The sequence below is a fragment of the Mytilus galloprovincialis genome, chromosome 14 (assembly GCF_965363235.1).
Source record: "Mytilus galloprovincialis chromosome 14, xbMytGall1.hap1.1, whole genome shotgun sequence".
Classification (NCBI taxonomy): Eukaryota; Metazoa; Mollusca; class Bivalvia; order Mytilida; family Mytilidae; genus Mytilus; species Mytilus galloprovincialis.
The window spans coordinates 39,481,071-39,553,159 of record NC_134851.1 but is presented as its reverse complement, the minus strand read 5'-3'; the positions used below and the strand labels follow the sequence as shown (position 1 = coordinate 39,553,159).

Sequence of the window (72,089 nt, the reverse complement as noted above, 5' to 3'; positions counted from 1 at the left end):
TGCAGACCAGCTTATAATCGTTGTTCATGTTGTATCAAATGTGTACTCTTTTATTCATTTAAGAATTGTGTTAAATATTTCAGACATCTGATTACTCGTGCAATGATTTTCGGATTGGATCTAGTATCTGATTAAAGTTTCAATAGATTATCACCAATGAGACAGCTATCAGTTCAAATCGAGTATATGTAAGTAATCAAAGACAACCGTACGCAAAAGTAAATTTCTGAACCTGCTTCTTCTAGCCAATTATGATTAAAAGTTGATTACAACTGCTTAAAGTTTGAAAATTTTAAGTTGCGGATATGTCGCTATTCGTGAGTTGTTTTTAAAGTAATGTCAACATAGATGCTCTTAAGGTAGATTCATGGTATACCGCCATCTTGGATTGTACAATTACAGTACAAAATCGGTCGAGTTATTTGCCTAAATCTGCAAATTTGGAAACAGATTTGCAATTCAATGGTTAGATTTATTTTTCTATATAAAGAAAACTTGTTAATTAATTGTTTTATACGATATATTTTAACAGATATCAATTTTTTGGGGTTTTAGAATCATTTTTTTCAAATGAGCCATTTAAGGGTAGATAACTCTTGTAGTACAAAATTTTTACTGGACTAATATGGATTTTTTAAATTTTTTATTGTAGCAAGAAAACAAGTTCGGTGACACCATGCTTTCTGTTTATTTTCTTTAAACATATTATCTCCTCACATTTTTTTTGGAAATTCTTTCTCACAGAATTTTTTTTATGCACACTAATGTGTTTTTTCATGAACAAACTAACCAAATTTGGGCAATTTTCAACGACTCATAGCTTGCAAAAAAGCACGGTGACTCATACTTTTAATAAATTTTTAAAAAGAGCATAGTAAAATCTTCAATTTAGCAAAATTATAAGAAAATTCTGTCTCAAAAAATATATACTTATGATCTACCTTAAGAGCCTTTGTCGCTCACCTTAGTCTATGTGCATAGTTATAAAAGGTACCAGGATTATAATTTAGTACGTCAGACGCGCGTTTCGTCTACATAAGACTCATCAGTGACGCTCATATCTAAATATTTATAAAGCCAAACAAGTACAAAGTTGAAGAGTATTGAGGATCCAAAATTCCAAAAAAATGTGTCAAATACGGTTAAGGCAATCTTTTCCTGGGATACGAAAATCCTTAGTTTTTCGATAAATTCAAAGTTTTATAACAGGAAATTTATTAAAATGACCACATTATTGATATTCATGTCAACACCGAAGTATTGACCACTGGGCTGGTGATACCTTCGGAGACGAAACTTCCACCAGCAGTGTCATCGACCCAGTGATGTGATAGTTATCAAAGGTACCAGGATTATAATGTACATTGTACTATGTCAGACGCGCGTTTCGTGCATATTAATCAAAGGACAAACATCATAGACATAATAGAATTCATGACAAAATAGTGTTTTTGTGATGGTGATGTGTTTGTCGATATTTCTTTAATAAACATTCTTGCTGTTTTCAATTTTCTTTATAGATAATGACCTTGGACAAAAAAGTAATTGCAGATGAAAATATTTTGTAAAAGTTTACAAAATTTACGAAAGTGGCGAAAACACTGTTAAAATTTTCTTATAAAGGGTATTTACTTCTTAGTGGGTTAAATTACCATTTTTTCATGCTGACTTATCTGAATATCTTACTTTGACAATGTTTGATGTACATTATTACTGTAATAATTCTGAAGATATATATAATAACCAAAAAGTTCAACATTTCATGAAAATTAACAATTCAGGGGCAAAAACCCAACAACGGGTTGTCTGATCCATCTGAAAATTTCAGAGCAGATGAATCTTGACCTTGTGAACATTTTTACCACCATTTTAGATTTGCTCAAATTGGTTGAGTTTCACATATATTAGCCAAAACTGCATTTTAACCATATGATCTATTTTAACTATGTCGGCCATGTTGGTTGGCAGGCGGACACATTTTTTAAACTAAATACCCTAGTTATAATTGTCGCCAAGTTTGGTTGAATTTGACCGAGTAGACGGATGCCAAGTGATGGGAAAATCTCACATGGCCCTGTTTTCCAGGTGAGCTGAAGAGGTCAATGCTTATAATTTTCAAACATGATCAACCATTATGCTAAAAATTATTACTTCACAAACTGTACATAACGTGATGGTACCCAAATTTGCATATATTATGATTTCTTTTTTCTCAACTCGGCTAAGTAACGTTCATGACAAAACTTCAATTCTGTTTAGTATTTGCAGATATATCTTTATATACTACACACATGATACAGTTCCACTAATTCAAGTGAATCCATATCAAATCTCAAAAAAATATTTGTAGCCGGACATAAATGGTTGATGATTTTGTGATACGGAGTATCAAAGTTGAATCCATGCTTAAATGACATATAATAGTTTACTTTTACATAGTGCGACTTGCAAGGTCAGTTGACACCCATACCTCATATCCATTTATCTATTAAATCGAATCCTAAAATATCGAATAACTGATGTTTTGTTTTATATCTTCAAAAGTTTAGAATCGCTTGAACTTTTTTTGTAATGCTTGATTTGTTGATACATGTATATATATAACAATGTATAGTATGAATTTATCTTACCTCCTATAGATTTATAGAGATATTATTGGTTAAAGAACTACACGTGATGACTATGTAAATTTGTTATAGGGTGTCCTAACAATTATATAGTTAGTTACCATACATGGTTGGTTACCAGATGGGGTAAGTAAGGAGTTACTTCCCTTTCAAAACAAAAAAAGATGCCACTGAAAATCTATAAGCAATCAACAAACAAAAAAATTGATGACGAAAGGTTGGAATAAGTTCATAAAACTTAAAGCTGACAAGTTGTTAGTGTTGGCATAATGGGGTTACTTTCCTTTCAAAACATATAAAAAGACAACAGACGTAGAAATTGTTTCATGTTATGAACAATTGAAATACATTCATAAAATAAATTTAAAGCTAAAAAGTTGTTATTGTTGGCGTTTGTTTTCTGAATAGACAAAAGGAAGTAGGATAATAAAACTGAGTATTGAAGACTTGGTCACTTTGATAGGCCGCTGGGCAAAATTCCACATGTGAAGATAGTTGGTAAGATAAATTCGTTCCAAGGTGGTCTAGTGACCTAGTACGATGTATATGGGGTCAATAAATTCCATATGTAGATTTGAGCTTCGCTCTCATCCCATATGGAATGTACTGACCCCATGTATATCGTATTAGGTCACTTACACACCATGTTACTAATAATATACATACATATATGCTATTAACGTTTACTGTATACATTTAAATATGTTTAGCCATAATGGCAAGTGCAAATTGTGGAGTCGACTACATTCACTCTTAAGGAACTACTACGCTCATCCCGACTTCGTGTTGCTCAGTATTAAAATTAATATGGAAACGGCAATGAGTCAAAAAGACAACAACAACCAGACCACAGAGTAGATAACAGCTAATGCATATGTATAATCTTATTATAAGTGATTCGTGTATAAGAAGTACACATTGTGTATTTAATCAAGGTCGGATGTAGAAAAAAGCTCTTTAAATTCAAAACAAGCATGTAACTGATTAGTTATTAATCATACAATAGGAATTAACACTCATGTTAGTAGGACTTACATTGACAGTTTATCTTGTTTTTCTTTCAGTTCCTCTAGTAGTTCATCAATCTTTTCTGTAGTGTCTTGCCTTTCCAGTCTGAGCAATATCAAAACACAAATTACTAATATTTATTATTAACATTGTCACATTAGGAAAATACCAAAACACATTGACAGTAAAAATGTCTCTTTGGCACTGTATCTCACAACGACAGCACCTACATTAGAAAAACTATCCTAAAAAAATTGTCCGATTGAAAGGAGTTGGTTCACTAACTCATAATGTTGGCCTTAAAAATATTTTTTTTCAAACGAAAATGTGTCGACATTTTGAGGAAAACTTAGCTAAAACATCCAAAAGCTTCGCAGCTAAAAAAAACAAATTTTCCAATTGCGTGAAATTCGTAAAAATCGAGGTTTTTTGGCAGTATTCTGTAAATTTAATAGTGGAGCCACCCATATCACACAAATATTGTTGCTAAAATGTTCTGTCTTTTTCGTATACTTTACTTTTCAACAAATAATTCATTGAATGAGAGGTGTAGCTACATATCAAATCAAGAAATAAGGGTTGAAAAAGTTTACTTATTTGAGAAACTGGATGACAATGAAATATGTTTCTACTTCAGGAAATATCTAATATATAAATATGAAGCATATATATATCTTTTTCTTGATATACTTTCAAATGTCATACATTAAGAAATATATATTCACGTTATAAGTGTACATTATATTTTCTTTGATAATCAAAGTTTAAAAACGTTTAGTTGACACTCCGGATTGAAAAAGGCGCAACATAAACTTTTAAGACAAGATTGAACACTCATTAGTCCAACAAACTAACCACGGAAAAATGCCTGCATAATCGTATGATTGTTTTATTCTCCCTTGGAATTTAAACTTAAGAATGAAAACATTAACTTTAACCTTCCTGTACTGTATTGGATACATAAATGCTAAGTGTTCCATGAAATCTCACCCGGGTTTTGAGTTGTTGAGAAACCACCAATTCCAGAGGCAATGAGAATTAGATGTTGATATTCAAGAAAACCTAAGATTTGTTATAGTACATACAGGTGTGATACCACAACTGATTTTCTCAAATTCAAACAAATGCGCAAAAAGAAATACTTTAGTGACCATATAACCTAAAATTTCCAAAATGTTCTATAGAAAACCCATATAAAAAATAATGGTACTTTGAAACACACAAAGGATATGTTTATCATGTTTATGACCCAGAAATTTGGTAATGCAATGTATTATAGATTAATAACATACAACTGTCAAATATAAGGATTTTTTTTTACTTTCTATCCTTTTTCGTATTGAAACTTGCAAAAGTGTTAACTGATTAGACTTGTTTTACTTTTAACCAAAGTCATTTTAATTTCAATTCACAAGAATTTAAAAAAAAAGATAACAGAGCAAAATTTACTCCTTAATATCTTATGTTAGGGAGGAATAACTCGTGCCATGCATAAATGACATTCTAGTTCAACAGGGAATGTAATCAGATGCTTTATTTCGTGATAAGCAACGTATTTGTTATTTTCAGATTACATGTTTTTAAACAATTATCAGACATAAGTATGGGAACCAACTATGTTCTTCTTATTCTTGTATTAATATTCGACAGACCTCTTACGCTTCAAATGGAGAATAAAATTTAAAGAAAAAGAATATTCAATTAACGTCCATGACGTACTGTTGTGTAAATAATGCTATCTAACTGAATCTTTTAAACATGTTTTCTGTAAAATTTATTCATCCAAAAGAATTTGAAATAAATAAACAAATATAAGTCAGTCTTTTTCTTATCTAACTTTTCTACTACATTTTTAAAATGAAGGTCGGTTTGGAAATTTTTTAAATGCATATATCAGGGCTGATAATATTTTACTTTTAAATAGCTTGAATACATTATCTTTATTATTTATTTAGTTCAGGTGGTACCAAACCGCATGACGAAAATAAATTTTCGGCAAAATATTGACATTGACCCTTTGAAAAAAACATCAACATCGAAAAACACAAGAAACATACAAATTATCTGAAAATTTTTATTGAACGTAACCAGTTTGTTAAACACCAATTTTAATCATTGAAAAGCTTATAACAACAAATCGTGATTAGATCAGTCAATTGATTAGTACAGTTTTACCCCTTTAGTGTTTTGTACCTTCTTCATAATAGATTGGTGCTGGAAAGGATACTTTAAACAATAACCGTGATCTAAGTGGTAAATATCCATGCATCCCTTCAATTAAAAAGTTAGCGAACAACATCAAGATTTAGTTTTCCGCTATTAGATACCTGTGACGCGGGATATATTTTCGCTTTTGAAGAACCCGAGATCAACCCGAGTTTATGTTGTTCTGTCTTTGGTTTTCTAAGTTAAATCTCATTAACAATTATTCGTATTTTCAAAGTTAACAATATGCACGTAATTTTGATTGGATGTACATTGTAGGTCAGAAATCATGAAAGTGATGATCAATCATTGACAAAAGAGTTACTAATCTTTAATTTACAGTACATTAGAATAAGGGGGAAAACCTGAACAGTTTTTTTTTCTTAAAGCAGTCGAATCCTTCAGACTTACTTTGATAGGTTATAAATTTCTTCTTCTTTTCCTTTCAGTTTCTCTTTTATTGCACCCATCTTTTCTGTATGTCTGACAACTGCTGTCTCATGTTCTTTCAATCTGATGATATATAATAGTGATCAGCACATTATTTATATCTAGCAATTAACTTTTCACATTTTTAAAATAAGCACCATATATATAGAAGAAAGACCGTTTTCACAGTTTCCTTTAAACAATGGCTTTGATGCCAATGTGCTTTTTTTCCTTTTGCATGTGTCTAATACAGTACAGGAGTATTAAGTTTTTTTTTCACATATTTGTAATTGCATTAAATCACTAAAACGTTAAAAACACTTGTTTTTAGAAAATTCACCTTTTGGCCACTATGGGTCACATCATCAGCACAAGAAACATCTGCAAATTATCAACATCGAACATCATTGTATAATGTCATATAATCTTCCTTCGTAATATTTTGTTTATCGGAATCATTTTTTTTTTATATGTTGACCCTTCAAATAAACACTCGGAAGTCTCTACATAAAATGCATGATAATCATACGATATGAAACATTATATAAAAAAAGGTTATTGAAGTTGTTAGGTATATCGGATTTATTAATCATCGTAATCGAATTAAAATCAGTAACGGAAATTAAAATTGGTCCCTACAAGCTTACATAACACATGTTACAGTAATTTTTTTGAACGACAATACTTGATGATTGACCGTTATGATAAATAAGTGTACAGAGAACATCTATGCTACAGATGAGTACCCATGAATATCATTAAAATTTCGTCTTATAATAAAATTAATTGTTGACCGTTACGATGAAATATGGCTTTGAAGTAACGGTGTTTTATTAATCTCCATTTCAATTAATTATGATTTTTTTTTTTTGTGTTTTAGAATCATATCACTATCTATGTAAAAGCATATAAACCAGGACTAACGAAGTAGAACGGTTTATCATATTTCAATGAGAATGACAGGGCATGGTGTTCACCCTACATTTCAAAAAGCATCAACTCAGAGCGGGTTTTATTCTCAAAATAAATGTGATTAACTCACACAATAACAAAACAAGTTCACATGGTCAGTTCATATGGAAGACTATCCACATGTTTAGATTCTCAACATTTAATATTGAATATTCTAAATGGCTTATATCGTGTACAGCTTGTACAGAAATGTAGTTAACATAGTTTGTAGTTTGGACTAGACGTTCATATTCGATATACTATGTCAATGTATTGCAGTTGATATTTGATAGACATTTACCCCCAAAATCATAACTGAGAACAATATTTGGAAGACAGCAGAACTAATTTCATATCAAACTTACAATGCACATTCTCTTAGATTTCTTTCTATTCTCTCTGTTTTCAGATTATTATTTTCTTCTATAAGTTCAAATTCTTTTTTCTGCTTTAGTTGAAGTTTTAGAGATAATCTTAACATATAAAATAAAAATAGGTTAGACCTTTTGAGTTCTATTTATTTATGAATCAAGTTTTTGTAAAGATAATGAAACAATTATTCATTACAAATATTTGAGAAAAGAGAAAGCATTCGAGAGCAAAATTTAAAAGTAAATTTAAAATCAGATATATTTTATCTGCTCATGCATTACCAAATAAAACATGATAAGCAATTCAAAACTCTTGATGAAAAAGAAAATCATGCCTGTATGCTCACTGACTAGTTTGAAAATATCTTAAAGTTGATATCAAACTTGTCTTTTTTTTTCATTTTTCAAATTTTTTGGGGCATTTTATATGTTTGGTGAACCAGACAAAGTCATAAGTGTGTGTTCAATCTCTAAAGGTTAATATCAGAATCTTCTTCAAACCAGCTTGTTAATTATCAAGGTTTGGAAAATTGTTTAAACACGTTTCTTTTATTTTAAGTACAAAATAATGCACTTTTCGATGTCTACTTCATTTTCATTAAAAAAAAATAATGCCAAAGAGGTTTCAAACCTTATCTAATATTGATGAAACAACCTGACATATATCATACCCTATCAGTAATAATATAAAATTGGGTGCTATATCTTTTAGACATTGTCTCAGAATTTTAAGCAACATTAAGCATAAAGCAAGGTTTGTCCTAATTAAAAAAAAATTAAAACCAATACTTAATATTCGGAACAGCATACACTGATATTTGAAGCTTTTCTATAATTGTGCATTCAAAGTGTCGAACCCTCACGATATATTACGATTTCTTTTGATATGTCTTTTGATCCATGTGACAAAATACAATTTTCTTAGAGCACAAATGTTACATCGATCTTAACAGACGAAAATGTTGCAAAACATCTGACCTACCTTAATGACAATGTATTGTTCTCCTACAGATAAGACATACATAGCATCAGTTTTGTGTGAAAATCATATTAATTAAAATGTATGATACTGAATTAGGAATCGATAATTCACTTAACATAACTTATATTTCACGAACCTTCCCCCAAAAGACATCATTCACAATTATAGGTCTGTTATATATTGATGGTTACCTGTCACATGAGTTCCACACATACCAGTTGTCATTAATTTTTATCGATTAGGTTAAAAGTTTGCGATCCCCTGCCCCTCATTTTAAATGTAAAAGTGTTACCTTAATGTCACAACAAGAGCACCAATATTAGAAAAACTATCTATGTTTGTTTTATGCATGTACTCTTTCTATTTGTGAACAATCAGGATTTTAAAATATTCTTGAATCAGTCAAGTATTTAGACTTACTTTGATAGTTTAACTATTTCTCCATCCTTTCCTTTCAGTGTCTCTCGAAGTGCATCACTCTCTTTTGTCATTTTGAAAGCTATTTGTTCTTTCAGTCTATACAGAAAGGATATCAGTTAACAAAATACGAATAAAACATGTATTTGTCTAATGTTTATGCTCTTTCTTGCATTCATTTTTAAAGAGACAAAATGGTGAAGAAAAACTTTTTCAAATGCGAAAAATACGCCAAGGTCCCATTTAAGAAAAATAATAATTTCAAATAGCGTCAGTTGACTAGTTGTTGTTTCCAAACAAAATTGACAAAAAGACATATTAATGCCGTGCGGGCCATACAGAGATTAACCTTATGTCTAGCTTCTAGAAATTATCATTACGGATTCCAAATGTTAAGTATTGTGCCTTCAACACATGTTATCCAGTAATGTACTATTTATACATTAGATAGACATTTAAAATGGATAATAAATATAAATGTCGTTCAGCATCTGAGGGATTAATATTTCCCTGATCAGCGGATTCCGTTATTTCAAAAGGTATTTGTCGAAGTACCTGTTGCATAACAAACTAAGACTTACAATTTGCTATTTTTATCCAATAGTGTTGTTTCTTGTTTCTTCTTTATTTGTAATTCCCTATATTATACAAACAAACAAAATAAAATGAAGTTAAATTTCTTTGAGATATCTTAATGTGAACAAAATAAAATCGTGAAAAGATTAATAAATGAAACACTAGATAAGTATTTGTATAGAAAATGAAAATGAAAATTTTAGAATGAAGAGACTTTTTAAAAATGAATTTTGATGAACATGATGAAAATTAACACAAATAAATCGACACATACATTATCAACCAAAGCATGTTTGATAATCAAAACTTATATACTGGTAATGATATAAAAATGAAGTTCATGCTTGTATTCTAGCTGGGCAGTTAGTAGAATATGTAGTATGATTTTCCATGAGACAAATCTCCATCCAAGTGACATTGGGTTAAAAGTTTATTATTATGAGTAAAAGTTGGGCCTTCAGCATGGCTGACATATTTCCTCTGTTCATTCTGTTTATTCTTGTTATAATTGATTCGTATTTTCAAAATACATAATGTGTTCTTAATTTAAGTCGGCTATGGCTCAGACATCTTAAACTTCAAAACAAACCTTTAACCTAATGGGTATGAAATGTTAATTTCCAGTACATAACAAATAAGGATAAATATTGTTTTTTCTCAAATTAGTCATGTATTTAGACTTACTTTGATAGATTGTCTATTTCTTCATCCTTTCCTTTCAGTTGCTCTTTTAGTGCATCACTCTCATTTATCAATGTGACAACTGTTGTCTTTTGTTCTTTCAGTCTGTACATAAAGGATATCAACTAAGATATTGCTAATTACTTTTCAGATTATCTAGTCAACGTCACACATACCAAGGAATCTGTTTGTCATCGATTTTTAGCGATGAAATGAAAAGTTTTATGAAAACTGTAATTTGTTCCCGACATGTCAGCAATCTTAGAAAAAAAAGACTATCCCAACTTATCAAACATCGTCTGATAGAGAGTACTATTATTTGTCATATGTATTATGTTCTTACTAACATTCACATTTGAAGAGTCCGAATTGTTCAGAAATAACACCTCAAAGCCTAAAAACAAATCATTCCAAATAACGTCAGCTGACAAGTAGTTGTTTCCAAAACAAAATTGACAAACACAGTCATTGATGTCATACGGACCATACAAAGGTGAACCTAATATTTTCATTACAAATTCCAAATGTTTAGTATTGTGCCGTCAACACAAGTTATACAGCAAGGTTATATTTATACTTCAGTTAGACATTAAATGTTGATAAGATATATTAATGTCGTTCAGTATCTGAATAATAAATAATTCCCTACAAAACCGTGATTTCAAAATGTATTTGTCGAAGTACCTGTTGTATAACAAACTGAGGCCGTGTTCACATTGACCTAAACTCGGTGTTGTGTAAGTGCAACTCACACGTAAACTAAACAAAATTAAAAACCAATTGTTCAGAGAACCATTGATGGTCTTTCCACCAGTAAAGATATTTTTTTATATGAAAATATTCAAATTTGGTTTTAAATGTCAATTTTAGCCGTCAAATGACAGCTTAATGAACGCTGATTCCAAAAATATATGGTTTCTATACAAATAGATATAAATAAGGGCGATCATTCTTTACTTCCGGTTTAAAAGATGTTACTTCCGGTTTAAAAGATGTTGCTTCCGGTATTTTTCGATAGTTTACTTGACATTGATTCCATAAATATATGGTTCTATATACTTTTACATTAATTTAGTACAAAATATAGCTACTTCCGGTTTACAAATTGTCACTTCCGGTTGGCTTTTTCTAGATCACATTGCTTGCAACCTAATGCAAAAAAAACCATGGCTTTATCATGTATACATATGAGGTAAAAGCAAAGGTCAAAATCTAGAACGTTAAATTTACATATGACCTTGAGCTCAATTTCAAGGTCATCAGCCAAGGACCTCAAATCAAAAGACTGTAGGCCTCTACCTTATACTGTTAATGAGTTATATTACCATATTACTAATATTAGATATAAAAGGGGGGAAAACTCGCCTCAAACGTCTACATACTCTTTCAACTAATATTTACGTGTTACGACATGTCGCAACTAACAATTCTGTGAAAATATTTTGTCGATATCTTATAAGATTTCTGAAAATAAGAGATAACAAGCCAAAATCAAAATTTTGAACATGACCTTGACCTTTGACCTTGACCTCATTTTCATTATTTTGGACCAAGGACCTCAAAACAAAAGACCCTAGGCCTCTAACACTTATGGTTTTCCAGTTAAAAATGCATATCACTTATATCAAATATAAAAGGGGAAATAACTCTCATATGGAGTCTCCGGATAGCTTCGGTGAAAATAAATCAAATCATCCTGAGGATATAACGAGCAATTTGGTAAAAGAAATTTGTCGGTTTCTTATACGGTTGCAAATATTAAGCGATCACAAGAAAAACAGTGTTCGGGGAGATAACTCTTACACTGAAAAGATTTTGGTTACGCGGTGTCAGTTTCAAAAGCGTATTAATTGTTCGATATCATATACCATATATCTAAGCGACATCTTGCGAAACAAAAAAATTGCGAAGGAACAAAAAGTTGGCGGAAGAAAAAAAATAATAATTAAAAACCAATTGTTCAGAGAACCATTGATGGTCTTTCCACCAGTTAAGACCTTTTTTTATATGAAAATATTAAAATTTCGTTTAAAATGTCAATTTTAGCGTCAAATGACAGCTTATTGAACGCTGATTCCAAAAATATATGGTTTCTATAAAAAAATATATAGAAAAGGGAGAATTTTGTTTACTTCCGGTTTAAAAAGTTTACTTCCGGTATTGTTTGATAGTTTACTTGACACTGATTCCAAAAATATATGATTTACATACTTTTACAATAATTTATTACAAAAATTAGCTACTTCCGGTTTACAAAAGGTCACTTCCGGTTAGCTTTTTCAACGTCATACTTCTTGCAACCTAATGCAAAAAGTCCCATGGCTTTATCATGTGTACATATGAGGTAAAAGCAAAGGTCAAAATCTAGAACGTTAAATTAACATATGACCTTGAGCTCAATTTCAAGGTCATGAACCAAGGACCTCAAATCAAAAGTCTCTAGTCCTCTACTTTATATTGTTAATGAGTTATATTACCATACGTATGATATTAGATATAAAAAGGGGGAAAACTCGCGTTAAATGTCTACGTACCCTTTCGACTAAAAATTATGTGTTACGACATGTCGTAACTAACAATTGTGTGAAAATATTTTGTCGATATCTTATATGATTTTTGAAAATAAGAGATAACAAGCCAAAATCAAAATTTTAATCATGACCTTAACCTTTGACCTTGACCTCATTTTCATTATTTTGGACCAAGGACCTCAAATCAAAAGACCCTAGGCCTCTACCACTTATGGTTTTCCAGTTAAAAATGGATATCACTTATATCAAATATGAAAGGGGAAATAACTCTCATATGGAGTCTCCGGATAGCTTCGGTCAAAATGAATCAAATCATCCTGAGGATATAACGAGCAATTTGGTAGAATAAATTTGTCGGTTTCTTATACGGTTGCGAAGATTAAGCGATAACAAGAAAAACAGTGTTCGGGGAGATAACTCTTATATGGGAAAGTGTTCGGTTTAGCAGGGTCAGTTTCAAAAGCGCATAAACTGTTCGATATCATATTTCATTTATCTAAGCGACATCTTGCGAAACAAAAAAACAGCGAAGGAAAAAAATTAGGCGGAAGAAAAAAAAAAATAATAATAATCAGAAGAAATCCAATAGGTCTTTCCACGGAAAAGTGGAAAGACCTAATAATCAGAAGAAAACCAATAGGTCTTTCCACGGAAAAGTGGAAAGACCTAATTACGTTCCCATTGATAACACTCAATGTTTACATGTAGTGTAAATTATGTTTTGTCTACATGCAGTCGATACTCGATGTAGGCCTTGTGTAGATTAAGTGTAGACAAAACTAGGCATTTAAAACATTAGTTTCACCGTGCATATTTAAGGAAGAAACGATTTTTTTAATAAAATTGATATTTATAGCAATTATTTATGAAGTTCTTTACAGAAATATTTGTCTCAACTTGATATATTTATTTGTTTTGTTTAGAAATAAAACTTAACGTAGCTTTATTAAGCCCTTATCAAGACCCAAAGCAGCATCATTGCTGAACACATAATTCATTTGAAAATTAAAGTCTTTCCGAATTGACTTAACTTACACAGAAATATTTGCCACTGGTCTTTACTCAAACAACGATTCACTCATAAAATTACTTAAAAAGTGTGAGGTAAATGTATTGTTTGTCTAGTATCTCGGATCCGTGAAATTACACTTAAAAGAAAAAAAAACATTACCCACTCCCTTTGCCAAATACTTCTTGGAGAAGAAATACCATTTGAACAAACAGAAAAGACAGAAATATAGTGATCCCTAATATATCAATCCTTCTTCTTCGTCTGAAAGCACGCTGTTGCAGCCTACGTTTTCTAATGCTTAATCGAGACATCTTTAGTATCTTTAAACTACTGCAAATCATCAAAATGGCTTTCATAAAGAAGCAACCACTTAACTTAAAAAAAAGGGGGGGGGGGGTATTTTGTTTATTTATTTGAGTCAGAATTTTGCCGCGCAAACGTTTTATTCCGGGTTTTTTTTTTCGATGCTGGTAATCAATTTTTTTTTCTTCAACATTTAACACTTTAATGTATGGGGAAACTCTTGATTCAGAATATTTTTTATCATCTGTAGAACCAAAATTGTTTTCTTTATCCAATTGGGGTTCGGAATATTTCCATTCCCCCTATTTAGAGTCAAATGGTCGTTCCCTTACTGCTAGAAAAGTTGTCCGAAAATGTTTCATTCGATTCTACGAAATGAACATTTAAATGACATAGAGTTTACAAATGTGAACAAATCTTATGTACAGGTAATTAAACAAGGTGACTGTATAGATGTGAACAAATTTAATGTGAAACCAATGTCCAGTTCATTAAACTAATTGTAAACAAGTTTACTGTACATGGAATTTGGTGTGAACACGGCCTAAGACTTACCATTCGACTTACCTAATGTTTTTTTCTTTTATCTCATTTTGTAATTTGCTATTTTTATCCGATAGTGCTGTTTCTTCTGTCTTCTTTAGTTGTAATTCCCTATATGATCAGATTATATAAATAAACTAAAATGAAATGAAGTTAAAAGTGTATATGATGTTTTCATGTAAACAATAGTTATCAAAGGTACCAGAATTATAATTTAGTACGCCAGACGCGCGTTTCGTCTACATAAGACTCATCAGTGACGCTCATATCAAAATATTTATTAAGCCAAACAAGGTCAAAGTTGAAGAGAATCAAAATATACAAAAAAGAAGAGCAATACATAAAACACTCGATAAGAATTTGTACAGAAAATTCAACCCGCAAATATTTGAATGAAGAGAGAAAGTATTCATGAATCCTGATAAAAATCAAAACAAATAAAACGATACATACATTATCAACCAAAGCATGTTCTACCATCAACAGCTATATGTGAAAATGAATATTATGCTTGAATCTTCGCTGAGCATTTACTAGAAGATGTAATATGAGTGGCAATGCTACAAATCTCTATCCAAGTAACAATGGGTGAAAAGTTAAGTATTATAGATCAAAGATCGGACTTCAACATGAAGCCTCGATTCGCATTCTTTTTTTGTTATTTCGTATTATTATTGATTCGTATTTTCGAAATACATAATATATACTTAAATTAAGTCGTCTATTGCTCAGAGATCTTGAAAGTCAAAATCAACCTTATACCTAATAATTATGAAATGTTAATTTCCATTACATAACAAATAAGGATAAATATTTTTTTTCTCAAATTAGTCATGTATTTAGACTTACTTTGATAGATTGTCTATTTCTTCATCCTTTCCTTTCAGTTGCTCTTTTAGTGCATCACTCTCATTGATCAATGTGACAACTGTTGTCTTTTGTTCTTTCAGTCTGTACATAAAGGATATCAACTAACAAAATACGTTAATATATTGCTAATTACTTTTTAGATTATCTAGTCAACGTCACACATACCAAGGAATCTGTTTGTCATCGATTTTTAGCGATGAAATGAAAAGTTTTATGAAAACTGTAATTTGTTCCCGACATGTCAGCAATCTTAGAAAAAAAAGACTATTCCAACTTATCAAACATCGTCTGATAGAGAGTACAATTATTTGTCATATGTGTTATGTTCTTACTAACATTCACATTTGAAGAGTCCGAATTGTTCAGAAATAACACCTCAAAGCCTAAAAACAAATCATTCCAAATAGTGTCAGCTGACAAGTAGTTGTTTCCAAAACAAAATTGACAAACACAGTCATTGATGCCATACGGACTATGCAAAGGTGAACCTGATATTTGCATTACGAATTCCAAATGTTTAGTATTGTGCCGTCAACACGAGGTATACAGCAAGGTTATATTTATACTTCAGTTAGACATTAAATGTTGATAAGATATATTAATGTCGTTCAGTATCTGAATAATAAATAATTCCCTACAAAACCGTGATTTCAAAATGTATTTGTCGAAGTACCTGTTGTATAACAAACTAAGACTTACAATTCTACTTACCTAATGTTTTTTTCTTTTATCTCATTTTGCAATTTGCTATTTTTATCCGATAGTGCTGTTTCTTCTGTCTTCTTTAGTTGTAATTCCCTATATAATCAGATTATATAAATAAACTAAAATGAAATGAAGTTAAAAGTGTATAATATGATATTTTCATGTAAACAATAGTTATCAAAGGTACCAGGATTATAATTTAGTACGCCAGACGCGCGTTGTGACTACATAAGACTCATCAGTGACGCTCATATCAAAATATTTATAAAGCCAAACAAGTACAAAGTTGAAGAGCATCAAAATATACAAAAACGAAGAGCAATACATAAAACACTCGATAAGAATTTGTACAGAAAATTCAACCCGCAAATATTTGAATGAAGAGAGAAAGTATTCATGAATCCTGATAAAAATCAAAACAAATAAATCGATACATACATTATCAACCAAAGCATGTTTTACCATCAACAGCTATATGTGAAAACGAATATTATGCTTGAATCTTCGCTGAGCATTTAATAGAAGATGTAATATGAGTGGCAATGCTACAAATCTCTATCCAAGTAACAATGGGTGAAAAGTTAACTATTATAGGTCAAAGATCGGACTTCAACATGAAGCCTCGATTCGCATTCTTTTTTTGTTATTTCGTATTATTATTGATTCGTATTTTCGAAATACATAATATATATACTTAAATTAAGTCGTCTATTGCTCAGAGATCTTGAAAGTCAAAATCAACCTTTTACCTAATAATTATGAAATGTTAATTTCCATTACATAACAAATAAGGATAAATATTTTTTTTTCTCAAATTAGTCATGTATTTAGACTTACTTTGATAGATTGTCTATTTCTTCATCCTTTCCTTTCAGTTGCTTTTTTAGTGCATCACTCTCATTTATCAATGTGACAACTGTTGTCTTTTGTTCTTTCAGTCTGTACATAAAGGATATCAACTAACAAAGTACGTTAATATATTGCTAATTACTTTTCAGATTATCTAGTCAACGTCACACATACCAAGGAATCTGTTTGTCATCGATTTTTAGCGATGAAATGAAAAGTTTTATGAAAACTGTAATTTGTTCCCGACATGTCAGCAATCTTAGAAAAAAAAGACTATTCTAACTTATCAAACATCGTCTGATAGAGAGTACAATTATTTGTCATATGTATTATGTTCTTACTAACATTCACATTTGAAGAGTCCGAGTTGTTCAGAAATAACATCTCAAAGCCTAAAAACAAATCATTCCAAATAGCGTCAGCTAACAAGTAGTTGTTTCCAAAACAAAATTGACAAACACAGTCATTTATTCCATACGGACCATACAAAGGTGAACCTGATATTTGCATTACGAATTCCAAATGTTTAGTATTGTGCCGTCAACACAAGTTATACAGCAAGGTTATATTTATACTTCAGTTAGACATTAAATGTTGATAAGATATATTAATGTCGTTCAGTATCTGAATAATAAATAATTCCCTACAAAACCGTGATTTCAAAATGTATTTGTCGAAGTACCTGTTGTATAACAAACTAAGACTTACAATTCGACTTACCTAATGTTTTTTTCTTTTATCTCATTTTGCAATTTGCTATTTTTATCCGATAGTGCTGTTTCTTCTGTCTTCTTTAGTTGTAATTCCCTATATAATCAGATTATATAAATAAACTAAAATGAAATGAAGTTAAAAGTGTATAATATGATATTTTCATGTAAACAATAGTTATCAAAGGTACCAGGATTATAATTTAGTACGCCAGACGCGCGTTTCGTCTATATAAGACTTATCAGTGACGCTCATATCAAAATATTTATAAAGCCAAACAAGTACAAAGTTGAAGAGCATCAAAATATACAAAAAAGAAGAGCAATACATAAAACACTCGATAAGAATTTGTACAGAAAATTCAACCCGCAAATATTTGAATGAAGAGAGAAAGTATTCATGAATCCTGATAAAAATCAAAACAAATAAATCGATACATACATTATCAACCAAAGCATGTTTTACCATCAACAGCTATATGTGAAAACGAATATTATGCTTGAATCTTCGCTGAGCATTTAATAGAAGATGTAATATGAGTGGCAATGCTACAAATCTCTATCCAAGTAACAATGGGTGAAAAGTTAACTATTATAGGTCAAAGATCGGACTTCAACATGAAGCCTCGATTCTCATTCTTTTTTTGTTATTTCGTATTATCATTGATTCGTATTTTCGAAATACATAATATATACTTAAATTAAGTCGTCTATTGCTCAGAGATCTTGAAAGTCAAAATTAACCTTTTACCTAATAATAATGAATGGTTAATTTCTGATCTGTTGAAAATGAAGATTCAAAAACCTCTAAAATGAGTCCAGTATTTAAACTTACTTTGATAGATTAGCTATTTCGTCACCCTTTCCTTTCAGTTTCTCTTTTAGTGTATCCCTCTCTTTTGTCAATCTGTTCAGAAAGGATATCAATAATCAAATATGTATAAATATCTATATTGATGTTTACCTTTCCTATAACCTAGTCAGCTCCATATATACCAGACAACCTGTTTGCCATTGATTTTTATCTTTAATGTGAAAAGTCTGTTAAAAAAGCTCAATTTAATTGTACAATTAATCCCCGAATGTCATAACCAGAGCAGCAATACCAGAAAAACTATCCAAACTAACTCAAAAATCGTTTGCTGAAGAGTAGTTGTATTTGTTATATGTTTATGCTCTTTCTGACATTTAGTTTAAAAAAAAGTATTTCACTCTCATGACTTTGTTTATATTAAGTAATATAAAACTAGTTTCTTGCTATTGAAATATTGTTCGAATAATTGAACCATTGCATACTCATATACTTTCTTGTGCAGACAACAGTAATTGCGATTTGTGATCTAATGACGCTTAACAATGGTAACGGCATGCAAAACAAAAGGTTTTATAATAAAAGGAATACACATTACGGATATTATATGAATCTGTAACAGATATTATCAAAGTTAATGAAAAAAATTAGCACCACCGCTAAATTGTTTGGACTTTTTAGGCTTGTCCTAGAAAACATCAGCAGGTTATGGCCAGTGACGGTTTCATTGAATATTTATACATCCGGTGTTATAAATATATCTATCCGACTTTGAGTACTTGCCAGTGAAATCTAAACCAAATACATGATAATAACATGATAAAGTATTTAAATGTTTCCTGACAAGTCAGTGCTTTCAAAATGTATATGTCAAAGTAATGATGCATAACAAACAACGACTTACACTTCGACTTCTCTGATGTTTCTTTCTTCCATCTCTTTTTTCATCTTTTTATTTTTATCTAAAAGTTCTGTTTCTGCCTTTTTCTTTAGTTGTAATTCCCTAAATTATATTAATAAATTAAAGTGAAGTGATATAACCATATGAGATGGCTTCATGTTAACAAACTAAAAAGATATCCATAAATTAAACACTAGACGTATTTGTATAGAAAATGTAAACAAAAATTTTATGATAAAGAGAGAGAAATTATTCATGAATCCTGATAAAAATCAAAACAGTTTTTTATGATGTGTGTTGGTTTTCTTGTATTATTATTTGTCTGTTTGTCTTTTTATTTTTTAACCATTGCGTTGCCAGTTTATTTTCGATTTACGAGTTTGACTGTCCCTCTCGTACCTTTTTTATCTCTTTTTCAATCAGGGAAACCGACGGTCTTATCTATATAGAAAAAAACGATAACCACTAAACAAGAGTTTCCTTATTTAGGAAAGGTGCAGCGGAGTCAAACGTGTTAACCGGTTGCAACATTCATCCTAACCTAAAACAGTAATATAACATAACAACATAAAAGGACTCACTATAAAATATCAATTGTTTTCGACACTATTCTAAAAACTATCTGACAAATGGGATAAATATAAATTTCTTATTGGTGGTTTGCCATCCTTTCCGATTGTTATTCGTTTAATTCCTTTATTGTGTTTACATTTATCAGTTAGTTTCCTATCTGTTTGTTTGCAGGGAAAGCAACGATTTTTGTAAATCTAATATCTACATTTATTTAGTAATGCTCTTCAGACGAAGGATGTAGATGTCAATGTAATGGCAAAAAAAAAAACCACGCAAAATTGCGAATAGGGCTATAGGCATGTCCTTAATAAAAAGTATTAGACCAAAATTTAACATGTTTAATACTGGACACTCGGAATACTGAGCACTGCAATGAAGATATATTTAAAGCTTTTCTCAACATTGTCAAATGTATTATTCTAAGGCCCGAAATATTGTGATATATTGAGTTCTTTTTTCCGGTGGAATGTCAACTAACATTGAACTGAATGTTCTTCGTGTGCTTTTTGGTTCCATGTGCTCCACGAAACGTTTTTGAACTTCTCTGTTAATAACACTAAAAACCGGGGATGGGTTCTTTAATTTGGTTAATATGAAATTCGCATGACCAATCATGGATTCATGAAGATAATCATAAGGCTCTAGTTTTTTATATGGTAATTTCTTGAACTGTTATGAGACAATTTAGGATTTGTGGTAGGATTTTCTGTGAGAAAACCTATCCACCAAGTTTTAAATGAATTGAATGTAAGCAAATACATAGACACACGCATAGCCTTTACCAATGAGAAAACCCAATACGCATAGTTGGCTTAAAAGGACACCGACACAAACATGTGAGGTTATTTAAAAGGAATTTTCAAATTACAACTCTGACTTTCTCTTTAGTGTCTTTCGTCTATTTCATGTTTTGTGTAATTTCAGTACTTAAAGTAGCCCAATTCAAAAGCAACTGATTTTAAAGAAGTTTCATTTTCTGTTTTTTGTGTTGTTTTGTTTTTGTTACTTCTTCATAGTATAACAAAGAAGAATAATAAGTTTCTAAATTTTGCACTGTGTATGAGTTTTGATGATAATTAGTTTTATACACGAATACACGTGTTTGGCTGATACATAAAAAACATGTGCGTAGTACGTTTTTTTATAATTAATAAAATAATTTGTAAGCTTTATGACCACTGACCTGCTATTAAAACAAAAGTCATAGAAAAAAGTCTTAATAGAAAAAAGAAGATAATCAAATTCAAATAACAAATAACTACTATATTAGAGCTGCAAGAATAAAAACTTTGGAGTTATAGAAGGAATCAAAAATAAAAGGTACAGATAAAAAAGAAACCTTAATATAATTGCACACTAACTAATGTTGCTATTTATGTTAATGATGAATGTAAAAACATATTTTCTTGAGGACAATGTCAAATGAATGTGAAATATATATATTTTTAACAAAATACAAATAAAAAAAATTATTTTCAAATTACGAAAAAAATAAGAAAATTCCACTATGTGTAAAACAAATCCCAATAGTATGAACAGAATCATCTTGACTGACCAACTGATGAATTTATGTGAGAATGTTCATAATACATAACTTGCGTGTTCGGAAAATGTTGAAAATAAAATACCGAACGTGACTTATTCCCGATTGTAAAATCATGAAAATTGAGAAAGGAAATGTGGAATTTGTCAAAGCGACAACAACCCGACCATAGGGCAGACAACAGCCGAAGGTCACCAATGGGTATTTAATGTAGTGAGAAACTACAGCATCCGGAGGCGTCTTTCAGCTGTCCCATTAAAAAAAAACAGGCGCAAAATTGCGGTGGGGTTAAACATGTTTATGAGATCTCAACCCTCTCCCTATACCTCTAACCAATGTAGAAAAGTAAACGCATAACAATAAGCACATTAAAATTCAGTTCAAGAGAAGTCCGATTCCGATTTCAGAAGATGTAACAAAAGAAAATAAATAAAATGACAATAATACATAAATAACAACAGACTACTAGCAGTTAACTGATATGCCAGCTCAAGACCTCAATTAAACTGATTGAAAGATAAAGTCTTAAGCATATGAATATCAGGCATAATCCCTACCGTTAGGTATCATACTATCATAAAATATATGAGAAGAACATAACCCGTGTCATGCCAACACGTGACCCGTGTCATGCCAACTTGTGACTGTTTTGCTGAGTGAATTTGACGTGTCACGGTAATCCCAAATTCATTTATTTAGTTTTGATGTTATATTTGTTATTGTCATCGAATTTTGTCACATGTCTTTATGTTTGTAGTTGTAAATCTTATATTTTTTCTGTTGTATTCGTGTGTTATGGTAAAGATTAAAAAAGGTATGAAAAAGTTAATCATCCAGTTCATTCATTAGATTTTAGTTAGGATCAACGAAATTTTCACGAAATATTTCGTTTACAGTTTGATTCAGAAGAAACAGCGACATAGCAAGATGATATAACTAATTATCGAATTACTACTACAATGTGATATTTATTAGTATTGTAATTTTCACTGTTATTAAGATATGTTAGAATAGTCATACAAATCTTATCTTGAATTTCATCCAACTTTTTTCTTAATTTTGGGAACTCGTTTTAGACATTCAAATGTGACATCACTTTGTAGTTTGTATGTGGCACTGGCTTTGACTAACACGGCTGTGTATTTTTGTAGTGTATCCGTTTTTATTCCGTAGCTAGTCACCCCTTCAGCTTAATCATGTTTATATATTATATAGCTATTTTATAACATTTTCTGTTTATAAGACAATAACAATCAAAACCAAGGAGTAAACAAAGACTCGCAAAACCAAAGGACATTTACAGCAACAGTTATAAATAATAATTACGAAACAACACGAACTCCACTATAATCCTGGAGTGAAATCATTTGCTCCGGAAGGGTAAACATTTCCTGCACCGTATACGGCACCCGTCGTGTTATTTCCTTGTTCAGTTCGGTAATGATGGAAGGATCCTATGACTGAGGAAGAATATCAGATATGATTTCTAATAGCCAATCAGCTCATGATGGCTACATTGAGTGATGACCTTAATTTGATTGATTCATAGCCCGGTCTTATCAACTTTTGAGAAAGTAGTATTCCTCGTTCAACAAAATTAACGTACTTTGAGCTAGCTCTAGAGTAACAAATCAATTGAAAAGTATTCTAAATAATAAGGATATTCTTGTCCCAGGCGAATAACCCTGTATTTGTCACAACTTTTTGGAACTTTTGGTCCTCGGTAATCTTCTACTTTGTACTTGTTGTGACTTTCATTTTTTTTTCTTCACCTAAGTGTCGCTGGTTAGTCTTGTGTGGACATGGGTCGCGTTTGGCGTATTAAATTTTCAACCTGGTACCTTTTCTTGGTTATTATTTGGTTGTTTCTCTGTCCTTTATTTTCTCCCATTTATTTGTATTGTATTCCCGTCATGTGATGTTGTCATTTTAATGTTATATTTATCATTACCATTAAAGCGGCAGGTTTGGGATGCCACAAAACCAGGTTCTATCCACCATTTTGTTCTTAAAATACCCTGTACCAAGTCAGGATAATGGTACAACTTTTTTTATCTTTTGGTCCTCGATGCTGTTCGACTTTGTGCTTGTTTCGGCTTTCAAACTTTTGTATCTGGGCGCCACTAGTAGATCTTGTGTGGACAAAATGCACTTCTGGCGTATTAAAATTTTGAACTTGTTGCCTTTTGTTGGCTGTTGTTTGTGTGTTTCTTTGTCGATTGTGTTCTCCAATTTATTTAAATTGTAGTCCTGTGGTGTTGGGTTGTCATTTTAATGTTATATTTCACAAGGCTATAAAAGAGGGAGGTTTGGCATGCCACAAAACCAGGTTCAACCCGCCATTTTTTTTCTTTAAAAATGTCCTATACCAAGTCAGGAATATGGCCATTGTTATATTATAGTTCGTTTCTGTATGTGTTACATTTTAACGTTGCGTCGTTTGTTTTCTCTTATTTTTGAGTGTAAATTCACATTGCGATAAGACGTGTCACGGTACTTATCTATCCCAAATTCATGCATTTGGTTTTGATGTTATATTTGTTATTCTCGGGGGATTTTGTCTGTTGCTTGGTCTGTTTCTGTGTGTGTTACATTGTAGTGTTGTGTCGTTGTTCTTCTCTTATATTTAATGCGTTTCCCTCAGTTTTAGTTTGTTACCCCGATTTTGTTTTTTGTCCATGGATTTATGAGTTTGAACAGCGGTATACTACTGTTGCCTTTATTTATTGTTATATTATAGTTCGTTTCTGTGTGTTTTACATTTTCATGATGTGTTTCCGTTGTGTTGTAGTTCTCTTATATTTGATACGTTTTTCTCAGTTTTAGTTTGTAACTCGGATTTATCGAAGGTACCAGGATTATAATTTAGTACGCCAGACGCGCGTTTCGTCTACATAAGACTCATCAGTGACGCTCATATCAAAATACTTATAACACCAAACAAGTACAAAGTGAAGAGCATTAAGGATCCAAAATTCCAAAACGATTGTGCCAAATAACGCTAAGGTAATACTACTGTTGCCTTAATCTATAATTTAGGTTCATGTACTACATGAAACAAAATATGTATTAAAAAATTTCAATTGTGATATTCACTTTTCTGTTATGCATTCAAATTTTGTAATGAGAGTAGCTCCTTTACGGGTGCCATTATTTGCCAGATTTGAATTACATGCTGTTCCTAGACCAGTTATGTTTAAATCAGTGTCTCAGATTTCTAAAAACATCAATCAAACAAATTTTATACCCAGTATTAGTGAGTGGTGTCCTATAAAATAATGTTGCAAAACCTAATTTCAGAAATACAAATTTAGTAAAAATATAGCACATGGTTTTGGAGGTCCAACTAAGTCGCACAAGAATCTATCAAAAAATTAAGTTACTATAGATAACAAAGAAGCTAATTTCACTTAAATGTAGATGTTACACTTATTTCATTTAAATGTAGACATTACACTTATTTCATTTAAATAAAGACATTACAATTTAACAACGAATTATTTAATAATCGATTATAGGGTTGTTCTGTGATAATGAAATATTTGTTATATTGCTATAATATTACATTTATGAATTACCCATTAAATGGCAAAATTCATCATCCAGATATGTGTGCAAAATTTACCAAAAAATATTGATTTTTATTTTATTATATGTATAGTTATCTGAAACCGTTTACATACGTCTAACACTAGGTATGAAAACTTACTTTAATAAATTTTCAATTTCTTTTTGATTTCCTTTCAGTTCCTTGTTTTGTTCATCCTTCTCTTTTGTAAGACTGGCAACTGCTATTTCTAGATCTTTCAGTCTGTTTAAAATGAAAACAATAAGGTTATAGTGGTTTGCCTGTGATCAAATCCCGTACAACGACTCCGTAGAGGAAAATCAAGGACGCACTCAAACACTGTAGGATTTTAAATGGATTGGGCGCGTTGACATGCTCCCAGCTACGTATGCATGCACCAATTAAATATAGAAAATAATTTTAGAATGATCTAAAAATTATTTTAATTTTATCATGTTGATATTCAAAACCATGAAGGCCCTATTAATAGAAAAAAATCTTTAAAAAGACAACAATATTCTACATGTTCTTCAGTGAAACCAGATATTAAGTGATTTAGTATTCGGTATTCGGGACTACTTATGTGCCAGGCATCTCCAATAAAAAAAAATGATGCAAAGTACCATCTGACAGTACATGCATTTATTCAAATATAGTGCATAGCCCTTGGAAACTTATGAAGAATCAAAAGTTAGTTATTAGATAAATACGATAACTATAAAATATTTTTATTATCATATTAATGTCTTTCTTATTTATCGGTTGAATTATATTTGGATATATTATAATTATTAGATCTTTCTATTTTTCTGTTGTGATTAATATTGTTTTCTTCTTCCGCTACATTTATTTCTTGCGTGTAACTTTTTTCGCAAGATATCGTCGCAATGTTTGGTATATGATATCTTTCTGTTAATGCACTTTACAATTTCATCCTGTTTAACCATATTTGTTTTCTGTAGCAGTTATCACTCCAAACACTGTTCTTGTATCTCCTCCGTAACCAAAAGAAAAATAACAAAATTCTTTTTCATTTTTGTTCATAGTGCACTTCGGTAAACCAAATAAGTTAATTATTTCCTTTTTACTAGCAAAACTTTATCAACACCATGTATTTGTGGAATCGGTGTTAAACCAGCTTCCATTTGTCAGATTTATCTAATCATTCACTTTATCTAGTGTTTGCATTTCCTTTTGTAACGAAAAAGAAATATCGATAAAGTTCTTTTTTTCGTAATTTTGCGTGAATTTTTATAACAGTTATTTACCGGTTACTATTCATTATATCGGTATATCAATGTAACTCATTGATCGTAAGCCGTGAAGACCTCAGCACTTTTCATTTTAGATATTCATGATATTTGAGTCAAAAACCTTGCAAATCAAGTCAAGGGCAAAGGTCGGGGTCATATTTTAAAATTTCAGCTTTGATAGTCATAGTATATGAAAGCGAGATGCAAAAGAACTGATGTAAACTATTTCATTTATTAGGAGAAAGAAATTGTTTATTTATCTAATGATATCTTATATATATATATATATATATATATATATATATATATATATATATATATATATATATATATGAGTCATTGTTCCAAAAACTGTTAAAATGTATATCATGTGTGGGGGTTAAACATGTAAGCGTAGTCAAAAACATCCCCCGAATATGAGACAGTGGTGTAACAGTACACCATAAAAACGAACTATGAAAATCAGTTGAATAAGGTTTAAACTTCATAGATGGATATATACAGAAATACATGAAACAAAAACACAGCATGGACGTGGAAGGGCACTTTTACATCCCAAAAACAATATGACAATAAGTACAGATCTGAAAGTTATCGCAGTTATTGAAAGCTTGTTTAAAGCAAACTATCAAAATATTAATAACAAATTCTGAAATGTGAATCAGTACACACTCAATATCAAATGGATTTAGTGTAAAGACGTCATGAGAGAAAAGCAAGCGAAAATCATTTTCTAAATTTTGCCCATTGCTTGTGTAAACTGTACAACTTACATCTAACATTGTGTGTTGTATCATGCAAGATACATTTAAAAGAACTAGTGATAGATGCTTCAGTTCTTGAGACAAACAAATTATATATATAGTCCAATAAAGGCAATAGTAATATACCGCTGTTTGAAATTCATACCCCTAACTGCGTCCAAGCTTATCGAAAGGTCGTGCGACATAATCAGTCAAACAAACTTTATTAGATTAACTCTTTAAGGAACAATCGTCTTCATTGGTCAATTCAAATCTTCAACCTCACACCTGCGAAAATAGAACACACGTACTATAACGTTGAATGAACAGATTGATATTCACGTAGCTGGTCAAGGTCGTTTAAAGCTTCAATCGTCGTATTCGCATCCATGATTCCAATCACAATTCTAGCTTTTATAAATGTGCATGTGAAATCATTGGTTTTATAATTTTCTGCAATTGATAGTAAAGTTTAAACTTTAAATTCTTAATAGTTTTCACATCTAAATATTCAATTTAAATGTCTCCTCTAGATCAAGGGACGACATCAAAAGTTTCATGTAGGAGAAAAAAAAACTCAATTCACATATTTTTTTCATTGACTCCCCCCCAAGTTGCTTATCCTGCCTTTTTTTTTTACTCAATAGACTCGACGAATTAACGTTGTGCTTGAAAAATGAAACCGTATTTTCTACAAACACTTTTCATATTCTTTGCCAAGTTTTAGGTATTCGACATAGGATAGTGATTTTTTTTTCTGATTCCGTTTACTTGAAGAAAAAAAAATCCCGAAATTGTAAGTTAGTTCATAATATGTAACCAACCATGCTTTGTTAAGAAAAAACGGAGATGGCCAAGCATGGCACAGGGGATGATTAAATGTAGTTTATAAACTCCAACGATATACTTCATGAGGTTTTGCTATTCTCGGTTAAAAAACGAACGTAAATTATATATTATACATTTTAGACCGTTGGTTTCCCCGTTTGAATGGTTTTACACTAGTAATCTGGGGCCCTTTATAGCTTGTTGTTCAGTGTGAGCCAATGCTCCGTGTTGAAGGTCGTTCATTGACCTATAACGGTTTACTTTGATAAAATGTTATTTGGATGGAGAGTTGTCTCATTGGCACTCACACCACATCTTCCTTTATCTATGTAAATAGAAATAAACAGTTTTAAAAAAAGTGTTTATTCATTCAATCATTTAAATGTATTCATAAAAAGATGTTTTTTTCTTGTACATGCATTTAGTCATCCTTAATTTTCTTGATATTTTGTTTATCAATTTATCATACACGTTTCGTTTTGTATTTCATTTTAAATACGAATACACTGAAATGCAGTCAACTTTAGCGTTTGATAGTTCATTGATAGCATTCTGGCGTGTCACAAACAACTTGTAACGTCTCATTTAATTGGCCGAAAGATTTATTATACTGCAGCAACATAATTATCGTGTACATTATGCATGTTATGTACGGCATTATGAAACATATAAGGATAAAATAAAATACATGTGCCGCTTTTATACATGATTAAGTAACCACTTTTAATTTCTTTCAATGTCGTAGATACTTATAATAAGGATCTCATAATGCTGATCCATTACAATAATTACAAAAAGTTATGATGGGTTGCACATTCCTATTTTAGTGTTTTCATGCTATAAAACGAAGATACAGAAAGTTACACAGTAGCTAAGCGTTTGGTTATTAAGAATTTACGTATCATAAACGGAGCAAATTGTCCCCGAAATATAAAAGAAAGAAAAAAATAATCGTATCATTTGTGCACGTGAATGAAGACACTACGTACTATCATGATCAACACGAAATTCAAATGAATTTAGTGAAGGCATTTTGGTGTAAAACGGGTTGAAATGGTACAAAGATTATTTTCTTTTGTATGTGTGGAACTAAAACAAAATGCATGCCTAATTTAAAATGAAATACAAATTCATACATGTAAGATAAACTGATAAACGATATATAAAGAAATTATTAATAAGTATGACTAAATGCATGTACTAGAAGGGGTCCACTTTTGTATCAATACATTTGATGAATAAACACGTTTTTAAAAACTGATTGTTTTCTCTGTAACTATTTAGATATTTACTAATATATAATCTACGTTCGAATTTCAACCGAGAATAGCAAAACAGTTAAGTATAAAATTCATTTGAGTTTATAAAGTACATATCTTTCCACTGTGCCATGGTTTGCCATCTCTATTTTTCTCTAAACAAAGTATGGTTGGTTACATGCTCTGAGTTTTCTTAGAATTTCGTGATTTGTTTCCAAATTAAGTAAACTGAATAACAAAAAAAAAATCCCACTATTCTTCTGTTCTTAGTCGAATACCTAAACCTTGCAAAAGATATAAAATGGCAGGATGTGCAACTTGGCAAAAAGAACGAATTACGATTTATGTAAAAAAAAACCGGACAAACTAATAAAAACTAAAAAGGCAGGACCAAATAGACTAAAAATAAAAAGACAGGGCAGAGAATACAACTTAGAAAAAAGAACTAACAACAGAGTCCACCCTCCCATCAAAATAAAATGGTAAATCTCTAAATCCAGAAACATCTGAAAGGAGACAGTTGAATTTAATATTTCGATGTGAAACCTTAAGATTTTAAAGTTTAAAATTTTACTGGTGTACAAAATTATAAATTTAATGAATTTTACATGCACATACATGTATCATTGAAAAGTTAGAATTGCTATGGGATAATCAAGAACACAATACTGTACATAAATACAACGATGGAGGTTATAACAACCTTGACCGGCAACGTGAATACTGATCAGTCCTTTCAACTTATAGTACGCGTGTTCTATTGTCGTAGGAGTGAGGGCGAAGGTTTGAATTGGCCAATGAAAACGATCGTTCCTTTACGAGTAAATCTAATAAAGTGTGTTTGACTGATTACGTCGCACTACCTTTCGCTAAGCTTGGCCGCATATAAGTGTAAATCGATTGAGAAAAAAAAAAACTCCGGGGTACTGGCTAAAACTGAGGGTAACACATATAAAATATCCAAATATAAAAGGAAAACTACAACACAACAGAAACGAATTATAATATAACAGTGAACAGTTTGAAGATATTTTATAGGAGTCAATGCCCCTTAAATTTTAATACAGTAGGTGAATAAAAATAACTAATGCTGGTACATGCTAAAGTCATATTGTCTTTTACAAAGAGTAAAATGACACATGACCTTGATAATATGAACAGAAAATGACCTGTACCTTATTATTCAATGAAATACATACTAATAAACTATTAATTAATATATTGACCATAAAATAATCTTTAAAAGAAATCGAACGTGACACTATTTAGACCAAAAGTAGCGCATTATCTCCCTTGTTTGAAATAAAAAAAATATAGAAACCATAAATTTTCTGAATCAGTGCAAACACAGCTACCGTATGTGTCCAAAAATGTCATTCTGTTTATGAGAAGTAGCAAATTATCTCCCATACTTAAGTCAAAAGTATATAGAAACATTATGTTTAATCAGATACAGAAGGATGTTGTTTCAGTGCCAATAACACCACTCTTCATCTAAGTCACAAATCATAAAAAAAAACAACATTATAGGTCAAAATACTGGCTCCAACAGAAAGCCTTGGCTCCACCAAACAGTAAGCTATAAAGGGACCCAAAAAATAACTAGTGTAAAACCATTCAAACGGAAAACCCAACGGTATCATATTGTCTATATAAAAAAGGAGAAACGAGAAAAACTTATGAACTACATCAACAAACGACAACTACTGAATACCACATTCCTAACTCAGGACATGCGCAAACAATTACAGCGGTGTAAAATGTTTAAGTAAGTACCAAACTTCATCCTTATCTGATAAAATAGTGTAACATCACAACATAAAAAGACACACTATAAAATATCAATTGAAATGACCTACTCAATCATAAGACATGTTAACACAAGTAAACATACACTGAACAAATAAATATGATATACATATATGATACAGCATAAACACAAAATCAATAAAATAAGGAATGAATAATTAAATCAACAATATTTTATAATTCTGATACCTTTCATAACTATTTACTGCCGTGAAATGTTAAAAAAAGAAAGGAAACAGCAATAACCTTTTACAATAATATACATAGGTAAATGAAAATATTTTGTTGTAAGGTATACAGTTTGAATGAAGAAAGAAAATATTTTTATAAAATAAATATTTTTATGTTCATAGTACGAATTAGTGAAAATTTATAGTTCTACCAATTGCTTATCAAAGCTGGTTATGATTAAACCTATACATGGACGCTAATAGTAACTTTGGGTAAACCAAACAAAAAAATGCTCTTATCAGTTCTTTGGAAGCTTTCAAATGTTATCTGTACAATAATTATCAAGAGTTACCTAACTAATAGTTTAATACACAAGACGCGTTGCTTTTTCTGCCAAAAATTGTTTCTTGCGTAAACATTTTGTTTCTGAATATGTCACTTAGATGTTAATATTTTTCGTAAATTTTATGCTCTATTTAATTTTACCCTGACATTATAAATTTATTGTAGTGTGTTTTATATTGCACTCGTTCTATTTGAGCAGTCAAAATGCGTTGACTGTATATTTTTATGTCATATACAGTCACTGACCCGATATCACCTTTCCTCATGAATATTTAAATAGAAGTTGCCGAAATAACATTTAATTCATGCGACCTCTTCAACCTGTTCTTGTTTCCAATGCATACAACGTTGCGTGGAACGACTTAACCTTGTTTCTTTTGCAATTATTGGAAACACATATTTCATTTATTAATATTTTTTTTGCAACCTATAAATCATTAATTTGTAATGCTTATGGTTGGTATTTTAGTCCATACTCAAATGATTTCGTTCAAAATCGAGTGTGGGTTTCAACAGGTAAATGTACATTTCATTGTGTTGAAAATTTCTCCGTGAGCATGATTTGAGGTCTTTTTAAAGGAGATTTCCCCAAATATTTAAATCAAATAAATAACCTTAACGCATTAAACAACAATTGCAAATGCTTTTTAGATTGCAGTATAAAGACAATAATAGTGCATTGACTTGACATATCAACGATATAAGGATTCGGCCCGAAACGGGCACAGCCTCGCATTTCCCCGTTTATAATCCTCATCCTTATATCGTTGATATGTCAAGTCAATGCACTATTATTGTCTATGTATTTCATTGTCCCATGTTGATATTCTAAGTCAAAGGTAACACGAGTAAGGTGTGCCCTTTAAATCATATATCGCTTTGTTGGTTGTTTTAAAAAAAGATTACTACTTCGGTGGATATTTGTATGTATAATCACTCTTTATTCTAGTATGATCAGTCCAAATCAAAAGTGGAAATAACATCGTATTGTATATATAGTAAAGACAGCGTCAATTTGATAACATACCCCATTTTGAACTGTGTATCAATTTCGTCAATAATAACTCTTCTAAATGTGTCTTGGTTGAAACCTGGCATTTGTCTTGGGCTAGATAAACGTTGCTCACTTTCTTCATTCATTATATGATATTCTTTTTGCAGACCTTTACATTCCATAAAGAACGAATTGTCATGTCGTTCTTGCAATAGATTTTCAAACTTCAACAATTGGTCAGCAAATTCGTTATGATGTCGTTGGAAGAAATTGCGTTTTGCTGTTAAATCGCGTGTCTCGTTTTCACGGTGGTCAAACGCAGTAGTCAGTTCAATATGTTTTTTATCATCAATGATCTGCTGTATCTCCACCGACGTTTTCTCCATGTCCTCGATGTAAGAATCGCAACCAGATTGTATGAGAAACGAATGATGGCCATCAATAGTTTCCAATGTCTTTTTTATTTTTTCAACTTTCGCTTTCAACTTGTTTGTTATCTGATTCGCATCCTGACGGCGGTCATCAGCAATCTGTTTAATTTCGTTTGTGTTATGTCCATCATGGGAACTTGTCATACATTCCTTGCATGTCAAACAATCACATTTACTACAATAATAAAGAAAAATTCTCTTATGAACGTCACAAACTGGTACAGGTTTGAAAATACGATATCCTGCTTCAGGAATATCTACAACATTGTGATCCTGATAGACTGCCTCCCTGTCATGTTTGTTTTGTTTGCATTGTAGACATAATTGCTGCTGGCAATCATAGCAATATAACGCAGCTAGTTTTTTGCAAATCGCACAATTTTTTGATGGCGTTTGAGCCATTGTGATACATCACTACACAAGACAATTGTACGTAGGAATGTTTAAAGGATATTTTTTTTTATTCAATTGAAAACAAGTGAGACAGGTAATATAAACATTTAGGTTAAAAATCTTAAGATGATAAACCTATTTTTATCAGACCATGTCCGATGAAAATGGAAGTTAAAAAAGAATCATTAAATAAACAAATCGGTTAAAAGAACCGTTCGACCTTTTGTATTATTTTATCACAGAAGGTCTTGGGTCATAGATAATAAGTGCTGATGATGTGAACAATTTAATTGTTTTTTTTTTAAACTTTTAATCTTTATTTTTGTAATATGATGTCTGTTTGGGTCATATGAATTTGGACGTGGCTCGGTATTTGTCTATCTGTTTTGTCTGACCTTTACCATGTTTACATAGTTTTATTGTACCTTATGTGTATTATCGGGAAAGTGTGAATATGTTACTACGTTTTTCGATATGTACTAGATTATATTAACTACCAACTACTGAAAATGCTTGAACTAAGTCAGGATTATGACACTAATGTTGTACCAGTTGTTATGTTGGTTGACATAATCTACCATAAAGGTTTGTCAGTTTTCAGACTTCTTTTTTTAAATTTACCTTGGAGTTCAGTTTTTCGGTTAAAACTATTTTTATCCTTCATGCTTGAAAATCTTGTTTACATTTTATGCTTTCAAATCAGGTCTTTTGTGTAAATCTGATTTCTTAGGCTAAATAAGATATATCCATACTCCACAGGTTCATGTCCTATCACTGGATATTACTAATAAGCACATTTTAATAAATAACAAGAAAAGAGTGTTCGTTGTGAGACAGTTACTGTTGATCCTCCGCGAAAGTATGAGTTAACCCCTCAATTTTCGTCAATTTTGAGTTTCTGAGTGGGTTTTTTTTTAAGTGTATTTTCTTTTTTGAATTTATTGGCAACATTGCTGATTGATTTTATGGACTGCTATTGTCGATTTCCATCTTGAGATCACTTTTCTTTTTTCAAAATTCATTTCGATTGAAAAGTTAAAGTTTCCAACAAATTCATTTTTTATACATACATTTGTACGTGGCTTGCAGTCTTCTGGGTTTGACGTTCTCTCTAAAAATTAATCACGTAAAGTGCTCTGGATCAATCAAATTTGTAAATTGATATTTTCAACTTTACATCGTTTTCTATTTTGGTCATAGACACTATGGATTCCATCAGTTTTTATTGTTTAGTCTTTTTCATAGGACACGGGTGCATCGCCTTTGCGATTACTGTTTATTGTTTTTTTTGGGATTTGTGTTCCATTTTTTCTCTATCTCTATTTTCAGTGTGTGATGCGATTTACCATCGGAATTAACGTTGCACAAAGAACAGAATTATTTCCTAGTGGTACAGAAACTGGATGTTCAGCTTAATACTTCATTTACAAATAGATGAATAACGTATTGGTGTATCGTCATCACATTATACGTTTGATTTCTTATCAGCTTAAGACATGCAGTCATGTCAGTCTTCTGTTCAGATGGTTGGTTATGTTTATGTATAGATGTACAGTGGTGGCAGGTGTTGTGTCCATACAATACAACTGTCTGGGCATGTCACATGTGATTTCTTGTATGTGGTGTCATATACAATAACAAACGATGTTTTACACCCCGTAGTCAGCACTTCGGTGTTGATATGAATATCAATTATGTGCTCATTTTTATAAATTTCCTGTTTACAAAACCTTGAATTTTTAGAAAAACTAAGGATTTTCTAATCCCAGGCATAGATTACCTTAGCCGTATTTGGCACAACGTTTTCTGGAGTACTAAATTTTAATCCTGGTATCTCTGATAACTATTTACACCACTGGGTCGATGCCTCTGCTGCATGGTGGACGTTTCGTCCCCAATGGTATCACCAGCCCAGTAGTCAGCACTTCGGTGTTGACGTGAATATTAATTATGTTGTCATTTTTATAAATTTCCTGTTTACAAAACTTTGAATTTTTAGAAAAACTAAGTATTTTCTTATCCCTTAGCCGTATTTGGCACAATGTTTTGGAATTGTAGATCCTCAATGCTCTTCAACTTTGTATTTGTTTTGGCTTCATAACTATTTTGATATGAGCGTTACTGATGAGTCTTATGTAGACGAAATGCGCGTCCGGCGTACTAAATTATAATCCTGGTATTTTTGATAACTATTTCAATGTATTTATTGGATGTTACTTTTCCTTTGTTATTTGGGAAGGAAACAGGTTCAGTATTAGTTTAGTGTGGATAAACCCACACTGACTGTTAAGTGTATTTACTCCCATTTATACTGTAATATTGGTCACGGTTTAGAATGGATATACCCACACTGTCTTAAAAAAGCAAGATATGGTTATTGTTAGCGGATAAAATGCATTCCACTTTTTTCCTTACACAAGCTATTAAAAGTAAGCTAATGGAATGCATTTCGTCTTGATATATATTATAGTTGTTATAGCATCTATATGATTTGTATTCTATGGTTGCCTACGTATACTCTAAACTTGATTCATTATACAAGTCGACACCTATGTTTTAGCAATAAAGGACCCACGTGACTGAAAATACTAAGATACGTTTATGTCAGTTGTCTAAGAAAAAGCGTTCTATATGTTCAACTATTTTTCGAAATTTCTCTTACATTTCCTGATTTCCCAATTTATGTAATATATTTGGTTTAATAACTCTTTTTCGTTGTCAACGAAATTTGCTTTTTCCTTGTTGTCAACAAAAATCGAGTATTTCTATTCATACTTGATAAATAATTAAACTCAATGACTTTAAATTGTAAACAAACGCCCACACAGATAACAATTTTAGCCTAGATAGATAGACTAAAAATAAACATATCATTTACCATGTTTACACTCGGTAAACTGCCTTGAAAGTCCGTAATCTTTCTTCAGTCTAATACATGTATATAGATTAGATAGAAGAAATATTGCTTTTGGTCATGTAAACAATGCTAAATATAATTCAACGGATACTGTGTTTTGAAATAATATGGCCGAGTAGTGATACCATAATTCATTTTTGGACTTTTGCGTTGCTGTTTGTTTGTGTCGGAGCTAATAACGACCACTGTCCTGTCATACCATCTTTACATATTGATGCTGCTTTGAAAATATGGAACTACCTAAGAATCGACGATCGTCCACTCAAAGTAAGTCAACCCCCATGTACATTGTGTATGCATGAATTTACTTCCGAAAACATTGGATTCTGTAAACATAATAATAGCGTGCAAATTAAATGGATTTTAATGGTCTTATGGAATTACATGAATTAATAGATAACCTTCTGAATTAATAGATTGTAAACACGAATGTGGTAAATTCAAAATCGCATGTGGCAGGTGTGTACGACTCAAATCTTAATTGTCAGGGATGGTCAGTTTTTTTCTTCCAAAAGTTGTTGTTCTTTTCGGGCATTCCGACTTCTGTCATAAATATGAATTGACCGTCATCTGCCATTGTGCTGAAAGTTGGGGTAATCACCAGTCAAAACATCACGTGGATTGTGTCTGTGAGGGCCTCAAGGTAGATTAGCAAAAGCTTATTGAGTCACCCTCTTTAAATAAAGTCATTACTTACTTACTTACTTACTTACTTACTTACTTACTTACTTACTTATTTACTTACTTACTGTAAAACAAATTTGATGACCCAGCCATAGTAGTGATGTTTTCAATAGCTATTCTATTTTGTTTTCCTTATTTCAAACTTAATAAGTTTTGCAAGTTAACAGGTAGTAAATAAATGGTAAAGTTAAAAATGTATCTTGTAATATCCCGCATTTATTTCTCTCTTTAGGGTGAATTGTTAAAAAGTCGATTCTGTTTTTCAATATCATGAACAATTATATATATTGCTAAGTGTTTTGACTGTTAAAGTATACAGATAAAGAATATATTATAAAAGCGTTAAAATTTAGCAAATTTTCATTTTATAAATATATGTACCAGTACCAGCACCAGCACCAGCACCACATATATGAATGTTACTAATGTGTATTTAGCGTAATTTAACAATCCACGATTTATTGGATAAAACTTTTATGATTTCATCTAACTGATTTTGTTTCGTATTCGTGTATTGTATCTAATATTCATTATTAATGTTAGTACAATCGAAATTCAAAATAAGAATTTACGTAGCATGTCGCAGAGTGGAACATGAATAATAAAGATGCAAACGCTATAACCATTAACTGTTCACGTCTAGAAGTACAATGACAAGGGCTGTCGTAAGTGTAGTAGTTGATGTTCTTTCTTGGCCCAACTTGTAAATGTATATATATACACACGTTATTTAAGCAATGTTTATTCATTCAATAGAGTGACATCATTATCGCATTAGGAAGTCATGACGTCAGAGTAGCAGAGAGGGCAGCAGAATTATGGTACGACCGGTATGCTGATATTATTTTGTTTTCTGGTAAATCCGGAAATTTAACAAGAGGTATTTTCTATTTTATTCACTAAAAGATACTTTTAATATAGTCAACCAGATGTATTTCCCGAGGCTTATTCATGTCTCGTGTATAGTGTTTGATTGCTCTTTAACTTTGTTTGAGTTTCTTATTGAGTATTAAGCAAAATCAATGCTCTAAAAGAGTTTTGTGTAGTTATTTTGTTTGTTCGATGAACCTATTAAATATCTACTACACCTGTCTAAGTTTTGGCGAACAAAAGTCCAGGCTGTACTTTTTCAAATTTTCATGAACACGCTCTTCTGTAAATTTCAATCTACCGTTGTCAAATTTAGAATATTATACCAGCTTAGATCGGACAGTGCTTGTTTATGGGATTGTATTTGCAAGCAATCGTTGTTGTAACATCTTAACTGTCGTCAATATTGAAAGTTTAAAGTTGTACCAGTCCATTTCGCACATTTCTATTTTTATTTACAGCATTAATTTGCAGTCTCTGTTGTAAAAAGCTATATTACCTACGTCATTTTAAATGTTTTTCTGTGTTAGGTTTTAACTGTTTACTCTATAAATTTCAAGATTTAATAAATAAAGATTGATATGATAATCATACCTACTGATGAAAGGTATCTCTTATCCGAAATATCTAACATGTGTTTATGATTCTTATTTAATAAGATGTTGTGATGTTGTAACCTTTGAGACTTATATGTTGCTTGTTACCATGTGAATTAATTTATTGTTTAAAACCCTGTATTGTAGAAAGTTATGTTGATATCATATTATTTAAACACAATATCATCGCAAATGTGCATAACGTAATGGCCACTCTACGTTGAATAGCCATCAATTTATCAATCCATCTTAATATTCCTTATTTGCATTGCGGTTTTTAAGTTTGCTGTCTCTTATTTATACTTATACAAGTTATATTGACCATGTGTTTTATTTGTAACAGAAACTGCTATAGTGCCTAACAAGATTTTGTGAGGTAGACGGAATTCACCTTAAAACGATCGTATTGACTTATTTGCTCCAAAAATAGTTGGATCGGACATATTTTGACTGTATTTAATGACTTCCTTAGTTTGGGATTAATTGTTATTAGCATGTTCCTATGAGACTGAAAATAATTGTCTTTTTGTAAGATAAATAATAATTTTACCTGGCGTAGCCGTGTGAAAAGTGTATTTTGGCCATTCTCTCCGAAAAATGACTTGTTGATTGGAATAAAACGTCTTATTTGTAAACTTTTTCTGTTTTTCTCCGCAATTGACTATTAAAAAATAATCTATCTACTGTGTATTTGGAAAATTTTGTGAACATAGGAGAATTGGCAATTCTTACCTTTCAGACCTATACTTTCATTGATAAAACATAACATGGACTCATCCAGTGTCCAGTTTGAAGGTAACTTTAGTTATTGTTGCATTCATGCACGTTCTGATTTAATAAATAGTCATGTATGTAAAGCATTTACAGTTTGAAGGTAAACTAATAATAACTTAATCCAATCAAATTGCGTAATATTCAATGACAATGATTGGTCCACATTATAATAAGTAATAGGGATAAACTGGGTAGGGAGAAAATGTAAGATATTCAAAATTTATTTTTTTGCAATAACGAATAAAAATTTATCAACCAAAAGTTTTGCTATAATTTCATTAACATGTCATTCTGTATTAGTACAGTTTTTGGGTCGTTCATTTATGCATTTGAGGCCATACAAAGTTTGGGCTTCAAATGTCCACATAATTATTGACTTTATATAGAAAATTTGTCCTTTTAAAACATAACATGTCTTCCAAACAATACGTTAATACAAAGTAAAATCAATTTTCAAAACACTGCAAAAATTTTCATTTCGATTGGTACAGAAGTATTCTCATAAAGTGCGTTGAAATAAGCAGTGGTATAGCAAACGTCGAATTCCCTCACAAAATCTTGTTAGGCACTTTTTTTTTATAATGCTCGTTCACTAAACTATCAATGTGTTTATAACATTTCAATAGGAAAATGGAAAAAGACAGAAGCGGAAATATTTCGAGACGTTGCAATTGCAAAAGGGGTACCTGAAAATAAAATCCTCATAGAAACTAAGTCAACAAACACAGGTGAAAATATACGTTTTAGTTACAGATTGCTACTCAACCGTAAAAATTTACCTAGTAACATAATACTTGTTCAAAAACCATATATGGGACGAAGAACATTGGCAACGTTCCAAAAACAGTGGCCTGGTTCGATAGGTAAACTTTATGTTACGTCACCGCAAATTACTTTGCTGAACTATCCAAAAAGCGAAGTGGGCGATTTGAATGACGTCATTACTATTGTTATTGGTGACATGCAGAGAATGGATAGCTATGCGAAATTGGGTTACCAGACATTTCAAAGAATTCCAGATGATGTCTGGTCAGCATATAACATTCTTCACCGAAGCGGAATGTATAATGGACATCTAGTATAAACTAGAGAGTCTAAACTGACTTGGGACAATCATGGTAGATGCTTCGAATAAAGTAATGATGGATATAATGTGTGAATATGTCGAAGCATTAAGCTGGTTATAAAAACGCTTTCATATTCGTGGAATACTATTTGAAAGCAGAGACGAAAAACTTATATATTATTTTCTTGGGCATCACTGACGAGACATTAATTGTCGAAATGTGTCTCTGGTGCACAGACACTTGTCTCTGAAGAATATCTATATATTTCAACGTGGTATATTAGTGCAATACAGGAGTGACTGTATTCTGGTGCAGTGACACAGTTAAATAGATTATGTGGAAAGCAATGTAAACGAAACACGCCAGACGCGTATTAAACTATAATCCTGGTACCTTTGATAACTGGTTACGTTCATATTATAGCACATGATCAACAAACAAGAAAGTCACTTCTATTTTGCACACCTATATACCAACAGAACATTTTTTTTTCAATCACTTTTTAAGTGAAAATTGGGTCAATAATGTTGATCAAATAAAAATGATGAAACATGTGCATGTGTCATTTTCCAATATTCTGTATTTTTGAAAAATATGAAAATACTATTCTAGAAAATTGTGTTTCCCCAATATAAATCACTTAAAATTCATATCAGTGTGCCAATGTATTTTTTAAAGCATATTTTACTGCAAGTAGTTCTAGTTTCATTATTCTATTTTGTGTTGATTCCATGATAGTATCATGGCCATTTATATATTACATATGATATATGCTGGTTGATTAATTTACCCTGGATGCATTTGCTTTCTTCGGTTTCATTTTGTCCATTGCACAATCTAATTGGAGATCTAACAAACGAGTCTAAAATGTAAATCTGAAGCATTAATGACAGCTAGGACTTTACACATGTTTCACAAACCTTATGTGGTAAACGTTAATGAACAATGTGGAGCAACATCTATCATTGATTTGGATAATGTATGATAACGTATATCTATATATCTAATCCTAAAAGTATATTATGGCATGTGTCTTAAGTAGAGCAGGAACTGTTGGCTCCAACTGAGAAACAGCTTTCCCTCTACTTTAAAAGCTCATTTTGCTCATTGTCTGGTAGCATTTATGGACTATAACTTACTTTTCAGATTTTTTTTGGGTCGTGGTTTTGTTTGTTTTTCTATTTTGATAGTTCTTCAGTTGAAATATTTATGTTCTATTGACAACTTTCATTGTATCTTCTTTCTCCTTTTTCCACACCAATTAAGAATTCAGAATAATATTACCTGAACACCTCTTACTACTGCACATAAATAACTTTCAAGACGAAAAACAACAACAAAGACATATTTTTCTACTGGAAGAACCTAAATATGATAATCTTCAAACAAGAGGTACATGTTTAAAAGGGTGATGGCCTGGTGGTTATACTTATTGCACAGCCAAAGGCAATCCTATTTTTTGTGTTGCTTCCAGACAGACAAGAGAAGTCAATGCTATGATATATCAATACATCAGTCAGCCTGTGGTTGCATGGGTTCTTGAACAGTCAGAGACCTTGGAACTTTCTTCAAGTGATATATTCAGAAAACTGCATTATTTGTAATCAAATATTGATAAAAATGTCTTTATCACATTCACATTTTCATTTGTTCATCAATATTTGCAATGAACATACATAACGTTTCAATTTTCACATCTAAACTCATAGGCTCTCATCAAGACATAAAATAAGAATATATCACTTCACAAAAACTATTTTATTGAATAGTTCTTAAGTAACAGATACAATATACAACCGATTTTTAGACGACTAATAAAATTATTAGATTCTATAAATATAGGTAAATGTTATACACCATATATGTTCAATATACTGTCTAATTATAAAATAATAAAAAGAGTAGAAAATAAAATTCTTAAAACAAATACTAAGAATCCAAGGGCAAAATTATAGAACATTCTATCAGAGTTTCAAGCAGAAAAAAATGTTTATCTAAATTCAGATATCAGTATAATAATAAATTTAGTTTACACATTGTTCATTAAAATGGAACTTGCCTCCAACCTCATTATATCTTAACAACATTTTTCTACCTAGTGCTTAATCAATATATAATATTAATATTTTCAGTAACAAAATACATATCTTAGCTGGAGTTTTCAAGCTTTACAGATTAGTACAATACATGTATTTGTTCTTGAGCTCACAAATATATGCATGGCTTTGTTTGAGATTCTAATTTACCCTTCAGAAAATATTACAACCATTTATTATCGAGATTTTTAAAGAATGGACAAAATTGTGAGCTTGTATGACAGTTTGTATATCACGATAATCATGATATTATGACTAGTTCTTTTTCAAAAACTGATATGTTTTTGTATTTCTAAATTGCATTCATAGGCAAGATAACATTATCTGCAAAATAAGTTAACGAGTAATGCATTATTTACATTCCAAGCCAGAAATAAGAGTATTTACAAAATATTAGAAATTAATATAAATTAAGGAATGTATCTCCCTCGTGCAAAGCTCTGATTCCTTTCACGGATTTGGCTATACTTTTTGGACCTTTTGGATTATAGCTCTTCATCTTTTATATAGTTTTGGATTTCAAATATTTTGGACACGAGCATCACTGAAGAGACATGTATTGTCGAAATGCGCATCTGGTGCAAGAAAATTGGTACCGTTAATTTTATTATGAATTATAATAATTGCAGAACAAACACATTGTCTTTCTTCATGACTATCATTCTATAGAATTTTTATTGACAAGAAATTCATTTGTTTCTAGAAATATTTGCACACAAACATTTTGAAAAGTGTGTTAAATAATAAACATGATAAAACAAATACTTAATAAACAAATATGTGTCTTAGGACCAAATGCCCCAATTCAAGCTATTCACAAAAATGGGACAGACAGAAAAATAATATAACAACTAGTTAGTTAATAAAAAGAAGCATTCTTTGAGTATTGCATGCCAATACAAAGTCCCCTATTGGTTAAAAATTCATTGTTACAGTAATAGAATGAAATTCCAACTTGATCTATACCTTGTCATCATGGTCATATGGTCATGGTGTAAACAAAATAAAATAACAAACAAACCTAAAACTAAATTCTTCAAACAATTTACAAACAAAAGGATAAAAATTCAAAATGTCACATTCCTAAAAAAAATCTCTAAAAAAATGAGTTATTTTCCTTTGAACAATAATTAAAAAATATTTCATCAAAAAATAAATTCTAGGAAAAGGGCTTTATCTGAACAAAAAGAAAAGCTAAAATCGTGAAAATGTAACTTGACCTGTAACTTATCATGATAAAACAATAAACCAAATATTAAAATGAATATCTTCAAGCATGAAGAAAAAAATCTGTGATCACGAATACCCTGCAGCCAACATGGGACAGATTGAAAGATAGAAGGACGAAAAATGGAAGGTGATGGTTAACACTGAATGCCCCAGTTGCCTACCCATCAGGCTTAAAAACATGGATCTCTAATAATCTTTTGTAAATTCCATAACAAATATCAATAATTTCACAGATTTATATCAGATAAAATATAATAAACTTAAAGTTTGTAACTATAAAATAATGATTCTGTTCTTTTACCAATGAAAATAATGTATAAATGATTACCCTACAACAATTCATGAATCCACAATAAATCACATCTAAAAAAAATGGAGAAAGTGTACATGGGACACACATGATGCACCCTGATTGCATATAACTTTATAAAAGGGAAAAGAGTATAACTTGAGAACAGTAAAAGTGACACCACCAAAACTTGAATTTGATCTTATTTTATGGTACTAAACATTGTGTATAAGTTCCAAAAAATTTGGTTGCAATCTTGGAAACAATTATTAAGTTAAATAATGGAAAGGAAAAATTCAGCAATTTTTTCACATTACTAAGGGCAGAAGTGACACCTTATAAATTCGAACTAGAACTGTGTTTTTGTACAAGCATTGTGTATGACTCCCATAAAATTTGCTTCAGGCAAATTAAAGATTTTTGATATACAGACAGGCCTAAAGAAGGGCAACACTAAATGCCTCCTCCAGTGATGGCAGGGGCATAAAATATATAGAATTAGATGTGGCCTTTTGTCACTGTTTGTCACATAGAATTAACAAAGTAATGGTTTCTGCTCGTCTAAGCTGATTCTTCTACCAATACACGAGTCCTGACTCACACTTGACTCTGTACTCTCAAGTCTCTGACTGCGATCACATGTTCTTGGTCTGACATTGACTTCATTTTCTATTGTCTCTTTTTTGTTCTTTTCATTTTTCAAATTTATAATAATGTGATCGTACCCCTCAAAGTTTTTGTCATTTTCATCATTTTCATTTACTTGACTTTTTTCCTCTGTGACTTGACTTTTCTCAATGTACTTGATTTGACCTTCATCATCCCCTTCTTCTATCTTTTGAAGGTCATCACCTGGCTTTCCAATTGCATCATAAAATCTTTGCCAAAAATGTTGTGCAATAGTTTTGTCTGTAAAATCTAGGAATGTCTTTCCCATCAACTTTGCTGGAACTTTACATTTTCCATACTTGATCAAAATCAGAACATCCTTCCGCTGAAAAAAATAAATAACATGTTTTTCTTAAACACACATAAATATGAAAGAATATAATTATGAAAATTAATAAAATTAAAGTTGCCAATTTACATGTAAAATAGCAAAAAACTTCCACTTGTATCAACTGTAACAAAAAATGAAAAAAGTTGAGGCTTTTCCATTATAAATGTATGTGGGCGGGTAGAAAAGGAAATTTAATGATTAAATGTGGGAGGGTAGAAAAGGAAATTTAATGATTAAATGTGGGTCATTGGTCTGTTTTCAGTATGTGTCTTTTACCAGTCCATCTTTGTTTAGGGGCCAGCTGAAGGACGCCTCCTGGTGCAGGAATTTCTCGCTACATTGAAGACCTGTTGGTGACCTTCTGCTGTTGTTTTTTTTCTATGGTCGGGTTGTTGTCTCTTTGGCACATTCCCCATTTCCATTCTCAATTTTATTTACATTAAACAAAATTATCTAAACAATGGTTCTTGGTTGTAGAGATACTTTGAAAGTGCCTCCCTACCCTCCCACATACATTTCAAAGAAATAGCCCGTAAAGAAAATTCTACAATATTTCAATTAAAATCATAAACATAATTTATTTAAATGTTATTCAATAATAAAATGATTTTTTCGGTAAACAAAATGCAAATTTATGTCAGCTCAGGTAACAAATGATATTTAAATAAAAATTTGCAAGGCATTTCATGTTTAAATAAAAAAATCCAAAAAGAAGGGGTTTAAATATTAAAAAATAGAATTGAAAAAAATATCTAGGTCATATACTGAGAGGGGTGTGACAAAGTCCCCAGGGAACTTCTTATTTGCTGAACAAATATAGGTTGACACCTCTGCTATAATTGTTTTCCATTGCCACAATTTGAGCATGAATTAGACCTATTTTGTCACCAGGGAGGTATATGTGCACAACTGTAGTATATTTTGAATGAACAGCAAAAACAGAATAATAATTTTTTCCATTCCCCCCCCCCCCCCCCCCCCCCCAAAAAAAAAATAATACAAAGAAATAAAAAATAATCATCACTACTATTTACTTAAGATATTTTATCAGACTGTGATGTACCCTGATTCAATTTGGTTAGTCAAATAAGAACATTTAATTTTACACCTCCAAATTTAAAAACAACCAAAGGGAAACAACTCGAACACTTTTATAAAACAAATTAAAGACTTTTTTTACCAGCAACCCATTTATTACAAACCTTTGAACAAATCTGTAATCAAAATTAAATATACTTTTGTTTGCACAATTTTCATGTTCACTAAATACAACTTAATAATTATGTTTGGTTTGTAAAAAAAAAAGAATACTTAAGTATTGGCAATCAGTTAGTTGATGAGCAATGGATGTGAAATCATATCATACAGTTTAACCTGTTATGTCTTTATTTATTTCCATGGATAGTTTTCATGGATTGGTGACAAATAGCATTTTTCTGGGTAATTGATTTTGTGCTATTGCTACATGCACAGGCTCAATACAAGCTTATAAAAAAAATGTGTTTCTTTGAATATTTAAATTCCTGGTTTTATAACAAAACCCACATGACCCATGAAAATTTAAAAATTGAAAAATGAACCCAGCAAAGATACCAGTGCAAGGCAGTCAGTTTAATTTTGGAATGTGAGTTTGAATACTCCTATGGTAACTTTGCCTCTCTTTGACATTCTCATAATACTATTTCATCAATGTTTTATATGGCATCTTACCTGTGATATAGCCCTATTGTGAGCTTGCTGAAGTTCAAACTGGCCCCACATTGATTTCAGGAAATTCTTCGACATTATAACAACAGTTTTTCTACTTTTGTATATTGAATCCATGACATTTTCTGCAATGGCCATACCTGTATAAAAGATTATATCAAATAAGTGAAAAATACGTCTGAGGATACAAATGCCCTTGCCAAAGCCTCACTATTTTCTTTTTTAAAAAGGGGAATTACTGTAGAACAGTAATTGACTCACTGTCAAATCTGCACTTTGTCTGTGTGTTGTCATTTTTAGCATTTATATGTACCGGTATGAGTCTAATAAAATTTGGGAGAATTAATACTTAGTTAGTGAGGAAAAGAAATTGGGACATGAATGGACAGTCATGGGTAACACTAACCAGTAATATTTAAAAAAAAAAAAATTTTGTAGGAATATAACAATATTGATTTAGGATATTTTGGTGAAATTATTTTTTTTGTGGTTATGAATGCAAGTTTTCATACAATTTTCTACAAATTTGGAACTTAATATTTGGTCAAAGCAACTACAATTTCAGAAATAAAAAACGAAGAGTTAAGAACAAATAGTCTGACCACTCCACATGGTAATCTTGACTTTTCAAAGTCAGGTACAAAAATGTACCATGGCAAAGATAATGTCTTTGCAAACATCTTTTACAATTTTGCCAGAAGGTGCTTTAAACACCAATCACTCAATCAATATATTGTTTTGCTGTTTTTTACCATTCCTACCTTGACTGCCTATCTTATTTTTTTTTAAATTATAAACACAGATACATTTAGTTTGGCCATTAGATAAGACTGAAGTGGTTTGTTATGGATGTTTTTTTATGTTGGTTTAAAAAACAGGGAGATAACTCCATCTTTGAGAAAAATCTTAAAAAGTTAATAAATATGGTTACTTCCCTTTTATTCATATACCTAGTATCTTGTTCAATTAATCATCAACAAACATACATTTAGTTAAAGTCATATGAAACCTGATATCAAAAAAAATTATGCATATGTTTTTTATAACAAAATGGATAGTTTTCATTATTAAACTTATGTAAATATATACTTTTTTCTGAAGAAAATTCTTTAATTTGTCCACATTTAGAAGAAGTTTACTGTTTTTTAATTGCTTGCTTCCATGAAGCAATTCGCCGACATATTATCTGTATGCAAAGTGACCTTAGCGTGAACCTTCTCATAAAAATCCAGTGGTCGCAATACGCATGGATTTGCCACTGAAATAAATTATTATCTGATTGTACATGTTAAACATGTGCTCACTATCCATGCTTTCTTGTTGATTGTTTACTACAAGTGACAAACAGTAAGCTTCAGAGTCAAAACACGGCATATAATGAGCTGCTATATTTGTTAAATCATAACAGACAGAGAGAAAAAAAATGGCGATTATACCATATATTTGCATAAAAAATGATAAAATCGTGCACAGAAGACTAAGTTCATGATATATATATGCATTGGTTCAAGAATTAGATAAACATTAATTTTCACCAATCACTGCTTTCATATGACTTTAAGACTGACATGATTTTTTATTGGTGTTATTGATGTTTAGTGTCTTTGTTTCAAAAGTTCTTTTTAAATATGGGGAAATAGCTCTTATCTTGTAGAAAAATCTTTAAAATTTAGTGGATGTGGTTACTTCCCTTTCATTCATATACTTAATATCTATTCTAATAAATAAAAAACACACAAACATTTAGTTCAGACTGATATGATGTTACTGATGTTATCAATGTTATTAATATTTTGTATACATGTCTGCATACCTGCCAAGTTTTCAAAATGCCCATGGGGGTTTTGCGTGCAAGATGGCTGCCATACTCCTAAAAAACCTTCAAGGGGGCCTTCAAATACAGTGTAATGTTGTTTTTTGGCTTCTTCATATTTTTATAAGCCTCAATTCATTGTAAAATTAATTGTTTTGTTAAAATTGTGGACATAATTGCTCTTTAAAAGTTTCAATTCGGGAGCCTCCATGGGGGAAATCCCCAGCAAATAGTGACAGTTGGCAGGTATGTGTCTGTTTCAAAAGTTTATTTGAATATGGTAGATAACTACTACTTGCAGAAAAATCTTTAAAATTTAGTAGATGTAGTTTTTTTCCTTTCATTCATATACCTAGTATATATTTTATATAAGACCTTAACAAATGTATAAGGGTAGTAATGTCTTTTCCCATCAGGCATCAAACGGTCAACTTCAGCTAGCATTAGCTAGAGTTTGTTAAAATTATACCGTGATTTGTCAAAATATCCTTATCTTGGTTACTCAGTGATCTCAAATATTGAAATAATTATCATTTCAGCTATTTCTAGAATTAAGATGATTTATCAAGATATCCTTATCTGATTCGTCAGCGGTCTCAAATAATTATCGTTCCCGTTATTTTTGGCAGAAATAAACAAGATTTGCCAAAATCAGTCAATTTTTTTTATCGTCTGAACATGCGTAAAGAAAGGGTAAATTTTGTATATATATGTAATGTACCAAATTTTACTTGTATTGTCATTTGGCAAGATATTCCCATTTATTCGTCATAAAAGTACCTACATGTGTCTAATGGTATAAATTATCACTGGTAATCATACCTGGCACAAAATCTTTAAAATCGATGTTGACATGGTAACCATTTTGAACAAGATTTGTAAACAGTATTTCTTTTACCCATTTTTCATCCTCGCTACTGTAGGATATAAACACATCATATTCTAATTTATGCTGTGGAACTGCAAAATAAATTATATTTTTTGCTCAATCTCGAATGAAATAATTTCATGCATTTAAAGAAATTTTTTTAGTGAAGGATTTATTCCCACTAATTTTGTGATAAACATAAAATAACAAAAAACATTAATAACATGAATAAGGTTTATTTGTTCTTTAACATGTTTAAAGGGGCACTAGCTGTCAAATTCATTGTCACCAATTTGACTTAAATTCTCACATTTTATTTATAACAATGTAAAATATTTATCCAAACTATAAAATGTCTAAAAACAAACAATTAAGAGGACATCAGCTCAATGATATGAAGATTCGTTTTGTGTGTAGTTTAGTTTAGACGCCATCTAATTTATTATAGAGTTGACCCCTGATGACCATATAAGCAATTTAAACATAAATACAGTTATAATTAAAGAACCTTAGTGAGCACGCTCACATACCCCACATCCCCACATTGTCATTGGAGAAATTAAATAAGTATAAGAAAAAGAAATTGTATAAGAAAAAATATTGAATAATAATTTCCTGTCAATATACACATCTACATAGTATGTCCTTATTATCTACAAAATTTCATGAAATTCTGTTGTGTGTTTCCAGAGGATTTGAGATGACAAACTGTTGCAGAAGTACATTGAAGCAAATAAGTTCAAAGTGGCGTAACTCCTAGAAATAAAATTGAATCTTAATTTCCCGTCGATATGCACAACTACATAGTATGTCCTTATTATCTGAAAAGGTTTCATGAAATTCTGTTGTGTAGTTTCAGAGGAGTTGCGATGACAAACTGTTGCAGTAGTACATTGAAGCAAATAAGTTCAAAGGGGCGCAACTCCTAGAAATAAAATTGAATCGTAATTTCCCGTCGATATGCACAACCACATAATATGTCCTTTTCATATAAAAAGATTTCGTGAAATTCTGTTGTGTGGTTTGAGAGGAGTTGCGATGACAAACTGTTGCAGTAGTACATTAAGTAAATAAGTTCAAAGGGGCGTAATTCCTAGAAAAAAAATTGAATCGCAATTTCCCGTCGATATGCACAACTACATAGTATGTCCTTATTATCTGAAAAGGTTTTGTGAAATTCTGTTGTGTGGTTTGAGAGGAGTTGCGATGACAAACTGTTGCAGTAGTACATTAAAGTAAATAAGTTCAAAGGGGCGTAACTCCTAGAAAAAAAATTGAATCGAAATTTCCCGTCGATATGCACAACTACATAGTATGTCCTTATTATCTGAAAAGGTTTCTTGAAATTCTGTTGTGTGGTTTGAGAGGAGTTGCGATGACAAACTGTTGCAGTAGTACATTAAAGAAAATAAGTTCAAAGAGGCGTAACTCCTAGAAAAAAAATTGAATCGCAATTTCCCGTCGATATGCACAACTACATAGTATGTCCTTATTATCTGAAAAGGTTTCGTGAAATTCTGTTGTGTGGTTTGAGAGGAGTTGTGATGACAAGAAAGAGGACTGACGGACTGACGGACAGACGGACAGACGGACGGGTCAAAAACATTATACCCTCCGCAACTTCGTTGCCTGGGGTATAAATATTTTAAGCAACTTGTACAATTGGATTTTTATAGGTCTGTTAAATTTATATTATAGATTTAAAATATATATTTCTCATCGTTTTCACCAGTATAAGAATGATTTTTTGTGGATCGAATTAGTCAATCAAATGATTTACCTTTGTTTCACTTTCAATGTTGACATTTTTGCCTTTAGATAACTATTACACAGACAATGCATGTGTTATCCATCTCTAGCGAAGGTGTTAAATTAAAGTTCACATGAATACGGATTTGATGAGGTTGAATTTATATAATTCTCTTGCAAGTGAATAATTCAAAATCAATGTTTCTAAGCTTAATTTGACAAAATTAAACCATTTTGACTGCTTAAAGTGAATTATTATTTTACTATTTCACTTTCATTAATGACTGAACAAAAAAAAATCATACTTAAGAAATTTTTATATATATCGTAGCTAGTGCCCCTTAAAGGAAAATAAGTTTAAAAATAAAAATAAATAAGTGGAAAAATAAAACCTTAGTTAGGGTTTGGAAATTTTTCAGGGAATTATTTTTTCCTAATTTTGTTAAAACAATAAATACCACTATTTATTTATTTATTTGCATACAAACCTTCATAATGCTCTAAGTCAGGATCTTCCCAATCAATTTTCTCATTACGTTTTCTTCTAATAACAGCAATCACTATAGAAATGATTAACGTCATAACTACAAACGCTGCTCCGCCAGAAATAGCTACTAGGAGCCATAACTTGAATTCTCCACTTCCATGTTCCCCTGGAGCCACATATCTCAGTAAAGTTATATTCCTTGAATCTGAACCTCTACCGTTCTTTCCATAACATTCATAAACTCCCAAGTCATCAACCTGTCAATATATGAATTATTTCATGACGATTTGCCAACAACAGGACTAAAAATAAAATTAAAAGTGTTCAATGTTGCTTTATTTATTATTATACCTACTACTGTAAATTTGGAGATTATTGTGTGCATTTATTATTGCCATTTTTGCATTGTAGACTTAAATGCAATTTTAATTTTTGCAATATTGAGAAATAATTCATAAGGGTTCCACCAAACCCAGTGTCTCGCCTACTTTTGCTGTTAATCACAGATTCAACAAAAATGAACAAAAAAATCAATAAAAATATACCTCACTATACTTTTTTTTTTATTGTAAGAAGCTTCTGTCCAAGTTTGGTAAAAATCCAGGACAGTTTATGAATCTAATAAAAGTTTTAAATACTTTAATTGCAGAATGTATGTAATGTTAACTAGAAGAAAAACATTTATAAGCGAAATATGAAAAAAATGTTTGGTTTTTTTTTTAACAAAGGATTAGGTCCAGTAAGACTCCCAAAATATAGCAGTTTTACAAAATTGTTAAAATGTAAACTTTTAGTTATTTATTGGAAAGTAGAATGCTTCTGCTATATAATATGGGCTGTTTTTGACAATACAATGCACATATATCGGGTATTAGCATCATAGAGTCATGCTAAATTACTGAAATCCTCACAATTTTAGCATTTTAGTTAAATTTTAGACATTTCCGTCTTAAATGAATGTGGCCGCATTTGTGTTCATTCTTCATTGAAATGTAAGTTGTATTTGATGATAATACATAACATATATATATAAAGGTTGAGGATGAACACAGATGTCACTTTCAATTTTGACAACAACCATCTGGAAAGTCACATTTTATGGCACATTTGATAGATTTTTCACATTTATGCTTGAATCAGAGCACTTTTAATGAGTAAATCAGTTAAATTAAAATCTTTCACATAAACTAATTGAATCAACTTAATTAGACACTTAAGTGTTTTAAAAGTGTCCAAAATCTTTCGTCAGATGAACCTGAAATTTGAGGCCAAAATTTGCCAATACCAGACTTCTCCTTTACTTCTGGATACTATCTTATGATCAGAAACAAGCTTCTGTCGAAGTTTGGTATAAATCCAGGATAGTTAAAGAAAGTTATTAAAATTTAAATATGACACAAACCAGTATAAATAATTTTTTTTTTTTTATCCTATGTTTTTTCAAACATGTAACAAGTTGATGCCCCCCCCCCCCCCCCCCACATCTCCCCATTTTTTTTAGGCTTGGTTTACATAAAGAATAATAGAATCATAAAAGGAAGTTTTGAAGACCCATTGGTGGCCTTCAGCTGTTTTCCCCTCATTGGTCAGGTTGTTGTCTCTTTGACACATTCCCCATTTCCATTCTGAATTTAACTTACAGATATATTCTTTATTTGTAACATTAAAACTGTCTGTCCCTTAGTTAGGTTGAAGATCTGATATTCCAGGTCGGTGTTATTATCATACAATAATAATCCATCTTTTCTCCACTGCATTTTGTCAGGCTGGAAAGACAAAATCAAAAATCAAAAATATACTAATTATTTAATTCAAGCAAAAAAATAAAATTAGAATTCACAACTCATATAACAAATGTATAAATCAAAGTATTTATCTATTGTAAGTTGTATTTTTATGTTCATGAATATTAAAATTGAGAATGGAAATGGGGAATGTGTCAAAGAGACAACAACCCGACCAAATAAAAAACAACAACAGAGGGTCACCAAAAGGTCTTCAATTTAGCGAGAAATTCCCGCACCCGGAGGCGTCCCTCAGCTGGCCCCTAAACAAATATATACTAGTCCAGTGATAATGAACGCCATACTAATTTCCAAATTGTACACAAGAAACTAAAATTAAAATAATACAAGACTAACAAAGGCCAGAGGCTCCTGACTTGGGACAGGCGCAAAAATGTGGCGGGGTTAAACATGTTTGTGAGATCTCAACCCTCCCCCTTTACCTCTAACCAATGTAGAAAAGTAAACGCATAACAATACGCACATTAAAATTCAGTTCAAGAGAAGTCTGAGTCTGATGTCAGAAGATGTAACCAAAGAAAATAAACAAAATGACAATAATACATAAATAACAACAGACTACTAGCAGTTAACTGACATGCCAGCTCCAGACTTCAATTAAACTGACTGAAAGATTATGATTTCATCATATGAACATCAGGCACAATCCTTCCCGTTAGGGGTTTAGTATCCTACCATCATAACATATAAGAGAAGAACATAACCCGTGTCATGCCAATAACTGTTTTTAGAATAAATGTGTTTAGTTCCGATGCAAAGACCTTATCAGTGACTCAATATTAACGCCAAAATATGCAATCTTTAATGACTTGACAACAGTATCGTAATTATATCCTTTCTTAATAAGTCTATTCAAAGGTTTTGTAAGTTTCTGAGGTGAATACTGACACCTTTGTGCTTTATAAAGAATATTTCCATAAAAAATTGGATGTGAAATACCTGAACGTATTAGAAGTCTGCATGTTGAGCTATATTTACGAATGATGTCTTTATACCGATGATAAAATTTAGTAAATGTTTTGACTAGTTTGTGATATCGAAAACCCTGGTGTAATAATTTTTCAGTAATACATAAATTTCTCTCGTTAAAATCTAAAACATTGTTACATACACGAGCGAATCGTACAAGTTGAGATATATAAACACCGTAAGATGGTGACAAGGGAACGTCACCATCTAAAAACGGATAATTAACGATAGGAAATGAAAAATCATCCCTTTTATCATATTAGTCTCTTTATTCAAAAAGGTGCAACTGACATTTTTGGTTGAATTTTTACATGATATCCTTACTTGTTGTGTTCTTTGTGTACTTTTGTGTTTGAATAAACCCTTTATTTAGCTAATAAAATAAATTACCGTTGACTTTTGTGTCCCGACATCAAAAGTACAGCTTATGTTAGAACTAGATCCCAAAAGTACTTTCTCTTCTTGATCTAATGGTTCAGTATGAACAATTCTAGGATGGGTAACAGAAATAGACTCTGCAAAAAATATATGTTTTAGACAAAATTACTTCTGAATCCTTTCATTATCTAATGGAGCTCTCTTCATAAAAATTGTTGCAATATTTGGAAAATCTTTTACCAGATAAATGTATCAGATATCAGAGTGTGTGTTCTCCTAAATTTGAGTCTCATTGTGGGGGAGGTGTCTGATGTAAGGTCTAGCTTATTGTTTTATCAGAATCCTGTATCTCGCTCATCGTTACAATAATAGTGCATGTAATTTCTCATGTCCTGACCAACTTTGTTTCCCGTTTTCATGCAGAAGAATTTGACTTTCACATGTCACACTTACAAAAAATAGGCCAATTCCATGTCATGCTCATACAAGAATCATAGAGAATGAGACCCATTTAATTGTGATACTCAACCAGCTACAATATTCAAATAACAAGAGTGCACACACTGAAATGTCTCGCCTTCTATACTAATCATTGATATTATACAGCTTAGTTTTATTACAACTGTCTCATAAACTTAACATTAACCAAGATAACTAAACAAAGACCAATGAACCTTGAAAATGAGGTCAAGGTCAGATGAACCATGCCAGGCAGACATGTACAGCTAACAATGCTTCTATACAACATATATAGTTGACCCATTACTTAAAGTTTAAGAAAAATAGACCAAAACACAAAAACTTAACACTGTGCAATGAACTGTGAAAATAAGGTCACCGTCAAATAAAACCTGCGCGACTGACATAAAGATCATAAAATATTTCCATACACCAAATATAGTTGACCTATGGCATACAGTATTAGATTAAAAAGACCAAAACTCAAAAACTTAACTTTGACCACTGAACCATGAAAATTAGGTCAATGTCACATGACATCTGCCAGCTAGACATGTACACCTTACCATCATTCCATACAACAAATATAGTAGACCTATTGCATATAGTATGAGAAAAACAGACCAAAACACAAAAATTTAACTATAACCACTGAACCATGAAAATGAGGTCAAGGTCAGATGACACCTGCCAGTTGGACATGTACACCTTACAGTCCTTCCATACACCGAATATACTAGCCCTATTGCTTATAGTATCTGAGATATGGACTTGACCACCAAAACTTAACCTTGATCACTGATCCATGAAATGAGGTCGAGGTCAAGTGAAAACTGTCTGACAGACATGAGGACCTTGCAAGGTACGCACTTACCAAATATAGTTATCCTATTACTTATAATAAGAGAGAATTCAACTTTACAAAAAATTTGAACTTTTTTTTCAAGTGGTCACTGAACCATGAAAATGAGGTCAAGGACATTGGACATGTGACTGACGGAAACTTCGTAACATGAAGCTTCTATATACAAAGTATGAAGCATCCAGGTCTTCCACCTTCTGAAATATAAAGCTTTTAAGAAGTGAGCTAACACCGCCGCCGCCGCCGCCGGATCACTATCCCTATGTCGAGCTTTCTGCAACAAAAGTTGCAGGCTCGACAATAAAAACCTTGCAATTATTTATGAATTTACAGTACATAATGTCAGTTTGAATGTGTGAGTGAATGGTAGATACAGCTAGGATCTGTCTTTAAATAAGATTGCTAAACAGCAATAAATATCTAAGTATAACTCACCAGTCACCAAAATATATCCTTTGTAGCTTATAGAACTGTTAGCCACTGCCACATTACAGGAATAATACCCAGAGTCCTTCTTTACAGGAAGTGTTATTATCAAACGTTGTGTAACATTGCTGATATATATAGTAAAAGTATGTTAAGGATAAACCATCATCATTTACCTTGTTTTTGATTATATTTTTCTAAAATATATTAAAGTACTAGCTAATTTCTGACCACATCTTTACTGATAAAAGCAGGAAAAAAGTTAAAATATATTTTAAACAGAAAGTTTATAAAAAGAGAGGCTGAAGATGAAAAAGGTATATTGAACTAAGTCAATAACAAGCTTGCAAACCCAATGAGGAAAACAACTAAAAAAATACCAAAAGACTAACAATAGCCTAGTCAGAACACAACATGGAAAACTTAAGACTGAGCAACACAAGCCTCATCCAAAGCTATGGGGTTATCTCAGCAGATAAGGAGTATAAGCAGATTAAGGGAGCTACCATTTGATTTTTATGTGGGGCTAGGATGAAATTTGAAAAAAATAGGCAGGACAGGAGTTTTGAGTAAAAAAAAAAGGCAGGATGAGACACTTGCAAAAAAAAAAAGTCAGGACGACAATATAGGTAAAAAAAAGTCAGGATAAACTAAAAAAAAAAAAAGGCAGGACCGAACAGAGTGAAAAATAAAAAGGCAGGACAGAGATTACAGCTAAAAAAAAATGCAGGACAAAATTTTTCATCCTAGCCCCCCCCATAAAAATCAAATGGTAGCTCCCTAAGCTGAGACCACATTAGATATTGGTTGTGAAATTACCATACCTGCCAACTGTCATTATTTGCGGGGGGTTTCCCCCATGGAGGCTTCCAACTGAAAATTTTGAAAGAGCAATTTTGTCCATAATTTTAAACAAAACATTAATTTTACAATGGCAATGGGCTTGTTAAAGTATGAAGAAGCAAAAAACACATTAAAATGTATCTGAAGGCCCCCTTGAAGGTTTTATAGGACTGTAAAAGCCATCTTGCACGTAAAACCCCCATGGGGATTTTGAAAAGTTGGCAGGTATGAATTACTCATGTAGGTACAAGGACATTACGAAATAAGTCTAATTGTAATTGGGCGATATGATATTCACATATGAAGAAAAAGCAATGGAATTATGGAAACATGGAGGTGTTTGTTACCCTATACAATTTATACCCACCTCTACTTCTTTTCTTGTATATTGTATATAATATCATGAATATCAGATAATATTTTAACAATGTATAGCTAAAGTAACTAAAGTTCAAAGGGAGGTAATCCAAATTGTTTTCATCAACTTTTTAGCAATTGTTACATGCAGTTAATTAGATTATTCATTTCTTTTGATATATATTCATTAATAACATGCAGTCTGAGATTAAAATACTGGGCCAGATTTAAATATGCTAGCTCTTAATGGTCTGATGAGAAAAGTATCTACTTTCCCAAGAAAAATATTTTGACTGACAAATTCATGAAAATTAACATTTGTGTTGTATTTTTAACCAAATTTTCCCAAAAATAGATCAATTCTTTTTAATCTGACAAAATTTTCAGGCGGATTTATAGGGTTTTTCAGGGGGGGGGCTGCCCCCTCCCCCTTTTTCTGGGGAAAAAATAGTAGATTATATAGAGAATCACTGAAGCATCACTTGAGCAGGCCTCCTCTTAGGCAGTCAGTTGGCCCCCACTTATGAAAATTTCTGATTTTACAGAACTTCAACAAACTGAATGAACTTTTGATTGACTGATTAAGTGAACCTTCAAAACATTTAATAATCCAATGTTGTTTTTGGGGGATTTTTTTTTAAAGAAAATTCATGACATAAGTTTATAATTGGGGAAATGGTCACATTAGCAATGATTAGACTAACATGTATTACCATCATCAGCGGATAACTAAATCGTATTCATCTTAACACCTGAGTTCATCCTTAGTTTTGGTGAAGTAATTGTAGCTTGTTTTTTTGTTTACGTGATGGTATGCCATTGCATGTACTTTGGAAATTTTGGTTTTTCTTTCATGCAGTTAATCTATCATCGACTTAATGACTCAGGCCTAAAATAAAATATTGTTAGTTTCCCCAATCCCGACCGACCCTGCAAAAAGGGTGCTACTCATAAAATTTTATTGTCAAAACTAAGTTGAAAATTATTTTATTCATTTCAGATTTTCAGGCTTGCAGCATCGCCCAATACTATGTGATACTATTCAGCATGTTCAGGCATTTTGGAAAAAATAAAATTATTTCCCTACCTACCAACCCACACCTTGCTTGGCAGCGTCGGGATTGGGGAAACAGACAACATATTAATTTAGGCCTCAAGAGTATCTAATTGGTATATATTTAGTCTCTTTTAAACCATTCATGTACATTAATATATTGATTTAACAAATTTGAAAAATATTAAGTCAAAATATTATTGGATTATATAGACATTATGTTATTGTTTATAATGATATTTTTTTATTGTATAATATGTGCGCTCCAGGGGTCCCAATTTGGTGAATTAAAAAAAAATTATTCCTAAGACAAAAATAAAAATATCTATTTTATATATCTAGGAAAGGATATTGTTGATCTGACTTCAGTTCTATTCCATCTTTGTACCACGTAAGGTTGACAGTTCCAGAATTTGAAATCACTGAGCATAACAAATTTATTTCTTCATCTTCTGTATACATGTCTTGTTCTGGCCATGTTGGACATGGATAAAAATTGACCAACTCAGAAGTCTGACATCGACCTGAAGCTGTTGCGGCCTTCCCCATGGGACATAAAATGGCCAGTACAACTAGGCATGGAATTTCCTTTATATGAAACTGAAACATCTTTCTTGTAAAATACCTGTTACATAAAAAGATAGAGATATGCAATTACTTTGATTTCTTTACATATTTTATCATGTTTATTCATACTACCGGTAATCATGCGCTAATACCAATGATGATGCTTACATAAACAGAACTTATTATTTTCAGTAAACTACTGTCATAACAGATTCAGCTAACTACAGTATCCTGGAACATGTGGAACTGGCATATTAAAGGACAAAGTACAATAAGGCCCATTTTTGGCCCCCTATTTTCTCATTTTTTCAAATTCTGTTTTTGAAAGCTACTTATCACATTAAGATATTCCCTTAGGTTTGAAGTTTGTTTGGCTGAACTTCAAAACAATTAATTAAAAAAAATATGATTGTGGGGGGGGTTAAATGGCACCAAAAACGCCAAAAGAAGGAAAAATTACAATTTTTGGTCATTGTTTCTTAAAATTTAATAGGGTGTGCCTACGTGACCCAGAGAAAATTATGTTGATTAAGACAGCAAAAACAGTGCTAATGACATTGGAATAAAAAAATTCCTAGGTCACGTTGGTGCAGGCACTTAAAAACTAAAAAAATGTTGTACAATACATTTTTGTACGCCTGAAAAGTGAAAAATAATTACAATATTTGAATAATATCAGAAAGTTTACCCCCCTCACCTCACTCAGTTGCTAAAGTAAGTGGGTATGAAGTTCATCCTAGCAAACTTCAGGCATTTAGGAATATTTTAACATAAAAAATGGCTTTCAAAAACAGAATTTGAAAAATGAGAAAAAAGGGGGGCAAAAACAGGCCTTATTGTACCTTGTCCTTTCTGCATGACAAATCTTCAAGAAGTTTTAACATGAATAAGGGGAAGAAGAGACTTGGAATAATTACAGGGGCAGATTCAGCAATTTTAAAAAGGCATTCAAATGCATTGACTGTCCAATAAAAGGAGCTAGTTCAAACCACGGACCCCCCCTCTCAATCAGCCACGGAATAAGAACATTATGAGGTGTATGCCATGTTTTTTATCCACATTAAATCAATCACAGACACTTGAGAACAGGATTTGGATTTTTCTATTTCTTTGTTTACACTGATGTCTGATCATCAAAGTTTCTATTTTTAAATTTGTCAGGACTATGTTTTGATCGTTTTACAATTTAGTAACCATGGTAACTTTTTATCCCCTTTGTATCTGTCGAACCTAAACGTACCTGTAATAATGTTATATATAAAATGTGCAATGGCATTTTTCTTAAACATGTTGGAAAGGTCAAAATATGCAACAAAGATGGTGCATAATTGCACATGTTGATTTCTACTTTCGTTTTCAACAGAAATCAACATGGAATGAGATTATCATTTCATATCGCCGCATTCCCATATCTTAATGATAATAAATAAAAGGTACTCACGGACGAATATATTTCCGACCTTCCTATGATAGGAATAGAAGGTTTGCACTGGATAATGGACAATCCGAACATGATCCGGGAACATCAATGACCTGAAACTGAAAGAAGGTCCGGAGAGGTTTTCCGAAAGTGGTATCGGGCGGGAAACTGGTTTCCGTAACCCGAACGGCAATTTTAACTGAGAGCTACGATATTGAGTTAAAAATACGTAAACATATGACGTGATCATGCTAAATCTAGTAACACTTTTCAAAATTTTCATTTACCGAAAATCCACATTTGTAAAATTATAATTACGGGAGACCCCAAACTCTTTTTCTATATAATCAATATAAAATGGGTTAAAGAATTAATAATTCACTTTTGGAAATCATTTCAAATAATATAAAACTATAATTTTATTATATAACTTTGCATATATTGCGTAGGTAAAAATGTAACCTTTTCCCATTTATGATTTGGGTTCATTAGGTGTGTAATGGTATGTAATGTTAATTGTATTATATGTCTCTGGTAATCAAGTGAGTAATTTGAACACAGAAGCAACTCAGAGCTGTCTATCAAAGTGCCAAAAGAGAAAATTCGTTGATAAAAAACACCGGAAAGACCAAGAAAGATGACAGACAAAGAGTTATGGGAAGTTCGTTGACCTAATCATATATTTCTGATAGTATTCGTGATCTATTCACATATTTTCAAGCTTTAAAACGGTTGACCTATTCCAGCGGCACGACCTAGAACCTTGTATATACTGAGGGGGAGGACAGGGGTAAGGGAGACAGGGAGAAAGGGGGTGGGAGAAAGGAGAAAGGGGGTGGGAGAAAGGAGAAAAGGGGTAGGAGAAAGGAGAGGAAGGCTGGGAGAAAGGAGAAAAGTTGGAGAAAGGAGAAAAAATAAAATATCTCTCCTTTTAAAATTTTTTCTAATATTTCAAGAAAAAATATCTCAAAAGGAGATGTTTTATTCTAATGGGAGAAAGGAGAACGGGGGTAGGAGAAAGGAGAAGAGGGGTGGTAGAAGGGAGAAGGGTACCCCCTGTCCTCCCCCTCTATACTCGGAAGGGCTCCCCCTCCCCCTTCCCCCGAGCAACACCAGAGACATGCATTTATATGTATAATTTATATGTCTCTGGTTAATATATATATAGTAGTCCCAGGCTGAGAGCAAAAATCTATATTTCCCTACATTATAATTATGATTCGGTTATTGTCTTTAATAAAACGACAGTGATTTGCATGAGCTAAAGAAATACAATATGGCGGGATATCAGGCTTGCACAGGTGCGTGATGCATGCATGGTTGACCCCCTTTTTTGGTGTAAAAGTGGAACCCAGGTTTTTTCCCCTTTTCATCAAATATATATATATATATATGAACAACAACAATTTAGAGGAGTAAAAAAAAGTTAAAGTATTAAAGAATATATTAACCAAGAAAGTTTAAACACAAAGAGCACAATTTTCGGACCAGATAGCATTAATTCGGCAAAGCACAATTACCAATATTACAGCCTATTTCAGTTCCATAAGAGCTACATTCTTTTGCGTCGGGATCCATAAACAAAAATTAAATCATAATAAATATATAAGATATGTCTTGAAAAAGTTCTTCTTCTTTGATAACATATGTAGTGGACATTCTGATAAAAAAAGAGAGCTTATTCTCAACTTTACCAAGTGAGTAATTTGAACAAAGAAGCAACTCAGAGCTGTCTATACGTTACTTTGGGATATCTGTCTGTCTCATTTTTTTAACGAGTGAACACTTATTCTTAATCTATTTTTTTTTCTTCAAATCCTGAAGTTTTAAATATTTTAGTTTAAAAGCAATCTGTTTTAGAAATAAGTACCATGCAAGCTTTCAGGCTTTTTCTGAGTTTGCCAGTTGCATTGATCGTAGGGTCATCTGTCTGTTATTACACCATAGTTCATAGTTAAAGCTAGGAGTATCTGTCTGTTCTTCACTGATAGTCTATATCTAAATGCAGACTTGAATATGTGTCGGTTGTTAGTCCATAGATAAGTCAATAGTTAAAGCTAGGAGTATATCTGTCTGTTCTTCACCGATAGTCCATATCTAAATGCAGACTTGAATATGTGTCTGTTGTTAGTCCATACACTAGTCCATAGTTAAGGCTAGGAGTATCTGTCTGTTCTTCGCCGATAGTCCATATCTAAATGCAGACTTGAGTTGAATATGTGTCTGTTGTTAGTCCATCAACTAGTCCATAGTTAAGGCTAGGAGTATCTACCTTTTCGTCATCAATAGTCCATATATTTTAAATGCAAACTTGAGTTGAATGTGTGTCTGTTATTCGTCCATAGACTAGTCCTTAGTTAAGGCCAGGAGTATCTGCCTTTTCCTTTCCAATAGTCCATATTTAAACGCAGACTTGAGTTGAATATGTGTCAGTTGTTCGTCCATAGACTATTCCATAGTTAAGGCTATGAGTATCTGTCTGTTCTTCACCGATAGTCCATATCAAAATGCAGACTTGAGTGGAATATGTGTCTGTTGTTCGTCCATGGACTAGTCCATAGTTAAGGCTTGGAGTATCTGTCTGTTCTTCACCGATGGCCATATCTAGATGGCTACAGACTTGAATATGTGTCTGCTGTTAGTCCACAGGTTAGGAGTATCTGTCTGTTCTTCACCGATAGTCCATATCAAAATGCAGACTTTAGTTGAATATGTGTCTGTTGTTGGTCCATAGACTAGTCCATAGTTAAGGCTAGGAGTATCTGTCTGTTCTTCACCGATAGTCCATATCTAAATGCAGACTTGAATATTTGTCTGTTGTTAGTCCATAGTCTAGTCCATAGTTAAGGCTAGGAGTATTTACCTTTTCGTCCACAATAGTCAATATATTTAAATGCAGACTTGAGTTGAATATGTGTCTGGTGTTCGTCCATAGACAAGTCCATAGTTAAGGCTAGGAGTGTCTGCCTTTTCGTCCACAATGGTACATGTTTAAACGAAGACTTAAACTAAATATCTGTCTGTTGTTCACCCATAGTCCATATATAAGGCTAGGAGTATCTTTCTGTTCGTCTCCCATACTCCATATTTAAACTAGGACTAGGTGTATGTCTGTTGTTCACCCATAGTCCAAAGATAAAGCTAGGAATGTCTGTCTTTTTGTCCCCTATAGTTTAACGTTAAACTAGGAGCAGGAGTATATATGTGTGTTGTTCATTCATAGTCCATATTTAAGGCTATGAGTATCTGCCTTTTTGTCCCCCATAGTCCATATTTAAACGCAGACTTAAGTATCTGCCTGTTGTTCACTCATAGTCTATAGTTAAGGCTGTTAGTATATGTCATTGTTGACATATATGCTACATAAAGAAAAGATGGGCAAGCATATGTAAACAATCGGTGTGGTGATATTATGTCGAAAAAAGGGTTCCGTAAGAACATTTTAAATTATTTATACATTAAAGAATTATTACTTAAAAAGCCCCAGTCACACTGTCACGTTTTATTCCGTTTTAAAATACTACGCTTCAACTATGTTTTGAATAAAAATGTCCCGTTATTTGAAACCTAGGATTTACTAGGTTTGTGCTACGTTCTTATCACGTTTTGCTACGTATAAGTACGTGTAGACCCATGTTTGCACCACGCATTGAAATCCTTCGATACGTAGTAAGCACGTTTTGTTACATTCCGCTAGGCTTTGATACGCATTTACTAGGTTTCTACTTTGTTTCAATTTTCGCTACGTTTGATGTTAATTGAGGGGGGGCAAGGGGGGTCCCAATAACAGCAAAACATCAAATTGATTTGGCTCATAACAGATAACAAGGAATTAAAATGGACAAAAACAGATAACAGTAAATGAAATATTAAAATAATTCGGTCTTTGACAAATCAGTATTTCTTATTACGGATATAATCCTTTGTAATGCATTCCATTTTCTATGACTATGTTTTTAGTATTAATTTATGTATCTAGAATGTGTTTAAATTACAACTCAATATATTATAATATTTTTTATACGCTCGTTAACGGAACGTATTATGGTATACTGTTGTCCGTCTGTTCTCAACATGTCGGACATTTAATAACTCAAAAACTCTTTAACCAATTTGCATTAAACTTTGGGAAATTGTTTATATCTATTGACGTAAGCTCCGTTTTTGCTTTTTTTTTTTTTTTTTTTTTTTATAAATTTTAGATTTTAAGTTTCTGGGTAATGGGTTTTTATTCAATAAAATTGGTGTTTTTTTTCTTCAGTTTTCTGATAATATTTCAAAAATGCTTTCACAAAGCAAGGAATTTTGGTGAATTGTTTATATCTTTTAACATGAGGTCACTTTCAATTTTAATAAATTTTAGATTTTACGTTTCCGAGTTAACAGGTTTTATTAATTAAAAAGGGGGGATTTTCCAGTTTTCAGACATTAACACAAAAATGTTTTCAGCAGTTCTCATAAAACTTTGCTGAAATGTTTATATCTATTGTTGTAAACTCCCTTTCGATTTTTATTGGGGAAAGACGGCTTCAAGCCGTCAATCCCTTATGGGGTTGACCACAGTGACACTCCCTCACATCATTCATTTTGTTTTTATACATTTTATAGTGTGGGAAAACCCCCAACAAATCTTACTTAGATTGAAGAGAAGGAGACCCAGAAATGAATAGTTTGACTTTAAACACTTTTTTACACATTTCCCTTCTGTTTCTCACGAAATTATCGTATCTTGAACTCTCCTTTACACTATTTACGTTTATTTAACAATCCGGAAAAATTAGTATGACGAGATATTCTAAATATATCCAACCTACATTGTATTTTATAGTGACGTCATTCTTGGAAGTAGCAGGGATATCCTTCACCAGTTCACTGGTTATTTAAATCATTCTTAGAGATCGTGCACTAATCACAAATTTGTATTTGTTAAATCTAAACATAATATTGTTTACTGTAGATGATTTAAACATCAACATGCAATACTTTAATTTGTAGGTCAACAACTTTCAAAATAAACAAAGATCGCGGGGTTACATGACACAGGGGAAAGAAACGATTTTATTACTTTTTTCGGGTCTCACTAATTAGAGACAAGAAGCGTCAAAAAGCGACAAGAAGCGTCAAGAAGACTATTTAGCGACAAGAAAAACATATTCTTCTTGTCGCTTCTTGTCGCTAAAATTCTTTTTGTTGTTAATTAGTGAGACCACTTGTTTCTGTAAAAATTCTGAGAATCTTCCTCCAATTCAGGAGCACCTCAATTGATGAGTAATTATCCACTAAAATAAAAGTTAAAGTATTTAAACACTTCAAATGTGACATTTCATTGGATTAGTAGTCTTCTATTAAAACTAAATTTTTGTGTACCTACATAATCATTGTAATGGTAAAAAAAAAATGAAAAAAAATTTGCATTTTTATAGTTTTAACATATTTATATTTACAAATATTTCAAAATTATGATTTGGAAACAAGCTTCACACAGTTTACATCACTCATATTGTTTTTTTTATTAGTACCTGTTTCCCTGTGATGAGAGTTGTAACTAAGAACTTTAACAATGGAAATTTAAAACTGAATAGATTTTTCAGTCCACACTTTCTAAAGAAAAAACTTTAAAATCCAAGAGTACTGTCACAAAAAATGGAAAATGGCCCTAGCCTGCAGTTCAGTGGTACACAATCAAGATTTCAAAAAATATTGTAGTTGTTGTGAAATGACAGAATTCAGTTGAGTTTTAGATAATTAGCTATCAACTTTAATCAAATGTTTAGATTTAGAAAATGCAGATCACTTCCATTGGTCCAAATTGAATCCTAAACTAAGGAAATGAAATTACATAAACAACAATTGATTTCAATATTGTCAACCTTTCTACATGTTCTAGCGGTTCTCTTTTTCATTCTTCATATGTAAACTATCAAGAGATACCCCCCCCCCCCTTTTCCAAAAACATAATAAAATAGAAACAAGGGCCGTCTTTCCCCTCAGAGCTATTCAGCTCTTTGATTAATTTTAGATTTTATGTTATTGAGTTCAGGGATTTTATTCATTAGAAAAAGGTGGTATTTTCTAGTTTTCAAAAATAACTCAAAAATGCTTTCAGCAGTTCTCATGAAACGTTGGTGTATTGTTTATATATATTGACTGAAGCTCCCTTTGTTGCTAATAAAAAAAAATGACATTATGACCTAAAAGAGTTTGAATATTCTGACTTTTTCTAAATGACTATCTAATGAGGTGTGTGAATTTTTCTTAATAAGACTATGAGGCAAAGTGGTATATAGGGTAGAAAAACCAAAAGCACCAATTATAAGCATGCAATTTATCAAGTACTTCGAACAAATTTTGACACTCCAAAAGCAATTTATTCTACTTTTTCAAAGGCCTTATTTGAACATTTTGTTATCAGGTTTTTGATTGTACATGTACCAAATGTACTAGTTTTTATGGAAATATTCTTTATAAAGCACAAAGGTGTCAGTATTCACCTCAAAAACTAACAAAACCTTTGAATAGACTTATTAAGAAGGGATATAGTTACGATACTGTTGTCAGGTCATTAAAGATTGCATATTTTGGCGTTAATATTGATTCACTTATAGGGTCTTTGCATCGGAACTAAACACATTTATTCAAAAACCAGTTGTTGGCATGACACGGGTTATGTTCTTCTCATATATGTTATGATGGTATGATACTAAACCCCTAACGGGAAGGATTGTGCCTGATGTTCATATGATGAAATCATAATCTTTCAGTCAGTTTAATTGAAGTCTGGAGCTGGCATGTCAGTTAACTGCTAGTAGTCTGTTGTTATTTATGTATTATTGTCATTTTGTTTATTTTCTTTGGTTACATCTTCTGACATCAGACTCGGACTTCTCTTGAACTGAATTTTAATGTGCGTATTGTTATGCGTTTACTTTTCTACATTGGCTAGAGGTATAGGGGGAGGGTTGAGATCTCACAAACATGTTTAACCCCGCCGCATTTTTGCGCCTGTCCCAAGTCAGGAGCCTCTGGCCTTTGTTAGTCTTATATTATTTTAATTTTAGTTTCTTGTGTACAATTTGGAAATTAGTATGGCGTTCATTATCACCGAACTAGTATATATTTGTTTAGGGGCCAGTTGAAGGACGCCTCCGGGTGCGGGAATTTCTCGCTACATTGAAGACCTGTTGGTGACCTTACTGCTGTTGTTTTTTTCTATGGTCAGGTTGTTGTCTCTTGGGCACATTCCCCATTTCAATTCTCAATTTTAGTAAATAGAATACATAGTTTAGTAGGGAAACAATGGCTTGAAACGAAATAAATCTTTGTTTGTAATGAGTTATGTGCAGCTTCGGACGCAAGTACATGGTTGGAACTTTCATTGTACAATGCATCTGGTTCTGCTTTGAATAGAATCACAGAGCTAAGTCTACGGTACCATATTATATAAAAGGTTAAGTGGTTGTTATGACCTAGTCCTTAATTGAGATCCTTGTCAGATATTCCTGGCCATATGTTTTACTTTTTGTCATATTAAAAATTGTTTTAATTTAATATGTTCGTACGGGAAACAAGGAACATTATTCTCATACAAAAAATTAAGATAATTCTAAATACACATTCATAAAAAAATGGAATTTATTACAAAGGATAATCATAAGATATACTTGAATTGTCCTGGACCTCACTTCTGTGATGGGTATATGTCAATGGAATCCTTCTCTGAATACGGGACAAACATATTAGTAGTGGTAGACCCCAATGTCCAATGATTTTCAATTTCTACCGAATATTGACTATAAAAAAAATGCTAACATTCCAATTTTCAATAACAGTTAACAGAAAATGCATTATCGCAATAACAGATAACAAAAAAACTAAAAGCCCAATAACAGCTAACAAAGAATAAGACAATAACAGCTAACAGCAAATATATTTTCAAAATAACAGATAACAAAGAATTAAATTGCCCCATAACAGCATAACAGTTAAACCCCTTGCCCCCCCTCTTAATTTTTCAAAACATACGGGTAGGTCCCGATTTGAACAAAAGATCACTACGTTTCGATACGCTCCATTACGTATAATCCCGTTTCGCTACGCTTTCAAAACGTAGTTAAACGTAGCTCTTGAAACGTTACAGTACATGTGACTGGGGCTTAAGAGGTTGAAACATGCACAACAAATTAATTAAAATAGGTTCATTCCACAAGCGCTTGTGATTCAAAGCGTAAAATACTTTTGAATAACTTATTCCGTGTGAAATGTTCCGGAAATCTTAAATAACCCTGACGGTAACAGTCGGAAACCAGGTTGAAATCGAACAAAAGAATCGAAGCTCTTTATTAGAGAAGGCGATAAATGTTTACTGTATTGTTTACTATAGTGACAAAATTTTTAAAAGTTAATAGAAACAAACAAAATTGCAATTTTCTTCTCAATTACGAGGTGTTTTATTTTAAAAACACAATTTGCATAAGTTTTCAATTTATCTAGTACATAGTTAAGCAGAACAATGAGATATCAAGTCGACGACATGGGTATCTTTCAAGTTGGATGAAGAAAATGCATAACCTCCGATTTTTATGAAAAAATTATCACGGACGGAAAACATGTCAATCTATTAGTTCAGTAATTTTCGTGTCTGCCCTTCCATTATGTGACTGAAGAAAAAATTCAAAAAAATGGGTAACAATTGTATCGAAAAGAGAAAATCGAGTGCACCTTTTTCTGTTAGGACGTGTTTGAGTTGAGTATTTTGTCTTGATCTCGTACAAAGTAAGAATATTTTATGCATCGTCTCGCTTCAGATTCTATTATTTTTATATATTAAAGCTACAGGTTGACTTTACAACACAAAAAAATCACAGTACTAAAAGATGAAATATATGGGTCAAGTGAAATACCTATCTAATGAGTCACAAAAACAGAGAAGGTGTGTTCGAATAGCTATTTTTTACTGAAAGTACTTGACGACAGTCTTTCAAGTTGGATGATGAAAATGCATATCTTCGAAAAATTCTAATTTTTTGTGTGTGATTACTAGGGTTTATAGTCTTCATACACTTAAAAAATCTAGTCTGCCCTTCCACGAAATATTTAATTAGAATTTTTCTAAATGTTTATGAATTTTCGAAAATTCCACCTGACAACCGATCAGACAATAGTTTTAAGTTAAGCAGCCAAGATTATTAACTGATGCTCATTAGCTAGTTGATACATTTGTCTTTTAAAATACAACTGACATATAAGGATCGTAATGGTGGAATGTGGTTAAATTAATCGGTTTCCAAGAGCAATATTGGTAGCGCGTCATCCCTACAATGGCTTCATTTCTACGATTTTGAAAATGAACTGGCGTAATGGGGAGATAATTTTGACGAAGTAGACTCCTGACTGGTAAAATTAGTAAGATACAATTATATAAAGTTATTTATAGTAATGTCACGGCCGACACTCGGCTAACCGAGCGATTCGTCGGTTAATCTTGATTGAGTATGCGGCTATATCGGCGGTTGGTCTGTTAATCGGGATGGCTAAAGTCTGTTAATCAGGTGTTATCGAGAAAATCATTGAAAGTTCAGCATGTTTCATTGTATAACTTTCTAAATATATTTTCATCATAAAAAGTATTCATGTCTAACAAAACAATTCAATGTACTGAATTCAGTGGTGTAATTATCATTTTTCTAGCTTCGATGTACGATCTATAAAATGAAAATGCGGGTTACTCACCAATAAATTTATACACATTTTACACACATAAAATGTACACAAAATGACGCATTGGCTAAATTTACTTGCATTCAATATTTTGAACATCGAAAAAAGAAAGGCATACGTTTGTTAACCATATTGATATCATTCTGTGAAAAATCTACACGAAAATCTGTATTTTGGTGACATAAATCAATTTTTATTTAAAACCTGGTCTGTTAATGGGTCGGATGTATAAAACCCGGTCTGTTAATTGGTCTGTTAAGAGTTGTGAATGGCATATGGGGTGTTAACGTTATCGGATCAAATGAGTAGGCTGCAGACGAGCGGCTAAAATATTAATACACATAAGCAATGAAACATAACATATACGGAAACAACACATGAAATTTAAAATTGATAAAAATGGTTTCAAAAAGTGTAATATTAAAGTAATATTAATTTCATCCAAGAATGATCGCATACATGTATATCATGTTGATGCTGTTTAATTGTCATGAATGACACAAATTTGTCATATACATTGGTAACCAGTATATAAATCAGAGATAAACGTCGTAATGTAACTAAACATCAGTAAGTAAAATATATTGGGATGACAAAATATGAAAAATATAGAAAAAATAATGAGTAAGATAAATAAAATGAAGAAAACAATTACATAACAATTTAAAGAATACAGAAATAAACAATACCCCCAATCCGGACCCTCATGGTATACATGAGAATCTGGATGGAAACGCAGAATATAGAATAATATATAAGGACAGTAGAGAGTGATGCATTGCTAAAAACGAGAGAAAAATAATACTTGTTTAAGAATACACACATGAAACACCGATGGCTGTTGAAACAGTAACGGATTGCGATGGACTTATATTGGTGACAAATTTTAGAGTTTACATGCTGACAACTATGGTGGCAGGTTAATGCCATTTTGCGTTTTAGCGCTTTAGCGTTTTCGCCTCACATATATTTTATGGCGAAAACGCGAAATTGCGAAGTCGAAAACGCGAAAACGCAAAACCGACTTCGCGTTTTGGCGTTTTCGACTTCGCGATTTCGACTTCGCGATTTCGCCTTTTCGAGATTTCGCGTTTTCGCCCTATAGAATATGAAAGGCGAAATCGCAAAAACGCGAAATGCGCTTTACCGGCCACCATAGACAACTGTAGTTCTCCTTTGCACTTATGTAGAAAGGAACTAAACGGAATGAAATGAATTGAAACTGAAAATAACCAAATGTACATGTAGCTGCATTCGCTCCTTTCCGTTTACTTCTTTAGAGTGATTTGTAAACAACATAATTATGATTAAGTAATATAAGAATAGAACCAATTGGATGATGCTGACGAATTAGGGTATAACGTCCAGTGACAAATATCATGTTCATATGTGAACGAGAACACGTTATATGTACCCTGTGTTGTATTAGAAAGACACTTTCAGTCGAAATTGAGAACGTGCTACGGCTACTTCGAACAGACACAAAAATTAAGGCTGATCGAAAACGTCAATAAATAATTCATGCATATTCCAGAGGCCAATCCATATCACGCTGTATTGAAGTGACACACCCTTCAATAAAATGCAAAAAAAGTCAAAATAAAAATGTTCTTTCTATGATACTGTGGCACCGTATTGTCATTTTTGTTTACTCAAGAACATCTCATTCTTAAATTTTTCAAGGGGAAAATAT

General features: G+C 31.7%; 4 protein-coding genes and 1 long non-coding RNA gene across 6 annotated transcripts in view; 1 reads left to right on the top strand and 4 right to left on the bottom strand.

Annotated features, from left to right (window-relative positions):
* LOC143058775 (heat shock 70 kDa protein 12A-like) overlaps positions 1-7,669 on the bottom strand; it is an 18,932-nt gene extending 11,263 nt beyond the window's left edge. Inside the window, exons 1-3 of the mRNA XM_076232218.1 lie at positions 7,586-7,669; positions 6,252-6,353; positions 3,663-3,740 (exon numbers count right to left, since the gene is read on the bottom strand). Coding sequence (XP_076088333.1) covers positions 3,663-3,740; positions 6,252-6,310 — 137 coding nt within the window. The 5' untranslated portion in view covers positions 6,311-6,353; positions 7,586-7,669. The remainder of the gene's footprint in view (positions 1-3,662; positions 3,741-6,251; positions 6,354-7,585) is intronic.
* A 7,803-nt stretch (positions 7,670-15,472) lies between these two features.
* LOC143059475 (uncharacterized) lies at positions 15,473-18,785 on the bottom strand. Its single transcript, XM_076232979.1, has 6 exons — positions 18,775-18,785; positions 18,606-18,677; positions 17,781-17,867; positions 17,049-17,150; positions 16,218-16,304; positions 15,473-15,587 (listed from the first exon to the last, which is right to left on the bottom strand). The coding sequence occupies exons 1-6, from the start codon at positions 18,783-18,785 to the stop codon at positions 15,482-15,484; spliced, it is 465 nt and encodes a 154-aa protein (XP_076089094.1). The 3' UTR covers positions 15,473-15,481.
* A 700-nt stretch (positions 18,786-19,485) lies between these two features.
* Positions 19,486-33,386, bottom strand: LOC143059608 (uncharacterized). The gene is made up of 3 exons (XR_012973536.1): positions 32,602-33,386; positions 25,308-25,409; positions 19,486-19,584 (listed from the first exon to the last, which is right to left on the bottom strand). It is a non-coding gene; the product is annotated as an uncharacterized LOC143059608 (long non-coding RNA).
* Positions 33,387-36,262: 2,876 nt separating this feature from the next.
* On the top strand, positions 36,263-40,854 carry LOC143058431 (uncharacterized protein SCO4629-like). The gene is made up of 3 exons (XM_076231917.1): positions 36,263-36,576; positions 37,750-37,873; positions 39,860-40,854. The coding sequence occupies exons 1-3, from the start codon at positions 36,376-36,378 to the stop codon at positions 40,315-40,317; spliced, it is 783 nt and encodes a 260-aa protein (XP_076088032.1). The 5' UTR covers positions 36,263-36,375; the 3' UTR covers positions 40,318-40,854.
* Positions 40,855-42,039: 1,185 nt separating this feature from the next.
* LOC143059570 (uncharacterized) lies at positions 42,040-60,849 on the bottom strand. 2 transcript variants are annotated; one of them, XM_076233087.1, is made up of 9 exons: positions 60,701-60,849; positions 59,045-59,317; positions 56,448-56,578; positions 54,704-54,828; positions 53,180-53,305; positions 51,541-51,796; positions 49,258-49,395; positions 46,626-46,762; positions 42,040-44,909 (listed from the first exon to the last, which is right to left on the bottom strand). In XM_076233087.1, the coding sequence occupies exons 2-9, from the start codon at positions 59,299-59,301 to the stop codon at positions 44,451-44,453; spliced, it is 1,629 nt and encodes a 542-aa protein (XP_076089202.1). In that variant the 5' UTR covers positions 59,302-59,317; positions 60,701-60,849; the 3' UTR covers positions 42,040-44,450. The 2 variants fall into 2 exon arrangements, with proteins under 2 accessions (XP_076089202.1, XP_076089203.1); XM_076233088.1 differs by lacking the exon at positions 60,701-60,849 and adding an exon at positions 60,500-60,591.
* Between the last annotated feature and the right edge of the window lie 11,240 nt (positions 60,850-72,089).

Bases quoted from the DNA above. Each gene is read 5' to 3' on its own strand.
- LOC143059475 (XM_076232979.1), bottom strand. The intron at 17,868-18,605 runs GTAAGTTTAAAT...CTGATTATATAG, and splicing joins GAAATAGCTAATCTATCAAA to GGAATTACAACTAAAGAAGA. The intron at 17,151-17,780 runs GTAAGTCGAATT...CTTTATGTACAG, and splicing joins ATAAAAGAAAAAAACATTAG to ACTGAAAGAACAAAAGACAA.
- LOC143058431 (XM_076231917.1), top strand. From the start codon at position 36,376: ATGCTAAATATAATTCAACGGATACTGTGTTTTGAAATAATATGGCCG. The intron at 36,577-37,749 runs GTAAGTCAACCC...TTCATTCAATAG, and splicing joins TCGACGATCGTCCACTCAAA to AGTGACATCATTATCGCATT. The intron at 37,874-39,859 runs GTATTTTCTATT...ACATTTCAATAG, and splicing joins ATCCGGAAATTTAACAAGAG to GAAAATGGAAAAAGACAGAA.
- LOC143059570 (XM_076233087.1), bottom strand. From the start codon at position 59,301: ATGTTTCAGTTTCATATAAAGGAAATTCCATGCCTAGTTGTACTGGCC. The intron at 54,829-56,447 runs GTGAGTTATACT...TATTTTTTGCAG, and splicing joins AGGATATATTTTGGTGACTG to AGTCTATTTCTGTTACCCAT. The intron at 46,763-49,257 runs GTATGATTACCA...TCTTTTATACAG, and splicing joins TTTTAAAGATTTTGTGCCAG to GTATGGCCATTGCAGAAAAT.